Raw genomic sequence first — 72,089 nt, forward strand, 5'->3', positions numbered from 1 at the left:
TTTTACTACTTGAATTATACATTAATATGCTATATAACTGTAGTTACTAAGCTCATCAGCAGTATTGTATACGGAATTCTTTATAAATGATTTCTTAATTTACCATACACATTTATACCTTCTCGAAGAGCTTGCATCCATTTCAAGGTTAACTCTTACTTAGTTTGGTTCGAATTTTGCTTTATGCTTAATCCTTCCTAATAACTCCCGAGAATACCGATTAGGTCATTATGTCCCGCACTTTCATGTCTGTAAACCGTGATAAAACTGGACAAAACATGGCTAGACACGTCCCTGTTACAGTCAGTACAAAATCCAGCCTATAGAACAATCGTAGGTCTGGTACATGAAGGACTTAGATCCACAGTATTGTCTTATAAACGATGATCCAAATCCTAGTGGGTAAATAAATAATCCTGCAATCATTTCCAGGACTGAAATAGAAAAAAGCATGTTACACATTAGCATACGAAAATGAAAAGAATGACATTGGGTAAAATAAAATATAAATTTGACCATATGTTCACAGGCATAAGCCTACATTTTGTTTACCAGTGGTCGTGTTTGCTTGAACTTTACTTTTTTTCTAGAATTATTTCTTCCGTTTCTTATTAGGGTGATTTAGTTTTTTTTTTATTGTTGAACATTTATTGTTGTTTACCTGCTTTCGTTTCGTTTCGTTTTGTTTCGTTTCCTTTAGTTTCGTTTCTTCGTTTCGTTTCTTTTCTTTTAAATTGTTAGTATGTTTAGGTTTATATTTGATTTTAATAGGACGTCTCATTTTTCCTGTTGTTTTGTTCAAAATGAATACAGACAAATCCTAAATCAAGAAACGAAAACACAAATGAAAACAGTTTCATCTCGAACGAAATTTGTGTTTTTTGGGTGTAAAAACACCGATATTCTGGAAAGAGCTTTTGAATTAACACGATATCACACAGATATATCTTCTAAACGTATACGTTAAATTTGTATTTGTCGGCATTGATTTTGTGTACGTTGGAAAACTTGTTCACGGTACTTTTCTATAACGCTTTTCACGGTACTTTTCTATCCCATATTCATGCATTTGGTTTTGATATTATATTTGTTTTTCTTATCGGATGTTGTCTAATGCTAAGTCCGTTTCTGTGTGTGTTACATTTTAATGTTGTGTCGTTGTTCTCCTCTTATATTTAATGCGTTTCCCACAGTTTTGGTTTCTAACACCGATTTTGTTTTTTGTTCATCGATATACTACTGTTGCCTTTATTTACAACATTTTGGGAATATGGTTTTCTTGCGAGCAATATGAGTTTACCAAACTTCAGTTATATTCGAATTAAAAGCAGTACGTTTGTTTGCTTTAATTCATTAATAATCTGAGATTCAGTCCAATTTTATAAATGTTTATATTGATTGTTTTGACTTCATTTGAATTTCCTTCAAAATTTTGAAAATGATTGATTTTCACAAGATAGAATTTCCGATTGGAAGCAATGCATCATCTACCGTTTCCGTTTTATTGATTAGAATAATTGAAAGTGCCCGGATGTGTATAATTGTGTTCATTTCTTGTATTGTTATTAAATTATCAAAATTTTCATAGGCAATATATTTCTCACTGAAACTATTTTCACAATCGCAATAACTAATCATAACAGAAATTTTCGGACGAAAAAAAAAGAGAATGACAAAAAATGTTAAATTCCATTTTTGTTTATATATGTCTACCCTTTTATTCACACCAATTAAAAAGACACGTTTCCCTCCCCCATTTCAATTACTTATAAGCTTTTTTACCGGCTCAATGTGTATCAAGTAAATTGATAGAGGCGTGGAAGTTTTTTTTTAACCGTACCCTTAACCATTTTTAGAAGACGAAAAAAAAAGAGCTTGGAAACTTCTTTTGGACTATGTGATTAATTATACACTTATTATAAATTCCTGTTACAAACCACAGGACAAACTCAATTATCCAATCAAATATTCCGTTTCTTTATTTGTGTATAGTCTCAGGCCATTTAATAAAAGCAACAGTAGGATACCACTGTTCAAATGTCAGAAAATCGATTAGGAGTAAACAAAACCAGGCAACAAACTAAAATTGAGGGGCACACATCAACAACATGTATAAGAGGAAAATAACAAAACAAGAGAAAACTGAAGTGCAACAAAGACATACATACATGCCGGAATTGTGGCTACAACAATTGAATCATTTCTTCGACAATTTGTGACACAGATATTTTTCCAAGGAAACAGTGATAGTCCAGAATCTTTGTTTTAAATTGTCCTGTACCAAGTCCGGACTGTGTCATTTTTATTTATAAAGTAGGTCGTTTCTATGTATGTTGACATTGTTGTTGCACTTACAGGTCATATTAATGCTGTTAAATGTTGAATATTTATTTCCTTTGATATTTGTTGTTCATCATGGAGATGACAATAAATCATGAAAAAAGTTCTGATAACGTATAACAATCATTACCATGAACACGCTATCTGTATGATACAAAGACTATAAACTATAAGATATATTTTACTTCAAACTAAACATCTTGTAAATACTGACAATCGTTATAACATTCAAACTTATGTTTGTTTTAAAACGTTATAAATCAGTGATTGAAAGTGTTACTGATGAACACTAACAGTAATTGAGAAATGGAGTTTTGCAGTATGTTTCAAGGTTTCGCTTGTAAAATGGTATTTTGTTTTATTTTGATTTTTAATAAATAATCTGTAGCAGCGCAGACACTATTTAAAATTTACCGTTGTAGCCGTTATGATATTTCTGACAAGCGATAAGGGAGCTACCATTTGTTTTTTTAGGGGGGGTGACTAGGATGAAAATTGAAAAAAGGCAGGACAGGAGTTTTGAGTAATAAAAAAAACGGGATGAGCAACTTGGCAAAAAAAGACAGGATAAGTAACATGGCAAAAAAAAGACAGGATGAGCAACTTGGCAAAAAAAAAAAAAAAAGGCAGGATGGCAATTTAAGTAAAAAAAGTCAGGATAAGCTAAGAAAAATAAAGACAGGAACGAAAAGAGTGTAAATAATAAAAAGGTATGACAGAGGTTACAACTAAAAACAATGCAGGACAAAATTTTTCATCATAAAAGACATTGTAATCTTCCAATATGACAAATATACCTGATTATAGAAATCTATATTACATAATACTGAGAATATTGAACTCATTTTCTCGGTGATGTTTTCCGACTTAAACATAATTTATCATTAATAATGAACTTGAAGGTCTATGTTGTGTCTCGCTCTTGATCTTCGGTTCCTTACTCTATGTTTTTGATTAGAGTTTAAATTGTTTTATATACATAAAATATATAAAATCAAAATAAAGATATATATATATATATACAGATGTCTACAAAGCTCACGGTTGACTTGCTGAAAGTTAGCTGGATTTATATATACGCAGCCATGTCTTGTCGGAATAGGGACTTAAACTCTATGCCGTTTGGTATGAGCTCAACAATATTTAAGCGGTATGAGACAACATAGTTCAATTGAAGTGAATATAAGCAGTTATGGGTCACTGTACGGCCTTCAACAATGATAAAAATGCAGACCGTATAGTTGGCTATGAAAGGTTTCAATATCAGAATTGTGAACGTTTCAAACGAGAAAGTGAATGGCCTAATTCATAACAATATCATCAAAGTAATAAATTATAACTAGCTTGTAGATGTTAAACGGAAACTGAATAGAAATCACTAAATGTATCATAGATATAGGAAGATGTGATGTGAGTGCCAATGAGACAACTCTCCATCCAAATAACAATTTAAAAAAGTAAACCATTATAGGTCAATGTACGGCATTCAACACGGAGCCTTGGCACACACCAAACAACAAGCTATAAAGGGCCCCAAAATTACTAGTGTAAACCATTCAAATGGGAAAACCAACGGTCTAATCTATATAAAAAAACAAGAAACGAGAAACACGTATAAATTACATAAACAAACGACAACTACTGTACATCAGATACCTGACTTAGGACAGGTGCAAACATTTGCAGCGGGATGAAACGTTTTAATGGTACCAAACCTTCTCCCTTTTTCTGAAACAATAGCATAAAACATCACAACATAGGAAAACACACGATAAAATACCAATTGGCAGGCTTAACTCAATAAAAAAATTAATACACTATGAACGAATAAATTTGATCTGCGAGATCTGAATGCAAATGTACAGTTATTAACATATTAGGGACAACATTCATGTATGTTTTAAAATTGTTACAGTTCATTATTTTATAAGGCCGGTTGATTTATTCAGTTAGAGATAATTTAAACTTTTATCCTTTTGTCGACTATGTAATGACTTTATGAACTGTTTAATAACATTATTTTATATATTTACGTGCTTGAAGCTCAATTGCTAATCACTATTGATAGAGCTCTTTATATTTCAAAGAACTCTTTTATATTTCAAAGGACTTCAATTATTCAAGTTGCTTTATGAGATAGTACAGGCCATTGTAAATCAAATAAATAGATCATTGTAAAAACGCTGCAATGACATTGATTAACTTATAGAGTAGGTTGTAATAAAGGAAAAGTGAGTATATGATATTAAATATGCATAAGTAAAACAAAACAATGCAACTTTCACGTATACTATAGGCGGTATAAAACCTAATTCGCGATTAAAGTATTAAACCGTTCCATTAACACTCGGTCAACTGATGCAGATATGTATATCCTTGAGATTAAAATGGAAAAAGAAAGAGACCCCCAAAAGATTTAACCCCTCCACAAGTGCATGTCCCAAAGTCAGGAATATCGTGTTTTCGTATTCAAGAATATAGTTAAAATATTGTTAACCTGAAAGATTTGTGATTGTTTCTGGAAAGGAGTAGGTTCAGTAAGACCCCTTTTTGGCCCCACAATTAAGCACTTTTGCAAAATTGTGAAAATGTAATCTTTTAGCTATTTTTTGGAAAGTAGAATGCTTCTGCTACACAAATATGTGCTGTTTTTGACAATACAATGCACATATATCGTGTACTAGCATCATAAAGTCATGCTAAATTACTGAAATCTTCACAATTATAGCATTTTAGTTAAATTTTAGACGGTTTCCGTCTTAAATGAAAGTGGCCGCATTCGTGTTCATTCATAATATTGAAATGTAAGTTGTATTTGATGATAATACATAACATATATAAAGGTTGAGGATGAACACGGATGCGGCCACTTTCATTTTTGACGAAAACCATCTGAAAAGTGACGTTTTTTGGCATAGTTGATAGATTTGTCCTATTTAAGCTTCAATCGGAGCGTTTTTAATGACTGAATCAGTTAAAAATCTTTAGCATAAACTAATCGAATCAATTAAAATAGACACTTAAGTTTTTAAAAAGTGTCCTAAATATCTCGTTACATGAAACTGAATTTTGGGGCCAAAATCGGCAAAAATCGGCCCTTACTCCTTTCATTAGACTCTGTGATTTAAAGCTTGGCTTATAATACAGACACCTGTCGTTGTTGAGGACTGTATGTTGCAATATATACACAGGTAAAATAGCTACGGACGTTTCACGGCCGTGGTAATAAACGTCCGTAAAACATCCGTAATACGGATGTATTACGGATGAAACGGTTACGTCCGTAAAACGTCTGTAAAAATACATCCGTAAAACGTACGTGTAAAAACTGACGTAAAACGGATTGTCCGTTTCACGGGCGTATCGTAAACATACGTATTACGGACGTTTATACAACATCCGTATTACGGCTGTATCATATTCAAAGATGTAAAAGTACCATGCATGATATACGCACAACTGCTTATACATGTATAAAGTAAAATTCTTAACTTGCTTTCAACATTCTGCATGCCAGACATACATATGTATAGTGAATCTCTGCTTCAAGGCTATAACTTTAAATATTTGCATAATATGAGTACATACATGACATACATGTACTAATATAATTTTTTATTATTAAAATAATTAACTTTTGTTCATTATGAACATCCATTCGCAACTACCCTATATTTTAAGCCTAGAAATAGCGTACCAATTATCAATAAGCACTGTTAATGTCAGAATTTCTCTCCCATCAGCCCAAAGAGTCAATGAAAAATATGTAAAATGTAAAATAAAAAAAAATCCCTACCTATCCTATTTTTTCAAAGATGTAATAGCTGAATAGCATGAACACAGATATTATTTTATTTGACCTAATTACAAAAAAAAGAAATTGAAAAAAATCTTTCTATATTTTTTTCTAAAGGTTGTAATTACAATTAAGTTGAATTATAAATACAAAGAGTGCTTGGCAGTGGCAGATCCAAGGGGTCCGGGGGTTGAAACCCCCTCTTTTTTTTGGCCGATCAATGCATTTGAATTGGGACATATAGTTGGACCCCCCCCCCCCCCCCCCCTGTTTTTAAAATGGCTGGATCTGCCCCTGCTGGGTGTCTTTCAAACAACCAACTAATCATGCTAATGATGGATGGTTAAATAATTGCCATAAAAGCAGTTAAAACAATATAAAACATCTAACATTTAACCTTATTTGCAATGCTTGAGCTGTAGTCTATGTATATATTGTACAAGGCTGAATTAAAATTACCTCATACCAGGTTTCACCAATGGCAATAGACCTGACTGTTGTCTAATATACTTGATTGTTGATCATTCTGATTATCTGTCCAAGTACAAAACTATGCTAACAAGAAATTGCACATGAGCATATAGAAAGTACCTGAAAAGTTTCAGATTGTTTAATGTCTGAAGTAGTTTCTACTGTTCAATGAGGATCATAAGATGCAGGGGGAAGGAAACACTCTTATCATGTTTTAATCACAACAACCAATGCAATAGTCACATGGTGTTCCTTCGTCCCTTATACATTTTGTACCCGCCCTTTAATATATTAAAGCCCTTAGAATGTATATGTTAAAGTAGTCTCAGAATCAATGTATGTAGAATAATGCCGGTAACATTAAAATGTTATCATACATTTATCCTCCTTTGGTGTGGAATAAGAGCAAATTACCTGCTAAGCTTCTATTTTATGAGGGTGGTAAAGGGGGGGTGCTTGCACGAAAAAAACGTGAAATAAGACATAATTTCACGTTGAACGTGAAATAATTTCTGTAATGAACGTTGCACGAAAAATAAATACTTTTATTTGAACCTTTTGTGACTGAGTCACTGTCTTCTTGTATATATTAACTCTTTGTTTTACTTGATATTCCCGATTTAGTATACACATTTATGATATAATTGGTTTACGGCTTTTAAAAAAGTATTTCTTGACGATCCCTACCAAGTGTTTGAATTTTATTTGAAAAATACCGAGCACGCAAAATAAGACTTTGAAAATCACGATGCACGTAAAATTAAATAAGCAGAACACGTTGAACGAGGCACCCGTCTTGCCGCGTGACGACTGAACGTCAAATAAAAAAGTAAAAACACGTTGAACGTGAAATAAAAAACGGCGATCACGTTGCACGAAAAAAAACCTTTACCACCCTCTTTTATTGTGGGACTATGGGAAGAAAGGGGTACTATTTAAAGTATTTTTGGGCAAGACAGAAAATTAAAGTACAGGGCCTTTTGCTGTAGGTCTATTGTTAACGATGAAATTGGAAAGAGGATACCAATTACATTAATTTGTAACAAAAAATACAATCAAACGAGATAAGACAGAGAATAAAAGATAAAAATATCAATATTTAAAGTCCCTTTAAACTTACCATTAAACATAAACTGACTGATCCAGAAATTTGTATAAAGTTAGGGGGGGGGGGCACTGACTGTTAAAAAAACAGGCCCCACTAGTCATGCCATGTACTAGCGAACAGTTCGGAACTTCCCGTGGCTTCTCAAAATTTGGCAACCTACATCTCAATTGCAAATTTAGTAAGTACAATTTTGACTTGATTCGACATATTGACAAACATGATAACATAAGTGACACACTGACGACATTAAAAGATCAATGTAGGATAAAAAAAATTAAATCAAATAGTTTAGGGGTGTGGTGGATGGGTAAACATTGCTGCAAGTTTTGCTTATCTCACATCAATTTTACATGTATATTCAATCATTTTTTTCCAAAATTAAGTAAAGAAGGTGGGGGGGGGGGGGCAGTGAAAAAACTATGTTAATTAAGTTTTGTTTATTCCACATTGAACTTTTGATGTCGTCCACAAGATCTTGTGAGCTTAACGTTGAATATAGGAGGAAAATTATAAAACAAAATATATTGTCAAGTCCAAAATTTAGCCATTTCAAGGATCTATCAGGCTGATAATGTAGCACTGGCTATTATTAGAATCTTAATTGTATCGAGTAAATCAAGGAGACCGTAGGAAAACTTATAAGATGTCAGTGGCGGATGCAGGAATTTTCGAAAGGGGGGTGCTAGCCCAGGGCAAAGGGGGGGTACAGGGGGGGTGCAAACATATGTCCCGATTCAAATGCATTGATTGGCCAAAATAAAGGGGGGGTGCGGACCCCCGGAACCCCCCCTCTGGATCCGCCACTGGATGTTTCCTAATAATCATGATTACAAAAGAGCTTGACACGAATTTTTAACTGAAGGTCTGTCCGATTGGTAAAATTTTGATTGCACTTAAATGAATACATAAGTGACCTTCCTCCCCCGCCCATAATAAGTGTCCAAGGCTTTAATTCTTCTCTGATTTAAGCTAGGATGTGTATAGTAAGTAAGTCAGTAATTTTTATTGGTTTGAAATCCAAAATCATAGGATTGATACCAAGACAATACACATTGGTTATACACAAACATCATGACAAACATACAGACATATATATCATACCAAATTCATAAAGATTGTACTATATATATATACACAGCCATGTATCACCAGCATTGCTGGTGATCCGATGGATAAATCTGTTGTAGAGTTGTCACTGACTTAGACGTTCTTATACATATAATAATTTCTGTGACTGTATCTTGCATTAATTTGTACTGAACAATAACATCTCCATGGCTTATATATCATGTAATGTAGTACGACGCTAGATTAAAACTGACGAGGAAAGGTAATACACGGCCACCGAAAACTTTATTCATTGTGAGGCCCAGGTGGTCGTGTGGTCTAGCCGGCGGGACGGCTACAAAAGGGGGGGGGGTAAGGGGGGTTCTAACTATGTCCCCCTGCAAATACATTGATCGTCCCTAAAAGGGGGGTCCAACCCCCCTGGATCCGTCACTGATGTATGATAATGTCATGTAGGTCTATGTCTCCGATTCATTTCTTCATAGTTTTATATAAAGCGGCCGTGACTGATTTGTAGACAAATCCTTGTTTATAACAGAGGCCTATTTTAAAATACTCAGTGTACCACTTCTGAACTTTTTTGTATTTATTTTCAATACTTAAATCCCCATTCTTGATTCCAGACCGGGTTCCGGACTAACTCTCAATCATATACGTAAATGATCGTAAAGTGTATTCTCGAAAGCTTGACAAATGGAATACGAAAACCCGGAAAAATCACCGTTGCCGTTTTTTACACTATGACGCAACTCATCCATGGACGCTCGTCGGCTGCTGAATTCATGTTTTACAGTTAAAAAGAATGGAAAGATCATGATGTATACTAGTCTGATAGATAATACGAGGACCTCTGGTTTTTCAAAACTGTTGGATCAACAAGTTATTATAAACAGATAAATTGAAATGGTTTGCTTGTCGATTAACTTGAAGAAACCGGGTTTTAAACAAGAAAGTTGTGTGTCTTTTTGATGGATTATTTACATACCCGCTATTTTGTACTTGGAAAGTGCACCGAAAGGTAAATATTATCATGCAAATATTTAAGAAGATGCTAGTGGTATACTTTTCACGAAAAAACATTTGAATTTATAAATTTCATCGCATGCAAACCCGAAAATCAGTCTGACAAAGATCAGAAGATTGGCAAGAACGGACGCAAGTCAACTCGACCCACTGCCAAAACGGCCTACTTTTTTTAACAACACGTCTCCCTTTCTAAAAATGTCCCACTCTTGTTAAGGGAGCTACCATGTGAGTTTTATTGGAGGTGGGGGGGGGGGGGTCACCATGTCACAGGCACTTGTCTCAGAAAAAAAATTCCCTATATACCTTAATATAATACATATTTAATACATATATATAGGGTTTTTTTTTTTCTGAGACAAGTGCCTGTGTGGGGGGTGCTTGGATGTTATTTGAAAAATATGCGGAACTGGAGTTCTGTCAACTTTTAAAAAAAAATGCAGGATAACATTTTTATCGTAGCCCCATAAAAGTCAAGTGGTGGCTTCCTTACCAACTCGTCCTGCTTTAAAAAAAAATTGCCCTACTTTATATAAAAATGGTTAAAATCTGTAAAATATACTCCTGCAAAGAATGGCCTTGCCCAACTTGCATGACTTGGGTAAAATCCAAATTGAATATAATTAATATTTAATTTATATAAAAAATAAAAGTCTGCAAATTTGCCCTTATTTACATAAATTTGTACTTATCTAAACTACCTAGTTCAAATAATTATGACTTCTTGAAAGGCTATTACATTTTTTTTATTTGACGCCTTACTGTACATTAGAGTAAAGCGTCCAAAAAATAATTATATAATAGCCTTTCAAGACGTCATAATAATTTGGACTACTAGACTACCCAGAAATTAGAAAACACTGATATAAAAATTTAATATACATAAAATTGATAATGGAAATGGGGAATGTGTCAAAGAGACAACAACCCGACCATAAAGCAGACAACAGCAGAAGGTCATGTCTTCAATGCAGCAAGAAATTCCGGAGGCGTCCATCAGCTGGCCCCTAAACAAATATATATACTAGTTCAGTGATAATGAACGCCATACTAAACATGCTAAACTCCAAATTGTACACAAGAAACTAAAATTAAAAATAGTACAAGACTAACAAAGGCCAGAGGCTCCTGACTTGGGACAGGTGCAAAATTCAAGTGGGGTTAAACATGTTTATGAGATCTTAACCCTCCCCCTATACATGTACCTCTAGCCAATGCAGATGTATGATATCTATTGATTTAAATTGATGTGTCATTTCTGAAACCATGATTGTGGATTCATATTTATTATTAAATTATTATGTACATGTAATTTATGTATTTATTTAGTGTATCATAATCTATTTGAACTTTTTTTTAGCTTACTCAAAATCAAGCTGTTTGGGCCTCCTCTTGTACATGGGAAGTGGACTCCTTGAGAAGGTGAAAGGTCTGCTTTACATGTACGTAATGTTAATATAAAAATACAAAAAATGTGGTGATCATGGTGATAGTGAATGAGAAAATAGAGGAATTTTTAAAAGTGTAAATTCACTTTTTTCCACTTATAAATCTGTCATATTGTAATTATGATAATAATGTTTAAATTACATAATTAGGGAGCTACCATTTGATTTTTAGGGGGGGGGGGGGGGGGCTAGGATGAAAAATTTTGTCCTGCATTTTTTTTCAGTTGTAATTTCTGTCCTGCATTTTTATTTTTCACTCTATTCGGTCCTGCCTTTTTTTATTAGTTTATTCCGACTTTTATTTACCTAAATTGTCATCCTGCATTTTTTTTGCAAAGTGTCTCATCCTGCCTTTTTTTTACACTCAAAACTCCTGTCCTGCCTATTTTTTTCAAATTTCATCCTAGCCCCCCCATAAAAATCAAATGGTAGCTCCCTTATTTTCAAAATAAAATATTGTTTAGGTTGCTATAAACAGTTTCGTATAAAAACTAGGGGTTATTCCCCAACTAAAAATAGACATGGAGGGAAGTCCCTTTTTATCAACATAATTGGTGAAAAAGTATCATGTTTTTTGTATTTGGTTGTAAAGATATATTAATTAACTTCAATTAAAGCAGGTTGAATGATTAAAATAATTAAAAAAATTAGATTAAATATACATGTTTTGAGGGGAGACAACACTGTAAACAGTCTGTTTTTTTTGGCAGTGAAAATTGAAAACTTATTTGCAGACACTGTAGCTCTTTATGGAGCAGGCGAACGTACCCTGAAGCATGAATTTTTTGAAAGACCAGGTAAAAATCTATGAAATTCATACAACTTTGATTATGAAAAATGTGCAGGTATCATGTCTTCAGGGGTGTGCACATGACCTGATTTCAGGTTTTTGTCGAGCCTGCAACTTTTGTTGCAGAAAGCTCGACATAGGGATAGTGATCCGGCGGCGGCGGTGTTAGCTCACTTCTTAAAAGCTTTATATTTTAGAAGGTGGAAGACCTGGATGCTTCATACTTTGTATATAGATGCCTCATGTTACGAAGTTTCCGTCAGTCACATGTCCAATGTCCTTGACCTCATTTTCATGGTTCAGTGACCACTTGAAAAAAAAGTTCAGATTTTTCGTAATGTTGAATTCTCTCTTATTATAAGTAAACGGATAACTATATTTGATATGTGTGTACCTTGAAAGGTCCTCATGTCTGTCAGACAGTTTTCACTTGACCTCGACCTCATTTCATGGATCAGTGAACAAGGTTAAGTTTGGTGGTCAAGTCCATATCTCAGATACTACAAGCAATAGGGCTAGTATATTCGGTGTATGGAAGGACTGTAAGGTGTACATGTCCAACTGGCAGGTGTCATCTGACCTTGACCTCATTTTCATGGTTCAGTGGTTATAGTTAAATTTTTGTGTTTTGGTCTGTTTTTCTCATACTATATGCAATAGGTCTACTTTATTTGTTGTATGGAATGATTGTAAGGTGTACCTATCTAGCAGGCAGATGTCATGTGACCTTGACCTCATTTTCATGGTTCAGTGGTCAAAGTTAAGTTTTTGAGTTTTGGTCTTTTTATCTAATACTATATGCCATAGGTCATCTATATTTGGTGTATGGAAATATTTTATGATCTTTATGTCAGTCGCGCAGGTTTTATTTGACCGTGACCTCATTTTCACAGTTCATTGCACAGTGTTAAGTTTTTGTGTTTTGGTCTATTTTTCTAAAACTATAAGTAATAGGTCAACTATATATGTTGTATAGAAGCATTGTTAGCTGTACATGTCTGCCTGGCATGGTTCATCTGACCTTGACCTCATTTTTAAGGTTCATTGGTCTTTGTTTAGTTATGTTGGTTAATGTTAAGTTTATGTGACAGTTGTATTAAAGCTTAGCTTTATACTTAGGACTATCAACATAATATCAATGATTAGTATAGAAGGCGAGACATTTCAGCGTGTGCACTCTTGTTTAAGCTTAAATTAGGCAATGTTTTTCCCAGTTTCTCTGGATAAAACTTTTTTATACTATTAAAAGTACACTTTTTTTTATTCCATTATAAACTAGAGAACATTCTGATTCCAGTGATATCTAGTTTTATACAAGTATCTTTATTAATCAGTCCACCACTAAGGGTCACTTATACATGGTCCCTCAAAATATGACGTCATAGAAAAAAACTGTTGATTGCACCCTTAACAAGAAAAGAAAACTCTCCACCAGAAATCAAGTGACATCGAAGTTAACTGTTAACATGTACAACAATAGGTCACTTTACATCCTTCAACAATGACTATGAGCAAAGCCAATACTGCATATTCAGTTTTTAAGGACCCTATATGAGAATCACAAATTTGTAAATCAATTCAAACAAGAAAACTAAGAGACTGATTTATACAATGTAAAATATAAAAAACAGAACAAAAAAAAATATGATAAACAGCAAGATAAGACAAATTGAACCACTAAATTACACTTATTTAGTTAGAAATATGTGTCAGATGAACCCTCTTGCTAACTAACATGCCAACATGACTAAAATAGAACATAGGGGTAAAATGCAGTTTTTGGCTTATACATGTATCTCTGAAAGCAGAAACTAAAGCATTCAGAGCAAATTTGACCTGGAGTTAAAATGTTTACCAGGTTAAGAAGAGCTATCCTTTTTTTTCAGGGAAAGTTTGTTGGTCTAGTTTAAAAGATCAAAACTAAGCCAATGTTGCAAGATCAAATATTAATTGCAATTTTGGCAGATATTATAACTTCATTTCATTAAACATTATTTCTTTTAGCATTTTCAAAGAATGTACAAGTACAAGTACTTTGAGAAGTAGGAGAAGATAAGCAACAGAACAGAATTCATTTGGGTCATTGCTGTCTAGATTATATAGTGGATTCATAGATTGTCATTATATTGATTTATGTGCATATGAACACAGAGGAGCAGTAGTCAATGAATAATTTTGTGATGAGAGGTATGTTTATATTAAAATGATGCCTAGTTTATTTGATAATTTTGCTCTCTTGTCAAACTCGGTAAATCATGGACATGTAGTTTCCAAGATTTATTTTAAAATTTGAGGTCATAGAGTTCCAAGTTTTGATTCTTGTTGTGGGCAAGTTTGAAAATTATCCATGTTAACAGTTAGAAGGGACAAATTATTTTTTTTACAAAACCATAAACAATTTAACTAAGATTTAACCCTTTCCTCCATGGAATTTTTTTTTTACAAACTTGATTCGCATAGGATTTTTTCAATAAAAAAAAATCATCAGGTTTAAAGTATTAATGCATTGTAAAAACGAACATTTCATCAATGAAATTCAAGTCAGATATTCTCCTGAATATCCTTTTCATATTGGATACAATTTTTTTAAAGTCTTTTTTAATATGCAGACATTTTGTAGTCAATGCGTTTCAACTGAGGTACTACACAGGCGTCAAAAGGCGTCATTATGGAGTAAAGGGGTGGGGTCAAAAAGCGTCATTATGGAGGAAACGGTTAACCTCAAACTAATTAAAACAGAAAATGTTTTAGTTCTAATCTATAGCGTTATGCCCTTTATATACACAGAAAAAAGTCCCATAAAATCTAACTTGAGGAAAACTCAAAAGTGGCATTTTATATTTCCTTTGGAAATTAACATTGGAAGGGGAGATAACCCCGCAAAAATGAGTCCTTTTTTGGTCAGTTTTTGGTTGATTTTCTTGAAATTTATGTAAAGGCTTAAGCACGATACTTTTATGGAGTTATAAGTTTGTATTTGACTAAATTATATAATCATGATAATCTCCTGCTCATGAAATGTACAAAACCGAAGTGTTACAGGTATTATTTTTTTTTGGTGCATTTTTCATTAAAGAAATTGCAAATTTGAAGCTTTGAGACCATTTTGAAAAAATAATGTGAATATTTGGTATTGTTTATATCTGTATATTATATTCTTTCAGCATCTTACTTGTTTGTCTAAAGAAACTTTAAACCACAAAATGAAGAATACGTGCTTAATTATTTTGATCAAATTTGAGATTCTTAATTACCTTGACACCAAGCAATAGGTATGGGCTTTGCTCATTGTTGAAGGCCATACAGTGACCTATAGTTGTTAATGTCTGTGTCATTTTGGTCTTTAGTGGATAGTTGTCTCATTGGCAATCATACCACATCTTCTTTTTTATAATAACTTATGGTAAAGTGATTAATATTGTGCAATTGTAGTTATAATATAGGGATATTGCATGAATATTGTCATGAGTAAAATTTATATTGCACGAGCTTCGAGTGCAATTTTTGTTCTACAAGGGACAATATTTCCCAATATTCATGCAATAATTTTGAAGATGTATTGCACTGGTGCAATATTATAGGGCATGAATATTGGGGAATATTGTCACGAGTTGAATTTTATATTGCATAAGCTTGCGAGTGCAATATATGTTCTACGAGGGACAATATACCCCAATATTCATGCAATAACCCTTTTATTGTATAGCAATATAATATTTGAAAGTAAAAATTGGTTTAAACTAAGAGTTTGTCATTGATAACGTCATGATTTTTTTAAGATTTTTGCACTAGTGCAATATTATCAGATTATTACATGGCATTTTTCATATCGCATGTATTATCAGCCCTAGGTTCAATATCAGCCCAAGAGCCGCATGGCTCGAGGGCTGATATTGACCGAGGGCTGATAATACATGCGATATGAAAAATGACATGTTATGATCTTTTTATCATATGCTTCAACAGTAGAGAAAAATAACAGATTCATATATTGATCCTTCTACGTGGTTCCCGAATAGATCTTGAAAGAGTAAAAAGTTCACGGACGTCGGACCCAAAATTTGATACATTCAATAAGAAATCTTTCTATCATATGCCTCAACAGAGAGAAAAAAAAAACCAACATTTTAATATGGAGGAATCGACAAAAAAATAATTCAACAATATACATGATGAAAATTGTTTGGAAAAGTCAACTTTTTTTAAAGTAACTTTCTAAATTATGTTTCAGAAAAACTTAAAAAATACATTTATTTAATATTTTTTTTTAATTTAATTTAATTATTTTACACAATATACTTTCCAGTATTCATATAATTGTTTTGTACACTACTTTGTAATGTTTTTCACTGAAAACGTAGCATTAAGGTGTATTTTCCGGAATTTGCCGAGTATCACCGGAATGCCATGTGATAACGTTACGGAAAGGCATGTGATAACAATCGAAGCATGTGATAAACTTTTCATATCAGCCCGCTAAGCACCAATTCGAAAAATATAGAAAATACTTTAATTTAATGCTATTATCATACGGTAAAAATCATATGTTATTAAGTCTAAGTATATGATAATAGAATTTATTGCACGCTAACTTTTAGTTATTTTCTGTGGGAAATATTATATTGCTATGCAATAATAGAATTTATTGCACACTAACTTTTGGTTACTTTCTGTAGGAAATATTATATTGCTACATGTATGCAAAAATTCTTATAATTAGTGCTTCACTTAAATGTTGACAAGTTTCTTACTCCTTGATACAGGTCCTAATTTGGATTGTAAATAAATATTTGACATATTATATGTTTCTGAATAAATTGGTTACACAGCTACTTTTGCATCTATGTACTATTTCTGAACCAAAAAATATGTAGTACTGTAGCTTCGGAGGCGACGGCATCAACAATGTATTAGTTTGTGATTAGGTCTAGTTTATGGTGAACCACATGTGATAGGATAATCATATTTGGTATGCAGTTGTATAAGCATTGGCACATCTCATTTCCATGGAGATTATTTGGCCCTGCCTTCTCAGTCATGGTCTATTGACTTCGAAACTTTTGCTCATACATGTATTAGTTTGTGATTAGGTCAGTTTATGGGGAACCACAAGTGGTAAGTCAATGATATTTGGTATGCAGTTGTATAAGCATTGGTATATCTCATTTCCATGGAGATAATTTGGCTCCGCCCCCTTAGTCATGGTCTATTGACTTTGAAATTTTTTCTAAGTTATCATGTATTAGTTTGTGATTAGGTCAGTTCAAGGGGAACCATTAGTGGTTGGGCAATGTTAATTGGTATTCAGTTGTATAAGCATTGGCACATCTCATTTCCATGGAGAATATTTGGCCTCGCCCCCTCAGTCACAGTCTAATGACTTTGAAACTTATCTTAGTTTACATGTATTAATTTGTGATTAGATCAGTTTAAGATAAACTGCTTATGTTTAGTCAATAATATTTGGTATGCAAATTTATTGGCATTTGCAAGTATTGTTTCCATGGAGATTATATAGCCCCACCCCCTCATCATGGTTCATTGACTGAAACTTTTACATAGTTAACACATTAATGTTTGTAATTAGGTTTGGGAACGACTTATACATGTACCGTACCTAAATGTTACAATAATTTTTAAGTAAAGAAAGTTATGATACTAAATATCAAAAGTAAATGTCCAGTACTACAGATTTTAAATACAGAAACATTACCTACAAAATGTATGCAAAAGTAGCAGTTTATATGAATTCAAGAATTGAATCTACATGTATATTCAATTAAAGATTTCTTGCTGTTGTGCAATACACTGGGCTGTTGCGCAATAATTGGTTAATCTGTTGTCAGACTGCAAACAAACAATAATTTCTCAATGTCGCATGTATATCAGAAATTTATAAAAAGAAAACTAAAAGGAGGTTTTCTTAATAGCTATAAATCGGTCATCAAAGTTTAACGAAATTTTAAGGATACATGTATTTCCAAAAACTTGAAAGTCACCCCTTTTCTTATGACATGTATGAAGAAAATCTTATAACTCAGAAACTGACAAACTTAAATTTATAAAAATCAAATGGGAGCTTACAACAAAAAATATGAACAATTTAACTAAGTTTCATGATATTCAGCATTTTTATGTCCCACTCAACGAAGTTTTGGGGGTATAATGTTTTTGACCTGTCTGTCTGACGTCAAGTCCTGTTTCTTGTCATCACAACTGTTCTCAAACCACACAACAGAATTTCATGAAATCTTTTTAGATAATAAGGACATACAATGTAGATGTACATATGGACAGGAAATTAAGATTCAATTTCTTTTTTTTAGGAGTTAAGCCCCTTTGAACTTATTTGCTTTAATGTACTACTTCAACAGTTTGTTATTGCAACTCTCCTGAATCCACACAACAGAATTTCATGAAACTTTGTAGATAATAAGGACATACTATGTAGATGTGCCTATCAACAGGAAATTACAATTCATTTTTTTTTCTAGGAGTTATGCCCCTTTGAACTTATTTGCTTTATTACTACTTCAACAGTTTGTCATTGCAACTCCTCTGAATCCACACAACAGAATTTCATGAAACTTAGTAGATAATAAGGACATACTATGTAGATGTGCATATTGACAGGAAATTATGATTCAATTGAAGTTTATCAATTACCAAGGTACATTGAAAGGTTGTTCTTTTATTAAAATCTGCACATACATGTATATAGGATTTTTTTATAAGCTTAAACTTGATCTTCTTTCTGTTGTTAGCTTACATTTTGTTTCAATTTACTTAAAAGTAAAAGTATATAGGAAAGGTATAAATTAGTGAGCATCGGTTCATACTACATATAGTTTTTGTCTGGACTTCTTGATTAATTTATATATATATATACAATTTTAGCTTGTTACCAAATGAAAGGAAAGGACATTATTGGCAAGGATTGATATTATTGGTGAACATGTATGTCATGTAGGTGTGAATGCCCTGCAAAACAGACCTGATATCAAAGTAAGTTCATCTGTAGAATTGCAGTTAATTTAAATAATTTTATGTTATCTACCTAAAACTGTTTCAAGTTTAATTGTACATGTACAGTGTTGCTTATTTTTCTCACTTTCTGATTCAATGCATGCATTAAGCCTTACTCTGCTCGCCTCCTTCTGCTCCATACACACACACTTGAGATGTCAGAAATTCAGACTATCATAGCATTTACATTACAAACTTACCTAGTCAGACTGGCCAATATTATGTTTTGATAAGTTAACGTTGTTATTTAGAAAACATAAAATATTTGCCACTGGACATTCAAATAAGCAAAAAAAAAAAACGACCAGTTAATGATTTTGCATTAACAGAATGAATTTGCAAACATATAACAATTAGCTTATGTAATTCATGGAAGTTAGATTTATATTCTTTATGAATATTTTATTTCAGTTACCATCACAGTGAACATGGTGAAGAATAACCAATACCATGAATACAGGACACAGAAGACTACCTCACAAACTTGGGAATTTTACAAAAAATAGAACGTTTAAATTTACAAAGAAGACATTTATTTTGACATTCATAGACTTGGAAAGTAGAGAAATTATAATGTGAATATAAATCCTTGGAAATAAAATTTTGAACTTTGAAGAAGATTGAAGATTATGTTTGTTCTAAGAAAGTTTGAAGAAAAAGGATACATTCAAAACTGTAAAAAGGAAACATTACAGTATTCTCAATTTATACTCTTGAGATCAATTACTCTTGATATATAATTAAAAGGACTTATAAAAGTAAGGACATTTGGTTGAATTGCCAATGAGAAAAATATCCACCAGAGTCCACATGATGTGATAGTGAGCTATTATAGGTCACCATATGTCCTCCAACAATGAAAAAAATGAACTATATAGTGTGTTGTGAAAGGGTTTGGACATGACAAATAGAGAAAACTAAGAGCCTTATTTTATCAAGTTAATACATGAAAGCAAAATATGAACCAAAGACCACCACTGAAATACTTCTGATTATTGTTGATTTACTCTTGAAATATCATGTAAAATGTTTAAAAAGATATCAATATTCAACTTGTTAAACAACAAGTCACTGTATGACAGAAAGTTCTTTGACAAAATCCTTGTATGTGTATTGCATCAGAATTTTTTTTTTAGATAGAACACTAGGAGACTATATACATGATATAAGGAAATGCAAATAAAAAGTATCATCACCTTAAAAAAAGTATAGCATTTTATCATTGACAGTTCCATCAAAAGTTTCAGCAATACAATGCAACTGTTACATAAAAATCAAACTATACTATACACTATAATAAGTGTGTTATATATACTACAATAAGTGTGTTATATACTATAATATATATATATTATAATGCATAATTATAATAGACGTTATACGTCCGTGGTACAAAACATCCGTATTACGTCCGTGGTACTAAACGTCCGTAATACGGACGTGGTACTAAATATCCGTATTACGGACGTTTTACGGACGTTTTACGGATGGGAAGCAACGGACGTTTTACGTCCGTGGTACTATTCGTCCGTAGACGTGCCGTATAATACGGACGTTTTACGGATTTTTTACGGACGTAAAACATCCGTAGCAATTTTACCTGTGTATACCTCTTGTCTTTTGGTTAATGTCACAATGATACAAACGTATTCGCGATCAAAATATTTGATTTTTCTTTTTTGTATACCCTTTGACCGTATTGCGCTTCAAGTGTGTCTTGAATATCCCCTTTCGTTGTGCTTCTTACTGGTTTTGTTTTGTTTTTTTTGTTGACCTAAATATCAATCTCTTTTCTTATTTTCTTTGCATTACATGTTTAACTTTTCGCTAGATTAATATAACTGCATAGTTGTGTTGTCGGGTTGGATTTAGACACCTCTTCTATTTCTACCTCCAAACTATAATCGAGGTAAAATCTATTGGAAAAACTTATTTCTTTTATAATTAGCTTAAGACTAAAAATTAAAAATAAATTAAATGAAAATGTTATGGTTGCACACCAACTAACCTCACATACTCAATCAATGCCGTCTTTTCAAAACACATACTATTTAGTGTAAAACAAACAGATGATTTTTCATTTAAATTCAGGTCAATTTTCTCGTGAATCTTTTTTAAAGATAGTTCATCTTTGTTGTTTTTCTTCAGGATTTACGTTGAGAAAATTCTTGCAATAATATTTTTCTTAGGTTTGAAAAATCGCCAGTTCATTGCTAATTTATTTATTATATATCTTCCTTACGTGTAAATTGTGTCAGTAAGAGTCTACCTCGCATATCAGATATCAATTTGGTTAGTAACTTTATACTGTACATATAAATTGTGTAAGTTAGTATCTACCTCGCGCGTAAATTGTGTCAGTAAGAGTTTACCTCGCATATACATTATAACTTTTGTGAGTAACCATATACCGTACATGTAAATTGTGTCAGTTAGTATCTCCCTCACGAGTAACTTGTGTCAAGAAGAATCTACCTCGCATATAGATTATAAGTTATTTGTATCAGTAAGTATATGTCGCACTGGTAAATTGTGTCAGAAGATTTTTACCACAAATGTATTTGTGTCAGTTAGTATCTATTTCACGTGTAAAATGTGTCAGTAGGTTTCTACTACACGTGATAATTAGTTAAATAAGTATCTACTTCACGATTAAATTGTGTCAGGGAGTATCTTCCTCACGTGTAAATTGTATCAGTAACTACCTACAGCACGTGTTAACTATGTCAGTAAGTAATTACCGCACTTGTAAATTGTGTCAGTGAGTATATCTTCCTCCCTCACGTGTAAAGGTTGTTGATTAGTATCTCCCTAACGTGCAAATTGTGTCAGTGAGTATCGTCCTCAATTGTGTCAGTAAGTATGTCTTAACGTAGAAGGTGTGAACATTGAATTCCTATCTTTTAATTGTTTTTAGTTTTTATTTCAAAACCATTAAGTTTATATTTTATTTATAACTCGTAATTCTACAATATTCCAATATTAAAAAAAGATACCGATATGTATGTATGTTTTTGCATTTCCAATTAATCAAATGGTACAATTTTACAACACTTTGCCACAAAAACCTTCCCTTGGCACTGATTAAACAGACATAACATAATGTTTATGTTAACAGATAGGTAAGTTATTGGTGTAACAATTAAGTTAAAACTACAAAAAACGTAGGGAATTTGCTGTAGCAAATTGTTGTGTAAACAATATTGCGCAAAAAGAAGAAGTATATTACATTAATGAAATTGTTATCTCATGATTTGGGTTACACATCTTCTAGAAATTATTAGTTTTTCTTGCAATCCGATTATATAGATAATTTTTGACATGAATATAAAATTGTAAATAGCAGTTATTTGACCTTATTGAGGTTGGCCGATGTTTTCTATGAATTTCTTTTCAAACTACTTCTAAAGCAGAATAAAAAAATTCGGACTGGTTGGTACCGATGTATTACATGTACAGCCGAAGGAAAGTTTCAGTTTTATCCGCTTTATTATGCCACTGAATGCTAAGTAGCCATGTATCAATCAATCCGCGCTTTATCATACAAATATACTGAACTCAACAAATTAGAGATATGATTTTAAACAAACGATTTTAGTGTGTACATTGTAAAAATATTGAGGTTTTTTCTACTATGACATAGTTTACTACTATGAAATACCCTTCCGGAGCACCTGATATCACCCCTAGTTTTTGGTGGGGTTCGTGTTGTTTATTTTTTAGTTTTCTATGTTGTGTTATTGTTTTTCTGTTTGTCTTTTTCATTTGTAGCCATGGTGTTGTCAGTTTGTTTTAGATTTTTGAGTTTGACTGTCCCTTTGGTATCTTTCGTCCCTCTTTTAAATGTAATTCTTATCGTCACAAATGTATGTTAACTTATAGAATATCTTTTAAAGAATTGTAATGAATGTGAAACGTATAGAAATGCATAGCTTTTATAGCTGACTATGTGGTATTGTTTTTGCTCATTGTTAAAGGTCGTACAGTGACCTATATTTGTTAATTTCTGTGTTATTTGGTCTCAAATAAAGAGTTGTCTCAAAGAAACAGTTGTCTCATTGGTAATCACACCATGTCTTCTTTTTATATGTACTTGATTTGGCTTGCAATAACCACTTCCTATATTTTGTCTTGTTGATATATTGATTTTATATAATATCTACCTGTTATTTTTTTAATAAGCTATTTATTTAAATACATGTAATTTACGTATTTTGATTGAGTTAAGCCTTCTCATTAATATTTTATCGTGTGTTTTTCTATGTTGTGATGTTATACTATTGTTTCAGAAAAAGGGAGAAGATTTGGTACCATTAAAACGTTTAATCCCACTGCAAATGTTTGCCCCTGTCCTAAGTCAGGAATCTGATGTACTGTAGTTGTCGTTTGTTTATTTAGTTTAAGTGTTTCTTGTTTTTCGTTTTTTTTTTATATAGATTAGACCGTTGGTTTCCCCGTTTAAATGGTTTACACTAGTAATTTTGGGGCCCTTTATAGCTTATTGTTTGGTGTAAGCCAAGTATCCGTGGTGAAGGCAGTACATTGACCTTTAATGGTTTACTATTAATTGTTATTTAGATGGAGAGTTGTCTCATTTGCACACACCACATCTTCTTATATCTAAGATATGTCTTTGTAATAAAGAATATCTGATTTCAGTTTTCAGGTTACTTCCACTGTCTCGTAATATAAACTGACAACACAACAGCTACAAACTAGTCACATCCTGCAATTAACTGTGTATGTTCTGAAGACCTACCTGTTACCGTTCTGGTTATAAAAAAGGCAACGGATGACAAACGGACATTCACTCATAAGTCGAAAATAAACTGAAAACGCCATGTATAAAAACCAAAAAGACAAATAAAAAAACAAAAAGTACTTAAAACACATTGAGTACTAAAGACTGAGCAACACGAACCCTACCAAAAACTGGGGGTGATCTGAGGTACACCGGAAGGGTAAGCAGACCCTGCTTCACATGTGACAACCTTCTAGTCATGAATATAAACTTATCGGACAATTTACCTGCTACAAACTGTACATATCCCGCCATAATTGTTACAGTCATAACAACATCACATGGTATACACGATGTACACACAGCTAAGAATGCTCCGCAGGAAAGTAGGACACATCCTGCTTCATATAAAACACGGCAAGTTTCCCAAATTGAAATATCCACAATAAAACTCACATTCCTGTTTTATGTTTCCTCCTGGAAATACTGTTCTCGATAAACACAAACTTATCATTCCAAACGTATCCAACAGATTGGAACCAGCAAGCCACACAGGCTGAACGAATGCATACGTAGTTAAATCGGAAATCAGAACTGACAGGAATGCCCAGATTATTAGAACGGGTGATATCATGTCCTTAGTAAGATCATCGTTGGCTTGTTACATCAACTTACAATTATTGCATAGTCTAGAAAGTAAATTGACCAATTATTATACACTTATAAAGTATAATGAGACTAAATGAGAAATTATAAAATAGCATATAAAGTCTATTTAAAATGCAGTTTTCTTAATACACTTATCAAATGTATGTACAATCTTATAATGTTAAAATGCCATATTTGTACAATAAAAACGCACTTGTCCAATTACTTTACATTATAACAGTTATTTTCAAATATTTCATACTTTTTAACAGAAAGTAATTGTAGTTTTACTTCTCGTGAATTCTAAAGTTTAGAGTTGTTTTTATTGGCGTGTGTCTTTGCTGAATTAATCAAACAAAGTATAAAAACAAAGGGAAGTGTCGATTCCCTAATCCTCCAACGTGGTGATTCCACAATCATCATACAGATCGATATAATTGTTGCATTGCTCTCAGTAGTCCCGAGCCTAGCTGTTGCTTCACATTATATGTAGTCTGTGTTCGATTATCAACGAGGAATAGATGATAGCATTAATGGAATCTAAAGTGAAGATCGCTATTTCAGGCTCATGTTTTTTACTTTAAATACAGAGACATCGTATAAAGTACGGATAATTAAAGAATGATAAATGTTTCTCTTTTACATAAGAATGTAATTATCTTGTTTGGAAATTCAGCAATCTGATTGACAGATTGAGTTTTAATGGAGATAGACGGTCTGATATGCTTCAAAACACGATTATTCTGGTAAAAAAGAAGTCTGTGTAATCAGGAAATCTTAAATTAAAAGTTCGATAAAGTCTCCCAGCGATTGTATAGACGGCATGATTCTGTAAATAGAGATCGGGAGCAAGCGACTAATGTCAAGCAACAAAACTTTTGATACGACATTTATCTAGTATTTGTCTGTAATTTTATTGTAACTTAAATCGAACTCCTTGTCAACCCCAGTTTTTCACCCTATTTATTGTGTATTGCAATATTTATATTCTGGTATTCTTTGGGTAGATCTTATATAAATAGTAGTCTAACTTGCAATACCACCATGTTTTTGTATAGTTTATCAATAAATACATTTGTACTTCCCTTATTTCATCGAAGAAATATTATGAATGATCAACACAAAACAATTTACATAAATTACAACTCATTTTTTAAAGGAAAGGGCGTTTCCGTATAGTGTTTATAGGTATGTGGGCTTGTTAAAATCTGTTTAATATCCTATAATGAATGCGAATTTGAATTTCACTGCACATTGCACTGCGAATATAGTAGTCATCAAAGGTACCAGTCTTATCATTGGATACGCCAGACGCGCGATTCGTCTACATCAGACGCTTCAGTGACGAATCTGTAAAAAACCAAACCAAGCAGAAGGTTGAAGAGCATTGGAGACCACAAATTCCAAAACGACTTGAAAATATAAAAATTTAAGGAATTTTACAAAGAATCATTATATTAGAATTGAGTTGCTGCCCTGTGCTGCTTAGTGAATTTCAGTAAATGATAAAAAAAACAAACTGATAGTAATTAAATGCATTTATAATTAACCCTACCACTTTCCAAAACTTATTCTTACATTAATTTCATATATGAATGTATTTCATTTTTGATTCTAGTATTCTTTGAATTAAATCAGTTGCAATCTTCATCTTTTGTGAAAATACTTCTGGTAAGTTCTGTATCAAGTGGAAACACACTGCCTAGCCTCTAGTGGACTCTCATTTAATACATTTTACTCAGTTATAGAATAACGTAATTTGTGCTCGAATGTTTAATGAATACAAGACCTTGGTGATCTTGTTGAAGTTTGATCTCATCGAGTATGCTATTGTTTCAAACTAAGGCCGGGTCAATCCACAAACTTTAAAACTGGTATTGGCTGGTTCTCCACCAAGTATTCGGCATCAAGAAATAAGTGTTTAGACTAGTTGGCTCAGAGTCAGAATTGTGTTTCCTGGTAGGGTGGAATGTCTACCTGCAAACTGTTACATTGTGAGCTAAAGCAAGCTACAAAGTCAACTTGAAGGCCGTACAGTGACCTATAGTTGTTAATGTCTGTGTCATTTTGGTCTTTTGTGGATAGTTGTCTCATTGGCAATCATACCACATCTTCTTTTTTTTATGTTAGAGTGTCGGTCTATTAATGAGCAAAACAGCTTTAGTTAGATATAAGAAGATATGGAATGAGTGGCTTAAAGACAATTTCCCATCTAAGTCACAATTTGTAAAAGTAATGTTTATAATGCATTAACACGTTTCTCGTCTTGAATATGCATTTCATTTGCTGCTGGACACATACTTTACAGCAATCCATCATTATCATTTAGTGCGCGCCTTTAATTTGCAATAACAAACTAATTGTCGTTGGCGTTTTCTACAATTTCATTTGATATTATGGGCTTTTTTACTACAATTTGATTTGACTCTAGGACTTTTTACATTAAAGCCTTTTCTTTATGTGTAATTTGATTTAAATTTCTAGTCTTTCACATACGGTATAGCAAATTAGAGTTGGTTTGCACATAACAGTGCTAAGTAAATTGACTTTGATAATTTCCAGCTATATTAGGCAGGATAATTATACGTCCCTCGGAGGATACAATAACTACATATAGACAGTAATTGCATTGACATGAATAAAGTAAAATAGTCAACAAGTTTCCCAGAGGTCGTCTATCTACAAAGATTCTTTATCAGTATTGATTGGCGCATTGATAAACTTTCTTGTTGGCATCCTTAGAGGTAATTTGATTTGTCTAGATATCTGTAAATCTTCAATCATAGTAAGTCAACTATATACATATAAACTCGTCCGTAAGAAACGTAGTTATTATTCTGTGTTTTCATTAAATTTCTTATCCATATAAAATTCCTAATTATTTGGTCTATTCATTGGACTTTTTATCCGTGGAAACTTCATAGTTATTTGGCTTTTATACTCTACCTTCCACTTATGTTGATGATTATGATTAATAAACTAACAAAGTTACTAAATGTAGCATCTAATAAATTGTTTAAAGTGAAAGGAAATACAACTATTTTGAACAATGCATATCTATATCTTAGTAGAAGTATAAAGGCAACAGTAGTATACCGCTGTTCAAACTCATAAATCCATGGACAAAAAACAAAATCGGGGTAACAAACTAAAACTGTGGGAAACGCATTAAATATAAGAGGAGAACAACGACACAACACTACAATGTAACACACACAGAAACGGACCAAGCATCAGACAAAATCCCACGAGAAAAACAAATATAACATCAAAACCAAATACATGAATTTGGGATAGACAAGTACCGTGACACGTCTTATCGCAATGTGAATTTACACTCAAAATTAAGAGAATACATACGACGCAACGTTAAAATGTAACACACACAGAAACGAACTATAATATAACAATGGCCATGTTCCTGACTTGGTACAGGACATTTTTAAAGAAAAAAATGGCGGGTTGAACCTGGTTTTGTGGCATGCCAAACCTCTCCCCTTTCATAGCCATGTGAAATATAACATTAAAATGACAACTCAACACCACAGGACTACAATATAAATAAATTGGAGAATACTATTGACAAAGAAACACACGAACAACAGCCAACAAAAGGCAACAAGTTGAAAATTTTAATACGTCAGAAGTGCATTTTATCCACACAAGATCCACCAGTGACGCCCAGATACAAAAGTTTGAAAGCCGAAACAAGCACAAAGTCGAACAGCATCGAGGACCAAAAGATCAAAAAAGTTGTGCCAAAAACGGCCAGTGTTTTCTGTTAGTTACCAGAACATCCTTATTATTTAGAATAATTTATACTTTTGCAAACAGTAAATTTATAAAATTATTAAACAGAAGCTGTACATGATAGAACTGAAAAATTAACTATTTACAGGAAACAACTGAAATAACTTACATAACCAGACATTTGCAACACAAAATGTAGACACATCCGAACAAGCCCAACCCCCAACGCCAAGTGACGTCATATTTGAAATTGTAAAAAATGACAAAAAAATGATGACGTCATTTGAATTTGTAAAACAGATCATCAAAAAATGAAAAATGACGTCATTTGAATGAATAAGATAGAATTAGGATCGATTTAAGATAATATTTGAACTAAATACTGATATTGCATTTAATAACAATGCACATTTTAATATTTATTATTAGCAAACTAAGGTAGCAATTAACTATATTATAAAGCTATGTCCGGTTTGTTTTGAATCTGACTTCAAACGTAAAATATCGTACTGATTACGTTGAACAAAAAGAAATCTAATAAATGAATGCGGTGATTAATATTATTTACCATAACACATAAATATAATAGAAAAGACATCAACACATTTGACAAAATCCGATGAGAATTACAAATATAACATTAAACATTTAAACTAAATACATGAATATGGGATAGACAAGTACCGTAACACGTCTTATAGTAATGCGAATTCACACTCAGCAAAACAGTCACAATCGGGAATAAGTCACGTTTAGTAATTAAAAGATTAGACGACATAATGACAAACAACAATCTACCATGTGGTAAATATGTCCTTAGCTAGTTTGGTCAAAGATACATCGTATGGATCCACCAATTCGTGATGGTGTCCATAAAATAGATTGGTTTCTCTGTATAAGACGTTTTAGTGTAGACAATATATTAGATACAGATGTAAACTTTCAGTTCAATAGGTGCCATTCTCTAGTCGCTAATTCGTCGTTGTTTGAACGATTCATTATTTTTTATTAAAAAAAATAATATTCAAATTGTGTATTAAAACAAAATCACATTTCTTCTCAGTAAAGTGTAACAAAATAGTTATCAAAGGTAGCAGGATTATAATTTAATACGCCAGACGCGTGTTTCGTTTAGATAAGATTCATCAGTGACGGTTTGATCAAAATAGTTATAAAAACAAAACAAGTACAAAGTTTACGAGCATCGAGGACCCAAATTTCCAAAAAGTTGTGCCAAATACGACTAAGGTAATCTATTCCATGGATAAGATAATCCTTAGTATTTCGAAAAATTAAAAGTTTTGTAACAGAAAATTTATACAAATGTCAATATTATTGATATTCGTGTCAACACCAAAAGAGTTTTGACTTTCTACTTTAGTTATATTTCATTTTTATGCTGTTAAGCACTGGTAAGAAAAATGTTTTATGAATCTTCTTTTTAACTGTTGACCACTTGTGAGTTAACTTTATATGTTTTATGACTCAGCCTTCTAGCTATCGACCACTGGACTGATGTTTTAGATTTGGATTTTGTAATGTTTGTATCTATTAAGAGAAATGTTTTATGATTTGACCGCTGATGACTTACATGTTACTTTTGTTGGCCTTTTTACAGTTGGCCACTGTTTTTGGTATATATTCAGTATATTTAACCTTTGTGTTTACAAATGCATTTTTTCATAGATATTGATAAGGGGTGCCTTAAAAACTTATTTAACAACCCCATATGATACTGTGTCAATAGTCCATGAGTGCTGTCTACGGCAACCTGTATCCTGGTAAGCTCTTTTAAATGAACTAAGGAAACCGAAAATAAAGGTCAATCCTGAAAATGATTTGAATATTAGATAACATATGAGAAAAAGGTTTTGAAAAAATGAAACATGTTTATAACTTTGTTTGGCAGAATCATACCTCTCACTGACTGCAGGTGATTTGCATTGTGGAATTGTAAATCTAAACGACGACGGTCAATGTATTATGTTTCCTGTTAATGTAAGCATTTAATGACAGAAGTGATGATTACAATATTCCTCTATTTAATAAAACGTCAATTATATGACCACAAATTGCATGGGTAAGAAATAAAAATAAACTGACCGGAAATAGGAGCACTTATCGTTATTGTTTTCCGATTATTTTATTGTCCAGAAAAGACCAGTGCTGAATACGTAAACGTTATATTATGCAGTAACCGCTGTATGGTATTAGAATATCTAATATCATTGATACTGTATTTACTACAGTTTAGAGGGTTCACAATAGTCTTTTTTAATTCTAAATTTTATTGTTAATAAAGTAGTTTATACACCATGACTCTTTATCTGAAAAACATATTTTTTATTCTAAGAGGTGATTTTTTTGGGGGAATAAAATTCAACCAAAAAAATCACGGACGAAAATCATGCAGTATATTTCAAACTCTTGCAAAATGAATATTTTTGTGTAAAAATCTAAGAAAGTTTTTTTAACCTGTTTTTTAATTCTTCACACTTTTGATTTTTTCCTTGCGGAATAAGGCGACACAATTGTGCAAACCACTCAACTATAGAACACTATTATTTGCTTTCTTTAATTAGCAGACTCTAACTTTTATGGTATTCGTGTAAATATTTCGAACTTGTTCAAAAACCCTACCTTACTCTCATCACTAAAGAAAAAGAAAAGTCCATTAAAATCGCTTTGAGTGAGAAAGTTTATTGATGGAAAGCCAATAAGTTTATTGATGGAAAGCCAATATATAATATGTTAACACTGACATCTGTATGTGGTATTAAGAGATGACGTAATATAATTAGTATGTGTTCCTATTGACTATATGTATTTATATAACGTTAGTTTTCTGTTTAGAGTCTGGACGTTTTTCAAGAAGATTGGTCCAGGAGTTATCTTCCACTCTGACAGAAAAAAACCTACATCCTTAATATGTGATTCGCTACTTTTATCCTACATGTACCAACTTATCACCGATACCAGGCTAATAATGTACTTTAGAAACGTTTTTACTCCACACAAGAATCATCAGAGGCTCTCGGATCAAAACAAATAAAAGAAAAAATTCGAATACGATAAAGAGCACTGACATTGATGATTAAAGGTTAACTTTAATCAAACGATAGCAAAATATGACAGCTTCGAATAATTTACATTATAGACTTAAAATATTCTAAAAATGATAGTAATAATTATATTCCATGTCATTAAATAAGAGTTACCTATGGAGCTGGGAATACCCTATATGGTTTCCCTTCCTTGCATTGAGAAGAAGTGACGAAATCTTCTTCTTTTTATAAACTATTTCTTTCATGTAAAACACAACCAACAGACACATTTGCTTTTATTTTCTTCTTCTAAAGAAAAAATCCTCACCACAAAAAATAATGGAAAGGAAATGATAAATGTATAACAAAATCGAATCTAATATAGTATTAATTTTATTATTTTTTTAATGATATATGAAACATGATTTACAACAATTATTAATAATTAACTGATTTATTTGAAATAACCATAAGAAGACACACGTGTTTATCAATTATAAATAACTTACCTTGTATAGACGCTATAATTGTATCCATTGATGCTTTGAACAAAACCGCCAATATGTTTTACCAAATATTCATTATATCCTGAGAGCGACAGAAGCGACTTTGAATGTAACTATCATGTTTTTATAGCCTTTTATATCCAGTAATAAGTTTTACATGATAATTTAGTTGAAGCGGAACACGAATATATAAATCCGCGGGAAAACCATTTGCAGTAACATTTGGAAGAAAGGGGTTCAATTATAGCCTTTTAACTGCTAAAAGTGTTTTAATTAAATTTGATAAATTGATAATAGTCGTGTAAAATTTACATTTGATACTTCTCGATAGACTTATTTATTGAGATGCAGGAAATTATTGAATCCAAAGGCGGAGAAATACAACGTTGACATTATAATCAATCAAACAAAATGTAAAAACATTCAAATCGTTCAATAGTTACCCTTTACTTACACGATGTAAAAACAGTTAACATTCAAATCGTTCAATAGTTACCCTTTACTTGCAAGTTATAAAAATAGATAACATTCAAATCGTTCAATAGTTACCCCTTACTTACAAGATGTAAAAACACTTAACATTCAAATCTTTCAATAGTTACCCCCTACTTACAAGATGTGAAAATAGATAACATTCAAAGCATTCATTAGAAATAGTTACCCTTTACTTACAACATGTAAAAATAGAAAACATTCAAATCGTTCAATAGTTACCCTTTACTTACAAGATATGAAAATAGATAACATTCAAAATGCTTAATAGACATAGTTACCCTTTACTTACAACATGTAAAAATAGATAACATTCAAATCGTTCAATAGTTACCCTTTACTTACAACATGTAAAAATAGATAACATTCAAATCGTTCTATAGTTACCCTTTACTTACAAGATGAAAAAACAGTTAACATTATTTGTTGGTTACTTAACGCTTAGATGCAATAACTCGGGACGATAAAACTTAACAATTAACACAATAGGCATGTCCTGTAATAGAGAGATCATCTGGGATGAAGATCTGGTAAATTTGGACTACCACTTGAAAATGAGGGTATTTTGAATAAGGACGGAAATTGTGCATGACTCCAGGCCACCCAAAGAGTTGTTGCAAAGGTTTGTAACGTTCAAAAAGCGTGATACACTCTTTACACGCGGCATCGTTTAAATTAATTGACTTATCAATTCATCTCAGACGCGGCTGAGTACATATACATCCATCGCAACCAAACGGACGCCACACTTTGTTGAGGGATTTTCTACTGGTCGAAAGAAGACCAAAATGACCATTTCTCTCCGATGTATATATGAAGGCGCTACTAGAGAGCAGCTACAGAGAAATTAGAAGTTCGACATGAGGATATTGAAATCATCTATTTTGTGGTAATGTAAAATTCTCAATTGATCCTGATTGTCAATACTTTTGATTTTTATTTAATTCAGGATGTGAATTAAGTGTTTATTAAGTCAGTGAATCCGTAGTATCCTTCATTCCAAGTTTAAAGGTATACCTACTGGAAAATAAAATCCAAAGTACGAATAACAGCTGCAAATGAAGTAGCTTTTTATTTTGTATGCTCGACGCGCGTTTCGTATACATACAAAGCATCAGTGGCGCTTCAAATAAAAGTTAGACGGCTAAAAATAAGTTATAAGTTATCTAAACCTTTCCTTAAAAACTGGCCGATATTGTATTTTTTTACTTAAAGCCTCTCAATTAAAAATTTAAAAGAACGAGTGATTTTGTATTTATTTTCTTAACTTTTGTAAGAGCCTCTGTAAGATAAATAATCATTAACATACATTTGTGTTAGTTAGAACTAAATATTTTATTCCATAAAGGATATTGAGACTTGCCAGTTCTATTAAAAGGCCTCCATTTTTTCAGAATTATAATCAATTTCATCAAAGACTACCTCATCCATAATATAAACTGAACAAAAACTAGTTTTCTGTATTACTTCATTATATAATTGGTAAATAATATCATTGGCTTCTATTAAAATGATAAATCTCTGCTCATCGCCTCTTAACAAGGTTAGATCTCAGTAGAAACACATTAACACTCGATTATTAAACAAAATTTTCATACGATTTTGTATTGACATATATAAAAATGATTAGTAAAACAACCCTTATTGCAAACGAATAAAATTTCAGTGTTTGGAGATATACTAAGAAAATAGTTCATCTACAAAAAGGTTAAATACCATATGAAACAATTTCTAGTGTGTCTCATTGATCCATTTTCTTTAATCAATATTCTACATTACATGCACGATGCAAATATTTCGACATCTTATGTATGTGAATCACTTACAAATACTAGATTGTGCTTTAAATATATCTTAATTGTTGACTGCTGTCCTATTTTTGACATTTTTACCTATTATGTCTGTTTGTTTTGTTCACGCATCGGTGACTATATAATGGAATTTGATGCGACTGTCATACAAGTGAGAGGTTTAGCTAGCTATAAAACCAGGTTCAATCCACCATTTTCTACATTTGAAAATGCCTGTACCAAGTCAGGAATATGACAGTTCTTGTCCATTCGTTTTTGATGCGTTTTGTTATTTGATTTTGCCATGTGATTATGGACTTTCCGAATTGATTTTCCTCTGAGTTCAGTATTTTTGTGATTTTACCTTTTAATTGTATATTTACTTTCCAAGGTTATTTAGCTGACATTTTTCTACAAGAACGTTTCTATGAAGGAAGTGAAAAGAACAAAGGTTTATTAGATGGAAACTTGGTATGATTGACAAATAGATAATTTTCCTAAAACCTGATGACAGTTTTTAAACAACTACATTGTACAGGTCACAGCTAGACAACAATGAACCAAACCAATACCATGATATAATCTATAAAAAGCCCTGGGATACAAATGTGAAACTATTCATAAGAGCATGTAACGACCTGATATAAGGCACACGTGTACTAGTAATAGCAATAAAACGCTAACAACTATAGGAAAGATAATAACCAATAACACCCACTAAATATCACGGACTTTGTTTGGAATAGATAGATACATAAGAATGCAACAGGGTGTAACATGATTATAAAGTTAACGCTCAATCCTTTTGTTATGTGTTGAGATATTTTGGTCGAGCGTTTACTTTACCCAACATTCCACAAGTAAGTCTTTTCGCTGTAAGTTTGTCCGAACATTTTAATATAGATTAGATTATATCCAATGATTGTGCCTGACCAAGGTCAATGCACCAACTAAAACAAATCATTCGTAAAAACGTCCGTGTAGTATTTACGGCATATTACAACCACATTGCTAGTTGCTTTGTCGGCATGTACAAAAACAAACCGATTTGAAAGTTATTGAAGTTTATTTCTTATTCTTGAAATAGGCATTTTGTGTACTTTTTAAATTTATTTCTGAATTATTAAATCTGGTGGTTCTAAATTTTATACTAAACAGTTGTTTTAATACATGGAATATTGACAGCTAATAGTTGGTTGATTGATGAGGAATACAATGAATATCGTCTTTGGATTTGATAAGGAAACTTTAATTGACTGATATCAATACAACTGCTGAAATTCAACCAATTGATTTTACAATTAAAAATAGTTAGACCGGATGTAATTTATTGAATTGAAATCTTACACGCAGTAACGACGGCGTCATGATTCCTTTCATTGTCGGAACAAATCAGATAAAAAACAAAGTAGTTAGGGAATATTGTATGAATTTTAAACTATGATTTTGTTTGGGTTTTTCACATAGTATGCACTTTTTTCAATGGTTCCCTGTTCTAACAGAACAATTACAAATGATGTAGACTAAATAAACTTTATGATAGAAAAGACAGAATTGTATAAATAATCAGGCGATTTGGTGTCACGATATCACAGTAGCATGGGTTCGAATCCCGGCGAGGGAAGAACCAAAAATTTGCGAAAGCAAATTTACAGATCTAACATGTTAACAGTTCCATTCTATCGATTTCATCCTTCCATTGGGACTCTTCAGGATAACTGATCATAAAATAATAAAATAAGTAAAAAGTTAACAGTTCCATTCTATCAATTTCATCCTTCCATTGGGACTCTTCAGGATAACTGATCATAAAATAATAAAATAAGTAAAAAGTTAACAGTTCCATTCTATCGATTTCATCCTTCCATTGGGACTCTTCAGGATAACTATCGATTTCATCCTTCCATTGGGACTCTTCAGGATAACTGATTGATTGATCAGTTATCCTGAAGAGTCCCAATGGAAGGATGAAATCGATAGAATGGAATTTTATTATTTTATTTAATTTTATTAAATTATAATTATAATTCTAAATAATATATATATATAATATAATAATATATATATATATTATACAACTGTTTAGTATAAATATAATATATATAATCTATAATATATATATATATATTATAATTATGATTCTAAAATATATCTGTTGAATATAACAATCTAAATTGCTTAATTTTTTGAGGGATGTATAAGTACCAAGCCACGTCCAACTATTTTACTTCAGTCAAAATTTGTTATTATTTTTAAACGGCCGTTTGTTTTAAACATCGCAGACTCTAATGTAACTACACTACAGTTGTCAAATCTGAAATATTTAGAAATTTAGACCGTTCAGTGCTGTTTATTTAGAAATAAGACCGTTCAATGCTGTTTATTTGGAATTTTTATTGACGCAATCTTTCTTGTAACATCATAATTATCGACACTGTTAAAGCTTTAGAATTGTGCTAGTTCATATCGCACATTATTATTTTTATTTTAAACATTTATTTGAACTCTCTGATGTAATTAGTCATATAACCTATTTCATATTCAACATATTTTTGGAATGGTGCAAGCGTCTTAACTGATGTTCGGTTTGCCTTATTTATTGTATAAATTTCAAGATTTAATAAAAGTTTAATCTAAGAAGACTTAAAGATGATTCATTTAAGATCAGAATCTGACTGACGAAGGATATCTGTTATCCGAAATATTTATAAATAATTACATTTATAGTTCCTTTTTGTGTTATTGGTGTTGTTATGTACACTTTTTAGGCGTTTATATGTATATATATATATATATATATATAACAAGTCAAAAAGGGTACAACATCACCATTAAATAACTATAAAATACACAAATATTAGATATTTCGGATAACAGATATCCTTCTTCGGTAATTGCACAATGACAAATGAATCATGTCAATTCAAATTGAGACTCTATCAAAATCTTGATTTATACAATTTAAGCGAACGCTGGAACAATTTTAAAATTTCCAAACACACCAAAAATAAAAATAGTTATTTACGATGTGAAATGGCACAACTCTAGATTTCCAAAGGTTGTGACAGTTGAGATGTTATAACTGCATTGAGGGCAGTCCTCAAACAAAAAAAAATCAAAAATGTCCTAACCGATCAAGGATGGTATAAATTAGACAACGGTAGGGCAATTACAACAGAAACTACATATTTAAGCCTCCCAAACGAATATCAGTATAATACTGATTGAAAAAATAAGTATTGTATAATGAGGTAAAATAATTGAACGTGGCAACGTACTTATACATCATCCCGAATCAATGAAAACTTGTAATTTAAACTGTTATTTTAAAAATAATTTCGAACTGTAAAGCCAGTACTAAATCCGGCGTTGTTTGAAACAGGTAGTCACAGGAAAATGAGGGACGATTTCTGTTGTAATTGCCCTACCGTTGTCTAATTTATACCATCCTTGATCGGTTAGGACATTTTTGATTTTTTTTTTGTTTGAGGACTGCCCTCAATGCAGTTATAACATCTCAACTGTCACAACCTTTGGAAATCTAGAGTTGTGCCATTTCACATCGTAAATAACTATTTTTATTTTTGGCATATTTCTGTAGTCTTTGCGGTGTGTTTGGAAATTTTAAAATTGTTCCAGCGTTCGCTTAAATTGTATAAATCAAGATTTTGATAGAGTCTCAATTTGAATTGACATGATTCATTTGTCATTGTGCAATTACCGAAGAAGGATATCTGTTATCCGAAATATCTAATATTTGTGTATTTTATAGTTATTTAATGGTGATGTTGTATCCTTTTTGACTTGTTATATATTATATTTTGTAGTGTACAGAATCATATTACATGATCCATCGCCCTGTAAGATTGATCGTTGACTATTTATTCAGTCATTTAATATTTTTACCTTTTTGGTAGTCTGCATCGAGTGTGTTCACCCGATCCGATTTTCTTACTGCATATTCCATCATGCATTTTCAATTTTATTTTAAGAAATTAAGATCTTCTACTCTCAAAATTATCAAAACAGAACATCACATTTCAAATTTAGAAACCTACATTAATCAAGAAATTATTCCGAAAGGACTTATTTTAAAGGCCTCCCCACTTACAACCGGAGAAAAGTCGAACAGATTTTTTCACAGATGGAACAACATTTTATACAACAGTTCTTTTCGTCTGATGGATCTCTTACGCCAAGAAGCAATTTATCAAGTTAATTATTTTTATAAACTACGTGATAATTTGCACTGCCGATCCCGTGAACATTTGTCTGATCCTGAACTTGACGAAATTCAAGTACGTCTTGGTGATATCAACCATATTGAATCACATAAGCTCCACGTCAAACAGATCAACAAATTTAAACGTGATGGTGTGCAAATTAACCACCCTTCAATTAGACCCTCTACAAAATCTAAGAAAAAGCCTCGAAATCGTAGATTTATAAGAAAAATTCGAGTTCCGATGGATCCCAACAACACGGTTGTCAATTTATCCTCAGTCTCTTTATCTGAGGACGAAACTAAAGTCTTGTCCAAGGGTTTGAATTTTTGCCCTACTCCCAATAAAATAGATGATATGAAACTGGGAGATGACCTTGATAACTTTGCTAGAACCCTCAGAATCAAAGAATAATTTGGTAACAAGGATAAAGAGGTGGATAATGAGAAAGACACAGACACGTCCGACTCGGAGGAAGAAATCATAATTCCGCATTTTAAAAAGAAGAGTTCATGGATTCCAAAACCTAGTAAATCTGCTACACTGGAAGATGTTATCGACAAAATCAAATCGGATGTTGTTCATCTAACTAGCAACAAGTACTCGTCATTTTACAACACCTCTCCTGACGAGAAAAAAGCCATACAATCGCTAAGAAACCGAGATGATATTGTGATAAAACCAGCAGACAAGGGCAGTGCCGTTGTGATAATGGACAAAGCTAACTACATCGCGGAAGCAGTGCGTCAGCTCTCTGATGAGAGATTTTATAAAAAGCTAGACTATGACCCTACTTCCGAGTTTAGCTCCAAAATTATCACTGCGGTACAAACCATGTACAATGACGGTCACATAGATGAGGATACAATTGGTTATTTAAAGCCAGAGAATGCCAAGCCTGGTCGATTGTATCTTCTTCCCAAAATACACAAGGTTAACAACCCTGGTAGACCCATTGTATCCGCAAACGGCCATCCGACTGAGAAAATCTCGGAATTCGTCGATTTTCATTTAAGATCTCATGTAGAAAATCTTCCTTCCCACATTCAAGACACTACAGATTATCTTCGTAAAATGGAATCCATGAACCCTCTTCCTCCGGAAACCCTCCTTGTCACTTTAGATGTCACCTCATTGTATACCAACATACCTCATGATGACGGCATACAATCTTGTAGGGAAATATGGGACTCGCGCAACATTTTAGAACCACCTACTGAATGTTTAGTCCAGCTGCTTACTCTGGTCCTGAAATGCAACAATTTCACCTTTAATGGTGAGCATTACCTTCAAATTAACGGGACAGCGATGGGGACGAAAATGGCACCGTCTTACGCCAATATTTTCATGGGCAAATTAGAAAAACAAATTATTGCAACATCTTTATCCAAACCTTTGTCTTGGTTCCGTTTCATTGATGATGTTGACATGAAATGGATTGAATCTCAACAAAAACTGGATGATTTCATCAGACATGCAAACAACGCCCACCATTCAATTAAATTTACGTATGAAATTTCCGACTATAAGATATCTTTCTTAGACACAAACACATCTATAAAGGACGGTGTCATATCAACAGACCTTTACTGTAAACCCACAGATAAACATCAATACCTTTCTCCCCAAAGCTGTCACCCCAAACACTACAGAAAGTATCCCGTACAGTCAAGCTCTCAGAGTCAAGCGGATTTGCTCCTCTGAGGAGGCTGTCACGAAACGGTTACAGGAACTTCGCGGATTTTTGACAAAACGAGGTTATAAGAAATTGGACATAGATAAGGGGTTTGCGCGCGCTAACAATAACAGCCGCAATGACCTCTTACAGTACAAACGGAAGAGGCGCAGCAAAATAGTCCCGTTTGTTCTTACATACAATCCAGCCTTTAATAACCTTTCACGTTTGATCCGTGCCAATTGGCAAACTATTGCCAAACACCCTAAATTATCCAAGGTCTTTCCCAATCCTCCTGTCTTAGCTTTTCGTAGACCAGCAAGTCTGAAAGACTTATTTGTTAGAGCTGACGTCTCCTCAAATAAAAGCTGTTCAATTGCAGGATGGTGCAAGTCATGTGGTAACAGACGTTGCCTGACTTGTCAACAAATACTGAATACTCAAACATTCACTTGCCACTCGACTGGGTCTGTGTACACTATATTAACTTGCAAAACCCAGAATGTTGTATACCTCCTTCAATGTCGATGTGGCATGCAGTATGTTGGCGAGACAGAGCAGCCATTTAACAAACGCATGAATGGTCATCGAAGTGACTACACTTGCAAGCCCGACCAACCCGTAAGTCGTCATTTGAGATCACCTGGACACACACAAGCTGATCTCAAAAACCTTACCATCACGATCATAGACCACAACGAGGGTTGGTCGAAGGTCGACAGAGTCGCTCGGGAAAGATTTTGGATAAGAAAGTTACGGACAGTCTCCCCAGAGGGTATCAATGAAAAAACATAGAACGAGTCCCTCATTTTCCTGTGACTACCTGTTTCAAACAACGCCGGATTTAGTACTGGCTTTACAGTTCGAAATTATTTTTAAAATAACAGTTTAAATTACAAGTTTTCATTGATTCGGGATGATGTATAAGTACGTTGCCACGTTCAATTATTTTACCTCATTATACAATACTTATTTTTTCAATCAGTATTATACTGATATTCGTTTGGGAGGCTTAAATATGTAGTTTCTGTTGTAATTGCCCTACCGTTGTCTAATTTATACCATCCTTGATCGGTTAGGACATTTTTGATTTTTTTTGTTTGAGGACTGCCCTCAATGCAGTTATAACATCTCAACTGTCACAACCTTTGGAAATCTAGAGTTGTGCCATTTCACATCGTAAATACCTATTTTTATTTTTGGCATATTTCTGTAGTCTTTGCGGTGTGTTTGGAAATTTTAAAATTGTTCCAGCGTTCGCTTAAATTGTATAAATCAAGATTTTGATAGAGTCTCAATTTGAATTGACATGATTCATTTGTCATTGTGCAATTACCGAAGAAGGATATCTGTTATCCGAAATATCTAAAATTTGTGTATTTTATAGTTATTTAATGGTGATGTTGTACCCTTTTTGACTTGCTATATATTATATTTTGTAGTGTACAGAATCATATTACATGATCCATCGCCCTGTAAGATTGATCGTTGACTATTTATTCAGTCATTTTATATATATATATATATATATATATATATATATATATATATATATATATATATATATATATATATATATATACAAAGTTGTGAATTAAATGCCATGAATTGTTTGCCGTATTCTGATTAACTGCAAATAAAATTTCTGCGATTACTGATCTTGTTTAGAAAATAAAAAAAAAAGAATTTTTTCTTTTCTTTACTGAACAAAATTACTGTAGTATTGTTTATTATATTCCTGCCTGTAACAGTACAACGGTTACTTTACTTATATAGTACACTCGGTGGAATAGGTGATAATGCAATAAATAAATGTTACAGTAATATACCGTTGTTTAAAAGTATAAATAGATTGAAAGAAAACAAATCATGATTACAAACTAAAACCGACGGAAACACACCAACTTTAAAATGAAAACAACAGGAACAACAAGAACACTGCAGTGCAACAAAAACAATCGCCAACATACATAGAAACGAACTATTTGATGCCATATTCCTGAGTTGGTACAGGGCAATATAGTTGAAAATGTTGAGTTGAACCTGGTTTAATTGCTAGACAAACCTCCCACGTTATGACAATGTAAATAAATATCTAGGATAAATATACAGTGGATAGCGCCATAAACATAGATTCAAACAATTGTAACACCTCATTAGATTGCCCTTTCCATGTAAGGAAACTCATTTGAGTAATTTGTCAATTTAATGATGGATAATTGATCGTCTTTGTTAATTTTGTCCATATCAGACTTTTTTCAATGTAAAATATATGTTACTCTTCATTCTCCCTTCTCATTAGCGTTTAGGTTGTTTCCCATTATAGTTTTGTGTCATGTAATCGTGATATGAAAATTATTTAATTTTTGAATTTGGTGCTAACAAGCATAAGATTGAATGTTTATTGGAGAGTGTAAAGACGAACTAAATATTTATTATTTGATTTAGAACACTGCATATGTTTCTTTTTCATAGTCTATCATAATTTTTATGCAAATAGTTTTACAATTATCGATTGGTGAACATATTCTCTATGTCGTTTTATTCCAAAATCTAGATTGTGTAAATTTAATTATCCACGAACTTTATCAGGAAGGATTAACATCTATTGGAACTTCATATGCATTCTGTCGACAATTAAAGGGAATTCATATAAGAGCCGTTCCTTTCATTTGATTTAATAAGCTAGTACTAGTCTAATCATGTGTAAGAGGAATTTTAGGTCTTTTTAGCTAAAAAGCAATCAGCGATTTGCATTAAGTAATTGTGACACATAAAGTGACTTTAGAATCTTGTAAAAAGTAGCATCACAAAAACACGGAACTCCGGAAAAACGGAAAGTCCGTAATAAAATTACAAAATCGAAAACTCAAACACAACAAACGAATGGACACCAACTGTCATATTCCTGACTTGGTACATTGAAGCATTTTCGTATGTAAAAAATGATGGATTAAACCTGTTTTTATAGATTACTCAATCTTTCTCTGTAAATAAAAATACAAGCAGGTAAGCGCAGATTTAAATAGCAGTTGTAGGTATCATTTGATATAAATAAGTACAGATACCAAAAAGAAATAAATGGAATAACAATTATAATTCCAGGTAGAGGACATAAAGCATGTCAGACTTTAAGGCAAGGTTTAAGTAGGTGTCATTTATCGAAGTTTATCTCTGTATTGGCCATGACACTACACCATACTGTACCACAATTTCTCATACAATGCGGTATAAGCTAATCCTTGAAATTCAGAATAGTAACATGTTTTTTGTGCCAATCGGTATCAGATCATCCTTACGGAGCACGTGCATATGATGTCAAACAGTAAAAGGTTAACTATCAGGAGCACCTATATATGAAGTCAAGCGGCAATGGAGCGTATGTATATGATACAAAGTTGTAGAAGCTTATCTGTCAGAGTTACCTGCCTCTGATGCAAACCGGTAGCAGATTATCCTTCCGGATCAAAGGTATATGATGCCAAGCAATATAAGGTTCTATTCAGAGCACCTATGCATGATGTCAAGCGTATTAGGTGCATCTGCATGTGATACAAAGTGGTAGAAGTTTATCCGTGCGAATAACATGCCTCTGATGCCAATCGGTATCAGATTATCTTCCGGATCACATGTTGATGATGCCAAGCAGTATAAGGTTAGCGTTACGGAGTCCCTATATATAATGCCAAGTGTATCGGCGCATCCGTATATGATTACAGTGATCAAAGCTTATCAGAAACAATAACATGCCTCTGATGCCAATGTATCTGATGTCAAGTGCTACAAGCTTACCCGAAAAAATCGAATCAACTCTTACAACAAACATTAATGTTTAATACTAACAGCCCTGTGAAGAGGTAAAGATCTATACAAAGCCTATTGGTAATTAAAAGCCCTGTGAAGAGTAATTAAGATCTATACAAAGCCTATTGGTAATACTAACAGCCCTGTGAAAAGTAATTAAGATCTACACAAAGCCTATTGGTAATACTAACAGCCATGTGAAGAGTAATTAAGATCTATACAAAACCTATTGGTAATACTAACAGCCATGTGAAGAGTAATTTTAAAAAAGATCTATAAAAAGCCTATCGGTACAAATGTAATACTAACAGCCCTGTGAAGAGTAATATTAAGATTTATACAAAGCCTATTGGTATTAATAACAGCCCTGTGAAGAGTAATTAAAATGTATACAAAGCCTATTGGTATTACTAACAGCCCTGTGAAGAGTAATGAAGATCTATACAAAGTCTATTGGTAATAATAACAGCCCTGTGAAGAGTAATTATGATCTATACAAAGCATATTGGTAATACTAACAGCCATGTGAAGAGTAATTAAGATCTATACAAAGCCTATTGGTAATACTAACAGCCCTGTGAATAGTAATTAAGATATCTATGCAAAGCCTATTGGTATTACTAACAGCCATATTAAGAGTAATATTAAGATTTATACAAAGCCTATTGGTATTAATAACAGCCCTATGAAGGGTAATTAAGATCTATACAAAACCTATTGGTATTACTAACAGCCCTGTGAAGAGTAATTAAGATATATACAAAGTCTATTGGTAATACTGACAGCCCTGTGAAGAGTAATTAAGATCTATACAAAGCCTATTGGTAATACTAACAGCCCTGTGAAGAGTAATTAAGATCTATAAAAAGCCTATTGGTAATACTAACATCCCTGTGAAGAGTAATTAAGATCTTCACAAAGCCTATTGGTAATACTAACAGTCCTGTGAAGAGTAATTAAGATATATACAAAGTTTATTGGTAATACTGACAGCCCTGTGAAGAGTAATTAAGATCTATACAAACCCTATTGGTAATACTAACAGCCCTATGAAGACTAATTAGATCTATACAAAGCCTATAGGTATTTATGTCTTACTGTGTGTCAACGTAAATAGTTATCAAAGGTACCAGGATTATAATTTAGTACGCCAGACGCGCGTTTCGTCTACATCAGACTCATCAGTGACGCTGATATCAAAATATTTATAAAGCCAAACAAGTTCAAAGTTGAAGAGCATTGAGGATATAAAATTCCCAAAAGTTGTGCCAAATACGGCTTTACAGTCATTATAACTTTTCAGATTACGTGCGTGAGTTGTTGCTGTTTCGCAAACAATAAAATTTAATTGTTAAGGTTGATGTTATATGCCTTTACAGTAGCAGAACAACATACATGGAGGCCATACAATGTAAATGTTAAGGGTTGATGTTATTCGTACCAGGACAATACAATGTAAATGTTAAGGGTTGATGTTATTCATACCAGGACAATACAATGTAAATGTTAAGGGTTGATGTTATTCGTACCAGGAGTATATGTTTCTATATCGTGCGATGAGCATGAAATAATCTAATGTAATTGTTTAGAGTTTTCTATGCTGTGTCATCTGTACTATTGTATGTCTGTTTGTCCTTTTCATTTTTAGCCTTGGCGTTATCAATTTATTTTCGATTTATGAGTTTGACAGTCTCTCTGGTATCTTTCGTCCTTCTTTTAAATATTCATATTAAATCAATCCATTGACATACCTTGTTATTGACTCTTCATATAAACATCTGGGTATCGGGAGGAGTCAGAAAGAAACATTTATTTTTATTTCAGATATTTTGTCAGTTGGTCGTTTCCATTATTTAAAGTTAATGTATTTTTAAAGAGGTTAACTACACATAAAATAGATATCATCCTTCTACACAAATAGTCATTAATAGAAAGTTACATAATAAACCATAATTGTGCTTTACTGATGACATTCTCATTGTTAAAGTAAAGTGATGATATGATGCTATATTTAATGTTGTTGAAAGTTATATAATCATTATTGAGTTTTAAACTAAATCACACGACACGAATGAGGCAAATAAAATGTAAAATGAGATAAATGACAATAGTTAATCAGAATATTATAGATTTAGTTTTTACTTGTTGCCATTTTTGCTCTTAAATCATGGTTTTAAAGGAAGTATAATAAAAGAATTTTTGTGCCACCTACTTCACACATCACAATGATAGATAGAGGTATTTGTTTTCGACTTATTATTTTAATTATAAAAGATAATTTGAAATTATGAGAAATTATAACTATCAGAAATCAATGTAAATAAACGAAGGACTTGATAAGAGATATTCTCTTTTCACTGCTGTCCCACAGACTTCCACTTTGTGCAACGCGGTAAAAATGGAAAAATTATGCAATTCTACCTTTTTTACCACTTACATAAATGATTAGAAGTAATCACAGCGTTCAGATTTTCAAAAAGATTTTGTAGGATTCATAATACAAATGAACTTATTTCCGGTTTCAAATAATTTTATCTTACATTTGCTAGTTATAAAAGAGGGACGAAAGATACCAGAGGAACAGTTAAACTCATAAATCGGAAATAAACTGACAACATCATGGCTAAAAAGGAAAAGGTCAAACAGACAAACAATAGTACACGTGACACAACATAGAAAACTAAAGAATAAATAACACGATCCCCACCAAAAACTAGGGGTGATCTCAGGTGCTCCGGAAGGGTAAGCAGATCCTGCTCCACATGTGGCACCCGTCGTGTTGCTTATGAGATAACAAATCCGGTAGGTCACATTTATGAAAGGGAAGGGGATTGTAGTTTCGACGTAAGGAACATATCCGATATCATTTGTGAAACGGTTATTCCATAACGGTTAACCAACTCGTGATGGCGTCCGTAAAATTTACGAAGAGATGTTTGCAACTTCACCATTTGGAACTCTTGATTTAATAGCTTCCTTGTGAGCAGCACCCCTTATCAAGAAAATCAAGATAGGAAATGCAAGCATGGGAATATCGTATCAATTGGGAGATATATACACCGTATACAGGTTCTGCTGGAATGTTGCTATTTAGAAATGGAAAGTTGACAATTGGAAAGCTAAAATCATTATAACTGTTTTTAAATAACAACTTAACCTTTTTCATTTGAGGTTCCTGGTTCGATTCCGGCTCCGGGAAGAACATTTCAGGGAAGTAATTTTCGACTATCTCTTGATTCTATTTGCGAGTATGGACTTGAGAAACGACGATAGTCCGTCGAAAAAGGACGAGAAATGGCTGACACTTGTTAAGAGAGAGCCATATATCTTGCACGTAACAGACACCTTTGTAGATATGAAAAAAGCAGGCTCATGCAGCTACAAGGCAGCACTCGCACCTGCAAAGATGGAAGCGATTTATATAAAATGTAATAACTTTTTTTCAAATCCACTATCAATAAATATATGTAAACTCATAGGATAATAATAATCTAATAATAGTAATAAGACAGACAATAATTACGATAGCGTAAGATTTTACAGAATTAATCTCATAAAAAGAACGATGTAAAGAATATGCAGTTTACAATATCAACAGTATTCACTAATTGAGATTTGAGTGTTAGTTTGATGTATTTCTTTATTTGACACATCGCTGTTTTTGTTTTTGCGTCACATTCCGATATCAAGTGCTATTATTTTGTCATCAAATCTTACGAGAATGAACCATGATGTCTTGAGTGAGCATTTGATGTAATGCAATTAAAAACAATCGAAACATCTCCAATGAACAATGAATGAGTTGTTAATATTGTTTTTAAATTCTAAGGTTGTGCAGTTCTTATGTAATTTTCAGTCCTTATAAATTCTACAATTTTGATTCCGTTAAATAAGTATCTGTTAAGTAAATAATAATACAATCTTTAATACAAACGTTTTCTTCATGGTAAACATAGTAAAAGAGGGACGAAAGATACCGAAAGGACAGTCAAACTCATAAATCTAAAACACACTGTCAACGCCATGGCTAAAAATGAAAAAGACAAACAGCAAAACAATAGTACACATGACACAACATAGAAAACCAAAGAATAAACAACACGAACCCCACCAAAAACTAGGGTTGATCTCAGGTGCTAGTTAATTTATTTGAAGCTTTTCAATCAGTGTACAGTATATTAAGTCAAAGAGAAAACCAAGTAATTCGAATCCCACAAATTCATGATCATAAAACTACTACTAAAACAACAATTACTCAGTTCAATACTTTAGTTGTAAAATAATATGAACACTGTCAGCTTTAACGCAATTAGAAGCGTATCGCTTTTTGGATGAACATTTGGAAATTATTTTTATCAAATTAACACAGTCATTTTTGTTTTCACCTTTACTTCAAAAGAGAGACGAAAGATACTGAGGGACAGTCAAACTCATTAATTGAAAATAAACTGACAACGACATGGCTAAAAAGAAAAAGAAAACAGACAAATAAAAGTACATAAGACACAACATAGAAAGCTAGAGACTAAGCAACACGAACCCCACCAAAAACTTGGGGCGATCTCAGGTGCTCCAGACGGGTTAGCAGATCCTGCTCCACATGTGGCAACCATCTTGTTACTATGTTATTACAAATCCGTAAATAGTATAATTCGGTAGGTCAAATTCGTGAAAAGGGCAGGGTATTGTAGTTACGACATAATGAAGATATCCGATACCATTTGTGAACAATTATTCCAAGTCGACCAACTCGAGATGGCGTCCGTAAAATTTACAAAGGGATGATTTCAACTTCACCATTTGGAATTCTAGGTTTAATAGCTTCCTTGAGAGCAGCAAATGGTACAACATTTAATAGTGTGAAATATTCATTCAAGAAACTAAAACAAATTCCTTCAAATGTCATTTTAGAATCAAAATTAATCGAGCTCATCAGATATAATGACAAACCAATATTTAAAAAAAAGAAAACAGATCTTTACAACTTCATTGTTTTATGTTTTATGCACAAGCACAACCTAGACCGTTATTCAGATTAATTGAGTTCAATCAGGTCCATTATTATCGCGATAGGGATAGCTTCAATTATAAACCATAAAAAAATATATTTGTACCGGAGATGGTGAAAGTCTTCCTATCAAATGAACGTCAACATTGATTACACGTTTATAAATGGAGTTTGAAACCAGTTTGACTTGAAAACAAATGGTGCACTCTTATTTTTTATTCCATTCTTATTGAATGGGATAACACTAAAGAAATTTAGAATGTGTTGTGTAAAACGTCGTTATAATGGGTGTACCTCCGAGCAAAATGACATCAAATTATAACAATGAGACCGTAGTTTGGTCGAGTGTCCTAATTCCGTATTGGAGTATGCACTAGGCAAATGAAGGTATTTTACCATTAGAGGGTCCAATATAGACTCCACTTAAAACAGAGAAGAGGTACTAAATTGCATGAAAATAGATCGTATGGAATATGGACTGATTCCGAGGCATGACGTTAATGTTATTATATAATGGATATAACTATAATTGATAAATTCATATACTCTGTTATATGCACCTCTTGTCTTCGTTATTTAATCCATAATATAGACTGCAGACGCAACATTTCTTGATTTTCCACTGACTGTCTCATTTGAAGTCACTATTTTCTATCCGATTAATTCGGGCCGATGGAGATATTGGAAATTATAGTTGATTGACGGAAAATTGTGACTTTCCTCGACCAGGTAGTGGCAGTTAATATTTATAATACAATTTAGATTTTAAAACACGTATAATCACTAGAAAGCAATCAACTAACATGCGTCGAAAAAAGGAAGAATATAGAAGGATATATAAACGAAACGTAAAAAAACAAAACAAAATAAACTAGGCTGTTCATCACAGGGGGGAGTAAAATCAAATACAGGTAGCTAGATACCGCTTTGTATCTGATGCGGATACTCTTGAAGGGTTATTTGATGCAGCTTTGCATTAGTTACTTATGCTTCAGAAAGAAAGGCTGATTCAACTTTGCATCAACTACAGATGTAAGCGTATACCGCTTTGCAACAGCTAATGATAGTCCTATAGGTTAAGGTTATGTCTCTAACCATCAGACACAGGTACCTCGAACAGATCAGCTTATACTACTTGTATCAGTTGCAAGTTTGTACTATTGGATACACTATTCGAGAGTAAACAACTTCTGTCACAGTTAATGATAGCAAAACGCTGATGACTTTTTCTCTAAAGACACTTCACATTCCCATAAAATATGATTATACTAGAACTAGTTTATTTAACAGGGAAATTTACGGACAGACAAAGCTTAAGCAGTAAACATACCTCTACTTGCAGATAGAATGTAATAAAAGGATAAGATAGAAAAAAATAACGAAAACTTAAGATTTTACCAAATGAAACCTATTTAGAGGAAAATTCAAAACCGAAAGTTCCTCATCAAATGACAATATCAAAAGCGCAAACACATCAAATGAATGGACAACTGTCCAATTCGATACTTGGTACAAGCAGAATGAATCCTATTATAAAGTAAAATCCCAAAAATACTGAACTTAATAGAGAAAAATCTAATCGGAAAGTCCATAATCACATGGCAAAATGAAAAAAACAAAACGAATGGACAAGAACTGTCATATACCTGATGTAGAAAATGGTGGAATAAACCTGGTTTTATAGAGCTAACCCTCTTTTTTGATGACAGTCTTATTAAATTCCGTTATATTTACAATGATGCGTAAACTAAACATACAAATAAAATAGTCAAAATATGGGTACAGCAGTCATCATCGTGTAACAATTTTAAAAGGAACAATTTAACAGAACACAAAAACATCTATCTACAAACACATTCATTGATTTGCGTGTCTGATAAAAGATAGATGAACTCATGTGAGAAAAAGAAAAGGCATTATCAACAGTTTGATGTAATGAAATTAAAAAGAATCAAATTGAAATTATCTCCAATAAACCCTGCTGTCAATAATGTGTTCTGGTTCTGTAGTTCTAGTTGTTACTTTGTGTGTAATTTTGAATTATTATAAATTGAACATTTTAGATTCTGTTAAAAAAGCGTCTGGTATTTCCATTATAATATAATTTCGAGAATAAACCTTTTCCTCGTTGTAAACAAAGTAAATTAATTTTCAATTGAATATAGATTGATTTTTCAAAAGATGAACTGTTATAATTCCATGAGAAAGCCAAATCCTACAAATCTCGATCTTTTTTACTTCAACATAAAACAACAATAACACTTTTGAAACGCGCGTCTGGCGTATAAAATTATAATCCTGGTACTTTTGATAACTATTTACACCACTGGGTCGATGCCACTGCTGGTGGACGTTTCGTCCCCGAGGGTATCACCAGCCCAGTAGTCAGCACTTCGGTGTTGACATGAATATCAATTATATGGTCATTTTATAAATTTTCTGTTTACAAAACTTTGAATTTTTCGAAAAACTAAGGATTTTCTTACCCCAGGAGTAGATTACCTTAGCCATATTTGGCACAACTTTTAGGAATTTTTGATCCTCAATGCTCTTCAACTTTGTATTTATTTGGCTTTTTAACTATTTTGATCTGAGCGTCACTGATGAGTCTTATGTAGACGAAACGCGCGTCTGGCGTATAAAATTATAATCCTGGTACTTTTGATAACTATTTACACCACTGGGTCGATGCCACTGCTGGTGGACGTTTCGTCCCCGAGGGTATCACCAGCCCAGTAGTCAGCACTTCGGTGTTGACATGAATATCAATTATATGGTCATTTTATAAATTTTCTGTTTACAAAACTTTGAATTTTTCGAAAAACTAAGGATTTTCTTACCCCAGGAGTAGATTACCTTAGCCATATTTGGCACAACTTTTAGGAATTTTTGATCCTCAATGCTCTTCAACTTTGTATTTATTTGGCTTTTTAACTATTTTGATCTGAGCGTCACTGATGAGTCTTATGTAGACGAAACGCGCGTCTGGCGTATAAAATTATAATCCTGGTACTTTTGATAACTATTGAATACTTTTATTTTTTTAGTGTCGCAAAAATGTCGCAGGAAAAATGGGACAGCAATTCTATCGCTGGGTCGCTAATACTTTGGGCGTTTTATAAATAGTGGGCCATATTATGCATTAATGAGTCGTCCAGTTTAAATACTTTATTATATTTGCAAATATACAAATTGTAAACCAAGTTAACAATTGTGTTCCAATAAATATGAACAATATATATGCCTGAAATATTCACATGCAACGGAGCTTAATTCTGACATTTACTAATATACCAAAATGCGGCTTTTAAGCTAAACTGAATTCTTTATATTTGAAATGCTAAAATAACTTTACTTTAATCGAAATATTTTAAACATGGCTATAAGAATTAATTACGTATTTTTATAGGCTTTCACCTTTACCGTTTATACCCGAAATTAAATCATATCTTATATCATGTAATAATGCGAAATTTCATGAATATCAAATATTATCCAAGACCAAGATTTTGTTCAACCTATCTAATATAATGGCGTACCAATATTTAAAAATAAAATAGCAGCTCACTTTTACTGTGGGACTTCCTTGTTTCAATTGATATGCACAAACACAACTCAGACAGTTACTACAATTAACCGGGTTCAATTATGTCCAGTATCATCGCTTCAGGGATTGCTTCAATTATAAACCATAAAAAAAACCATATTTGTTTCTCAGATAGTGTTAGTCTTCCTATCAAATAAAAGGTGAACAATTTATGACACGTTAATCAACAGTTTGTCTGGAAAATAAATGATGTATTCATACGAACTTGTTTTTTTCTTGATTAGGGTAAACATAAAAAATAAACCAAACATCATATTCAAAATTATATATATATAAATGAAAAAAAAAAGATTCTTAGGACACGAATGCCCAAGGTCAAGCTTCTCAATTTGCAAAAATAGAAAGGGGCATAACTCTAGATCTAAAATGGTAAATATCACTCTCTGCCCAAATTCGAATTCGTTTGTATGTTTAGTCTTTATCATTGAGACGAACGAAAGTTAATGTGAAGAAAGAAATAGAGGAAGATCAGACAGAAAGACAGGGATCGTCTCGTCATTACCCTTATTTTGATGTCGTTCCAGGTTTCATAATCTTGAAATCCGTTATTCGTTAATTGACATAAATATAATTGATACAATCGTAAAATATGTTATAAGCTTCTCTCGTCCTCGTTTTTTGTAAATCGATGTTAAGACTGCAGACACCATAACTCTCCACTGACTGTCCCATTTCAAGTCACTACTTTCTATCTGGTTAGATCAGGTTGATTGATGGAGGTTTTGAAAAATAAACGTGTTGTTATAAATTATATCCAAAATATCATCATATTCTCATATACGTGTCCCGTCCTTTTCCGATGACTTGTGTTAAAGCAATTAATAGAAAGTCTGCAAAAAATGCATGAATAGTTTTGTATGTTCTGAAGAAAAGCAAAGACAATATCCATTAGTACATTTTTGATTTTTTAAAATTTCCAAGGGCAATCGAAAACCAGACGCCAAGAAAAAAGAAAACTAAAGAAGGACAAAAAATGACATTACATATCCCCCCAAAAGGACAAAACAATGTCGACTGTTTAAAATAACAGGAAGTGATTTCAGATACCAGTTCTCCGGAAGATTTAGCTGACACCGCTTGTAATCAAATACAGATGCTCCGGAAAGTAGCATAATTTAGCTTGCAATCAGATACTGGTGCTCTGCAGGAAAAGCTGATACAGCTTTTGCACCAGATACTAGGGCTTTAGAAGGGTGAGCTGATGCCGATTGTCATCATATACTGGGGATCTAGAAGGGTGAGCTGATGCCGATTGTCATCAGATACTTGGGCTCTAGAAGGTAGGGCTGATGCCGATTGTGATCAAAACCGGTGCTCTGCAGGGGTAAGCTTATACAACTTTGCTTTGCCTGAGATACTGGTGCTCCGGACGTATAAACTGATACCGCTCGTCATCAGAAACAGGTGTTTCAGACGTGTAGGCTTATATCGCCTAGCGGCAGATGTTGGTGCTTCAGATGGGTAAGCTGAAACTTTTGCATCAGATTCAGGTGCGTCTGATTAGTAAGCCGACAAACTTCAGATTCTTTTCATCAAGAAGGATGAGCTTGTAACACTTTACATCAGATACATTGTCATCAGAGGCATGTTATTTGGACTGATAAGCTTCTACCACTTTAATCATATACTTATGCTCCGATAGAACCTGGCATTATATTTGGGCTCCGGATTGCTAAACTTATACTGCTTTCAATCACTAACGTGTGATCCGGCAGGATAATCTGATACTTGTTTGCGTCAGAGTCAGGTTATTCGCACGGATAAACTTTAACCGAATTAGACTATTTACCTGATTTGTTATCACATGAGCAACACGACGGGTGCCACATGTGGAGCAGGATCTGCTTACCCTTCCGGAGCACCTGAGATCACCCCTAGTTTTTGGTTGGGTTCGTGTTGTTTATTCTTTAGTTTTCTATGTTATGTCATGTGTACTATTGTTTGTCTGTTTGTCTTTTTCATTTTTTACCATAGCGTTGTCAGTTTATTTTCGATTTATGAGTTTGACTGTCCCTTTGGTATCTTTCGTCCCTCTTTTCTACCACTTTGTATAATTTACAGATATATCCGATACCGCGTGGCATTATATATTGGTGCTCCGGGTAGTTAACCTGATACAGCTTAGGGAGCTACCATTTGATTTTTATGGGAGGGGTGGGGGGGGGGGGGGGGGGCTAGGATGAAAAATGTTGTCCTGCTTTTTTTTTTAGTTGTAATCTCTGTCCTGCCTTTTTATTTTTTACTCTATTCGGTCCTGCCTTTTTTTTACTAGTTTATCCTGACTTTTTTTACACAAATTGTCAATCTGCCTTTTTTTTCCCCAAGTTGCTCATCCTGCCTTTTTTTCTCTCAAAACTCCTGTCCTGCCTATTTTTTTCAAATTTCATCCTAGCCCCATAACACCTATGTTAACGTGTATTAAAAGTCTGCGGCGCAATATATATGTCCTTTGTCTTTTTTTTTATTCCATTTTGTTGTTTTGTTTAGACTGTACTCCTACTATGTATTTGCTACCTTAACTACACAAAATCCATTTAAATATCGTTTCATCTCGGCCTCTAGGAAGTGTTCTACAACTAATCTGTCAGTGCTCTTAACTAGTTCATTAACTACTATTAAAGAGCTTATCATAAACTGTTGTAATAAAATGTATGAACATAGTGGTATAAATCATTTTTCGAGGGTAAAAAATTCTTTGGATGTTTTAGATAAATTACGTGCTTTTGATGGTCCTTTTGATTCTGTTAATAGTTTTGATTTTTCTACTCTTTACACTACACTTCCACACTATCTGATTAAACAAAAGTTTTCCTATTTAATTAAATGGTCGTTTGGTAAAGCTGAATGTAGATTTATTTGCTGCAACTCATTTAAAGCCTTCTTCTCAAATGAGAAAGGTAAATATGCTAGATATACTTACTGGAGGTGTGATGAGATGATTGAAGCTATTAATTTTCTCCTTGATAATATTTATGTACGTTTCGGCAACAAAGTTTATCGACAGGTTGTATGTATCCCCATGGGCACTAATTGTACCCCTTTAATAGCAGACTTGTTTTTGTACTGTTGCGAATCACAGTTTATGACTAAACTCAGTAAAGACCCGTCAAAATTGCATTTAATTGATAAATTCAACAACACTTACCGTTATCTTGATGATATTTTTTCGTTAAATAATCAAGAATGTTCTCAATATACTGCTGAAATTCATCCCAAGGAACTTACTTTAAATAAATCAAATTTATTCGGTAATAACTGTCCTCTCCTGGATTTAGATATTTCGGTTTTAAACAGGAAACTCCACACTAAGATTTACGACAAAAGAGACGATTTTTCGTTCACTATTGTTAATTTTCCGTTTTTAGATGGTGATGTTCCTTTGGCACCATCTTACGGTGATTATATTTCACAAGTTGTTCGCTATGCCTGTGTCTGTTTTGACGTTTTTGATTTTAACGAACGCAACCTATGTATTACTGGTAAATTATTAAAACAGGGATATCGTTACCATAAATTACTTAAAACCTTTACTACATTTTTTCATAGATATAAAGATTTGGTTTTGAAGTTTGGTTGTACCTGTAGAAAACTTATTTCAAACGGGATAGCACATCCTCATTTTTACGGAAATGTTGCTAACCGTGCACGGAAATTTAGAAATGATCCATGTAAACTTTTCGCTCCTTTAAATTAACTTATTCTAAAAGGTTACCTATTCAACACTGTTATAAGATCAATGAATATTGTTTTAATTGGTATAAATATTGATTTTATCATCAGTAAATTAAAAGCTAACTAAATATTACTAATATGTTATATACATATACATATTCATGGATCTACAATATGTCGATACCTGTAACTTGGCATTGCACAAAGTCATGTTTTTCTCTGGCTATTTATGACGTCTTTACACTAAATCCATTGGATGTTGGATGTGTACGGATTGATAGTTTAGTCTTAGATGCATGATTTTTTTATTAGTTGTTAGTGGCTTTGAACTAGCTGTCAGATAACTGTGAGTACTCTCAGATCTGTTCAATGTGTCTTTTTGTGTCGGGATGTATAAGTACCCGGCCACGACTACTTGTATTTTTGTCCATCTGATGACTAAAACCTTTTTCAACTGATTTTTATAGTTCGTTCTTATGTTGTACTGTTATACCACTGTCCCAGGTTAGGGGGAGAGTTGGGATCCCGCTAACATGTTTAACCCCGCCACATTATTTATGTATGTGCCTGTCCCAAGTCAGGAGCCTGTAATTCAGTGGTTGTCGCTTGTTTATGTGTTACATATTTGTTTTTCGTTCATTTTTTTTACATATATAAGGCCGTTAGTTTTCTTGTTTGAATTGTTTTACATTGTCTTATCGGGGCATATTATAGCTGACTATGCGGTATGGGCTTTGCTCATTGTTGAAGGCTGTACGGTGACCTATAGTTGTTAATGTCTGTGTCATTTTGGTCTTTTGTGGATATTTGTCTCTTTGGCAATCATACCACATCTTCTTTTTTATAGTATTCATATCACATAATACCTACAACTGCTATTTAAATCTGAGATGACCTGTTTTTTTTAATTTACAGAGAAAGAGGTTTAGCTAGTTTAAAGCCAGGTTTAATTCATCATTTTGTTTTTAAGAAAATGCCTTTACCAATTCAGGAATATGACAGTTGTTGTCCATTCGTTTGGTGTGTTTGAGAGTATGATTTTGCCATATGTATTTGATAAGGGACTTTCCGCTTTGAATTTTCATTTAAGAGTAGACTAGTCTAACATATAACCAGTCTATCTGTCTGTGGGACTAGGGTAGTATACCTTACCTAACAATCACTTCACGGTTCAGCTAGGAAGCAAGCTAACCAAAGATATAACCTTTGCCTACACACTGATTGAAATCGGCTGTAATGTATTACAATACTAAGTCATACGAACATGTTTGTTTATTATTCGAGCGTTAATGAGTTCTACTGAGCACTAACCTTGTTTAGACATGTTGTGTAGAGATGTATCATTCTAATAGAAGCCACATTTTTACTATTTCACCAATTATAGAATGTTTAATGTTCTTCAACTTTGTACTTGTTTGTCTTTATAAGTTTTTTTTATCTAGGGGTCACTGATAAGTCTTATGTAGACGAAACGCGTATTAAATTATAATCCTGGTACCTTTGACAACTACTTACACCACTGGGTCAATGCCACTGCTGGTGGACGTTTCGTCCCCCCGGGTATCACAAGCCCAGTAGTCAACTATCCGGTGTTAAGAATATGAATTATATGGTCATTGTATAAGTTTCCTGTTTCAAAACTTTTAAATTTTCGAAAAAAATAAGGATTTTCTAATACCAAGAATAGTTTACCGTTGCCGTATTTGGCACAACTTTATGGAATTTTGGGTCATTAATGCTCTTCAACTTTGTACTTGTTTGGCTTTATAGCTTTTTGATCAGAGCGTCACTGATGAGTCTTATGTAGCCGACACGCGCGTCTGGCGTATTAAATTGTAATCCTGATACCTTTGATAACTATTCGAATAAGTACGCAGCCACGTCTGGGAGAATAGATACATTCATTAAGTTTAACAATGCCTCTTGAAAAAGAAGTATAACGCTTTCTGCACGTTACGAGCCCTTGAAATAACTCTATTAGGAGTCTGTACTTTGCTTGTTGAAATCAAAATTTTCATCGCTATCCAATAAACACTCAGTAGCAGTCCAAATAAACCCAGACATCTTTCGATCAATTTATTTTTCTTCATGTCGAAACATAAAAACAGCCGTAAATTTAAAAAACATAATCAGAATTAGTTGTGCATGTCTATTTCATAATGTTGTATCTTTATCATTTATATGGCGTTCAATTATTGAACATTTATTTATCTGTGATAACAACATTTATCCATGTTTTTAATGCAACTAAAAAGAAATAATGTTTTGTACAGTTTCACTTGATAAGTGCTTACTTGTCAAATGAAGTGGAAATCCTTTCGCAGCTGACTTTGATTGAATCTTTTCTCGTCCAGATATTTTAACAAATGGTTTTCCCCCGGATTTATTGATCCTCCTTCCGATACAACTTAATTCTCATGTTCAACTTGTTACTCAGAATAAAAGGCGGGAGAAACATGTTTATTGCATTCGGAACCGTTCCCGTTGATTCCGAATGTAATCAGTTCTGGAATTTGATACTTGGTAACAGTATAAAATGCTTATCACAAATATCAATGTCACGAGACATATGTTCAACCAATTTATTGGATAACCACAGGGAATTTATCATATCGACATTTATCTGATTCTATAAATATATCACGAAATATTAGACGAGTCAAATACAGAGCGGTGTAATGAATAAAAATATGGGTAAAACAGAAATGGAATATTGTTGGTCAATATATAGAATAGAAAGGGAGACATTTGGTTTGATGTAAATGTAAAGTCCGATTTCATCTGGTGTTACATAGTGTACATGATAGCAACTGTATATCATTACATTCAAATAAACCAATCATCATAACGAAAAGTCCTTATGTGATCACAGTAATTTTGTATATAGATATAAGAGGATGTGGTATGAGTGCCAATGAGACATCTCTCTATCCAAATTCTAAAAGAAAAACCACTATAAGTCAAAGTACGGTCTTTAATTCGGAGCCTAGGCTCACACTGAACAGCAGCCTATAATAAAGAGCCCCATAAATGACTTTTGTAAAACCATTCAAACGGGAAATCCAAATATATAATCTATATGAAAACGAGAAACAAGCAACTCTTATGAACCACATGTATCTCTATAAGGGATCTCTATAATGCTAAAAAAGTGAATAGAAGTTTTAGAGAGAAAATAGAATGTCAAAGAAAAAACCGACAACACCGTGATGACAAAGAACGAAAAACAACGAAATGACAAAGAACTACCTGCAATACTCTATATAGAAACTAATTACTGAGCGACATGAAATCACAACAATGTGTATTCGGGTTAGGCTTTTACATTGGAAAAATCTGTTCTCTTTATTGGTGTTGTTACAAATATAATAGATAAACAAAGGATATGGGGTACCCATGATCCATGACATAAAATCAGTCCATATACATTCATTTCAAGGTAACAATGAGGAAATCAACACGGAGCAATAAACTATTAATCACTAAGTTAGGGACGACCCTACCTGCTTGACGGAGTTCTTTGCAAAAGCATCTTCTTGTTGTTATTAATAATCATCTCATTCACTTCTAAACAATTTATGTATCACCACACTTACATATAATACAATTGAGAATGGAAATGGGGAATGTGTCAAAGAGACAACAATCCGACCATAGAAAAAAAACAACAGAAGAAATTCACATGTTGTAGCGAGGATTATGGTTTCTTCAGCATTGTAAGAATTTCACTTAATACCGATTGATAAAAAAGTTATCAAATAACCAAACACGACCCAAAGTATTTTTATGAGAGTCCTTTCTTATTTCCAATTTCCTAATAGAGACATTAAAGTTATTGGCAACTATTTTAATTTATTCGTATATATTATTTATTGATTTATTCGTATATATTATTTATTGGACATATTACATAATTACCATCAGCAATTAAACTTTTATCTAATACAGACATTTTTGTCTTTTATTCCATACAAACCATAAACCAAACGTAAAAACAATTATCATTTCTAAGCTATATAGGCAATCGTTTATAGTTACTTCAAAGATAATTTACCTCGCATCAATACATAACACGATTTCCCAATTTAACATGAACAAGCTTGGCAATTAACTGACCATGCTAAATAATTTAATGGCCTACAAAAATGTAAGAAAAGATGTCTCTTCAGTTAATGTTTGTAGACATGCAAATTATCTGGGTGATAATCTATTTGTCGGTGCTATGTACTTTAACATTAATATAATTGATATAGATTCAGTACCTACATTCTCCCGTTGGAGAGACGCAGTTGAACAGAACAGCCATGGAGGGACGAAGTTTAAAAGAACGTCCATTGAGAAAGGTAGTTAACAGAATAGCCTGGGAGGGATAAGGTTAGAAAGAATAGTCAGAGAGTCTCAAATTTAAAGTCATTCCAAAAGCCTTGTTATTTAAAATTCTTTTAGTTTTTAGACTTTTTTAATTTCTTTTTGAGGTCTGGTATCTTAGTCTAATTTTATTTTAGGTATTTGTTAAATTGGGTTGTTTTGTTATTTGATTTTCTACTTTTAGTCAATATGTGATTTTCTTGTTCTAATTTCATCATTTATCCAAACTTGAGGGAAAACTTATAGTGGCCGGATGCGACCATTTCGCCTTTTCGCGTTTTCTCCTTTGACTTTCACGCGAAATTCAAAAATTAGGAAATCGAGAAAGCAAAAACGTCAAAACGCGAAAACGGGAAATATATTTTTTGATTTCAAGATTTCTCAATTTGTCGATTTCGCTTTCTAGATTTCTGATTTTTCCGATTTCCCGATTCCTCGATTTCTTGTTTGTAAAATGAAAGAAGAAATCGCAAAATGCTAAAATATAAATAAAATGGCCGCATCCGGCCACCATAAAAACTCAAAACAAAAATTCCGAATGGCAAAATATTAATTAAAAATTAAAAATTAAAAAGCTGAACACACGAAACGAAAATAAACATAGACAAAAGAGAGGAAAACTCTTGAAAAGAGTAACGTCAGACACAGCGTAAACATGATGAATATTTATTTTTTGCCTATTTAAGTTTCCCCATTGCTATTCTACATTGTTTGTAGTTTTCAAGACAAAAATGCAATAATAAAAAATTTAAGGGGAAACATGTATTAATCAACACTGTCAGATTTTACAAATAATAGACAACACTTTATTTTACCCCTATGTTCTATTTTTAGCTGTTTCGGCCATCTTTGTTGGTAGGCAAGATCTTCGGACACAGGCAAATAATCTAAAAACCAAGCTTTTAAAGGATTGAAGCTGTGTTAAAATTGCCTATGAATAAAACAAATTCAAGGAAAAATTGACATTTTTGTTTTCAAACCAGCGTTTAACAAATACGATGAATTACACCATTACTGTAGTATATGCAACAGGTAAGTTAATGCAATGTTAAGGCAATGTTGTATGGTACGTTATCACGAATAGCGAAATTAGATTTTTTTATGATAAAGTAAGTAAAGGGTAACTATGTCTATTGGACTATTTGAATGTTTTAACATCTTGTATGATTGATTATATGTCAATGAACGTTGTATTTCTTCGCCTTTTGATTAAATTATTTCCTGCATTTCAATAAATAAGTCGATCGAGAACTTTCAAATGCAAATTTTACACGACTATTATCAATTTATCAAATTTAATTGAAAATCTGTTAGCATTTAAAAGGCCATGATTGAACCCTATTCTTCTAAATGTTGCTACAAATGGTTTTCCCGCGGATTTATTGATTTGTCTTCCGCTACAACACGTAAAACTTATTATTGGATATAAAAGGCTCTAAAACATGTTAGTTACAATCAAAGTCGTTTCTGTCGCTTTCAGGATCTAGTTACTATTTGGTAAAACATATTGAAGGTTTTGTTTAAAGCATCAATGGATACGTTATATCTGACTATACAAGGTAGGTTATTTATAACAGATAAAACATGAATGTCTGCTTTAAGGCTTGGGTACAACGTCTGCTGTTTACAAATATAAAAATAACCAGCGTTAGTTCAAGTACATGAGGTTGTTTTTCTATGTAAGTTGTTTGGCTGCATTCAGGTCTACGTTTCAAGTACAAATAATCTTTGATTTATGTTAATTTCAAGTATATCTGTTATTTCGCAATCATTGCTAGGAAATAAATGTTTTGTAAATCAATAAATAAAAAAGATATATCCTGAACCGATTTTGAGGTAGTTGGATAACGTTATTTAAATTCTTCAGATAACTTCAGGTTTTATAAAAAGGTTTTAACGAATTCGCGAGAAATACTCGATGAAAAGTATTGTTACCATCTTTAAATTGCTTATTTAGTATGTTTTGTTTCACTTGATTCATTGCAATAAAATAAGAAGAAAAGCTATAACAACATTGTAATTTTGCTTTTGGGTTTGTCAAGCTCATGTAGTGTTTGCTCATGAATCAATTGATATATCAGATCTTTTCTTTACCTTTATGCTTTTAGGTTGTTAATTAATTCTTTAAAAAAATATAAAAGGAAGCACATGTTATCAGAATGTCTGCTGATATTGTTTTATATAAAAGAAATTATTCATAAAAAAGTAAATTTTGTCGCTTTTTCTAACTACATGGAAGGATAGTTATATAGGGTATCCCAGCCCAGTAATTAAATCTCATTTGGTGACATAATATATCATCAACACGCTTATTTTATGTAAATTTACAGTATATTATGTTGCATTCTTCAAGCTCTCGGGTTTTTTCTACCCTTTATCTGTCATAAACTTTACGTTACAGTTTCTAATGCTCCAGAAGTTCGTTTTTGAATTAGCCTTTTAACTGTTTTGATCCGATAGCAACAAAAGAGTTGAGAAGACTAAACGAGCTTCTGGGGTATATTTTAAGTCTGATATCATAATGAGATAGTACATATGAGAAACATAGAAATAGCGAATCACATTTGGATGTATTTTTGTTTGTCATCTAGGTAACTCAAAGCTCTAAACATAGGAAACTAACAATATATTACTAAATATTGTAAACAGCAAAAGTAACATTTATACTAAGTATGTTACTTCCTATCTTTATACCACATATAGATGTCAATGTTAACATATTATATATTGGCTTTCCATCAACATACTTACTTACTTACTCAAAACGAGTCTAACTGATTTTTCTTTTACTTTAATCATTTACAGTAAGGTAGGCTTTTTAACTATGTTCAAAATATTTACATGAATACTATAAAAGAGAAATTTTTTCTTATTACTTACAGCAAATATAGTATTCTATAGTTGAGTGGTAAAGACAATTTTGTGACTGTAGCCTTATTCCAAAGGTAAAATTAAAATTCTAAAGTGTGAAATATAAGTGTGAACACAGGCTGCAAAGTCTTCCTAGTTCTTTACATTCAATTAAACTACCACACACATATATCTAGATCTTCACATTCAATTAAAATACCACACAGATATTTCTAGATCTTAACATTCAATTAAAATACCACACAAATATTTCTAGATCTTTACATTCAATTAAAATACCACACAAATATTTCTAAATCTTTACATTCAATTTAAATACCACACAAATATTTCTAGATCTTTACATTCAATTAAAATACCACACAACTATTCCTAGATCTTAACATTCAATTAAAATACCACACAAATATTCCTAGAACTTTACATTCAATTAAAATACCACAAAAATATTCTTAGATCTTTTCATTCATTTAAAATACCAAAAGAATACTTTTAGATCTTTACATTTATCTAAAATACCACACAAATATTTCTAGATCTTTACATTCATCTAAAAAACCACACAAATATTTCTAGATCTTTACATTCAATTAAAATACCACACAAATATTTCTAGATCTTAACATTCAATTAAAATACCACAAAAATATTCCTAGATCTTTACATTCATTTAAAATACCAAAAGAATACTTTTAGATCTTTACATTTATCTAAATACCACACAAATATTTCTAGATCTGAACATTCAATTAAAATACCACACAAATATTTCTAGTTCTTTACATTCAACTAAAATACCACACAAATATATTTGGATCTTTACATTCATTTAAAATAACATGCAAATATTTCTAGATCTTTACATTCAACTAAAATACCACACAAAGATTTCTAGATCTTTACATTCAACTAAAATACCACACAACTATTTCTAGATCTTTACATTCAATTAAAATATTAAGTATTATATTATAATTATTAAGGCAACCCCTTTCAATCTCTATGAATAGATAACTTGGGAAACAGAAAGGTTTAATTAACTGAACAAATAACCAAATTATGAACAACTGTTAAAGGCCAATAAATTTCACATGTAAGTAACCAGCGGCCAAAAGAATGTCAAAAAATAAAACACTTCTCTTAATCGATTCCAACATTTAAAAAAAAAATTGAAAAAATATTCGACTCAGTCCAGTGATCGATTGATAGAAAGCCGAATCATTAAACAAATAAATTAACTGAAAAGTTATCGACAGTCAAAAAGCTGATACTTCCCCCCCCCTTTTACCAGTGTTTTTTGTGTTTCCTTTTTTCTTATAACATGGCTCTGTACCTTAAAAGATCCCGTCAGTATGTTATTGTTCTATCATATGTCATTATGCTATATTTCTATTATAAATGAGAAAATATGTTAAACCCCAAACGTCAACATTATTTAATTACGTAGTGGAATGAACTATTTGTTGACTCTTTATCAATTCTATAAAACTTTTGGACTATTTTAAATCTCGGTCTATTTCTGCAATTAACTCTTACAGACTTTTGATTTTTAGCCCTGTATGCTAACATTTCCCATGTGAAAATTTATATTTGTTTGTATAAACATTAAACGACAAAAATAAGTGACGTCAGACACGCGATGCAATGCATGTGTTTGTGTTCTGTTAAATTGTTCCATTAAAATTGTTACACGATGATGACTGCTGAACCCATATTTTGACTATTTTATTTTATTGATAGCTCTTCATCTTTTATATAAGCTTTGGATTTCAAATATTTTGGCCACGAGCATCACTGAAAAGACATGTATTGTCGAAATGCGCATCTGGTGCAAGAAAATTGGTACCGTTAATTTTATTACTACCACTGGGTCGATGCCTCTGCTGGTCGACTATTAGTCCCCGAGGGTATCACCACCACAGTAGCCAGTACTTCGGTACTGGCATGAAAATACGGATTTTTTGTGTTATTAAAATTTACTGTTACAAAATGATAAAAATTATTATAAATTAAGGAATGTATCTCCCTCATGCAAAGCTCTGATTCCTTTCACGGATTTGGCTATACTTTTTGGATCTTTTGGATTATAGCTCTTCATCTTTTATATAAGCTTTGGATTTCAAATATTTTGGCCACGAGCATCACTGAAGAGACATGTATTGTCGAAATGCGCACATGGTGCAAGACAATTGGTACCGTTAATTTTATTACTACCACTGGGCCGATGCCTCTGCTGGTGGACTATTAGTCCCCGAGGGTATCACCACCCCAGTAGCCAGTACGGTCATTTTTATAAATTTCCTGTTTACAAAACTTTGAATTTTTCAAAAAACTAAGGATGTTCTTATCCCAGGCATAGATTACTTTAGCCGTATTTGGCACAACTTTCTGGAATTTCGGATCCTCAATGCTCTTCAACTTTGTACTTGTTTGACTTTATAAAAAATTTGATAAGAGCGTCACTGGTGAGTCTTATGTAGACGAAACGCGCGTATGGCGTACTAAATTATAATCCTGGTACCTTTGATAACTAATCAAACGACAATGAATTAACGGCTAAAGAATGACACCCATATGAGACTTAAGGTTTACCATATGTAGATAGTATATATAGCTGTACACATTAATGCGTCTTCTTCTTCTAAGATAAACAGTGCTAAAAAACATGTATTTCCTTTTCACTTAATACAATCAATGAGATGGTACACTTAGTCACATATTTAGTTCATTAATCATAACCATTAACATAAGTGGAAAATAGAGTATAAATCTCAAATAACTCTGAAGTTTCTATGGTCAATAAAGTCATATGAAAATACCGAATAATTACGAAGTTTCTTATGTAAATAGTTCTTACGGACAAGTTTATATATATAGTTGTCTTAATATTATTGTAGATTTACAGATCTCTAGACAAATCAAATTTCCTCTAAAGATGCCAACAAGAAACTTTATCAATGCGGCAATCAATACTGATAAAGAATTACTTGTAGATAATTGAACTCGGGGGAACTTGTTGACTGACTCTTTACTGTTATTCATGTAAATGCAACCAATATTTATAGGTAGTTATTATATCCTCCGAGGGACGTATAATTATCCTGCTTACTATAACTGGAAATTATCAAAGTCAATGTATTTAGCACTGTTATGTGCAAAACAACTATACCGTCCGTATCTAAACAATACCGTCCGTAGCAGTTTAAATCAAATTATACATATTGAAAAGGCTTTAATGTAAAAAATCCTAGAGCCCAGTCAAATTGTAGTAAAACAGCCCATAATATCAAGTGAAATCTTAGAATTGTATCAAACGAAAACGATAACTAGTAAGTTATTGCCAATTAAAGGCACTCGCTAAATGATAATGATGGAAGGATGTGATGTTTGTGTCCGGCGGCAAATGAAATGCATACTCTGGACGAGAAAATATTGATGCATTATAAAGGTAAAGTTGTTTTGCTCTGTGATGGTCCGGCAGGCTGAGTTGACTTTTAATCGTGCTTTAGCTAACAGGGTTGCAGTTCACATGTAGACATATCAAAGTTTTGACTCCGCGCAGAACAGTCTTAAAACTTATTTCGTGATGCCGAGATACAGGACTCACTATGTAGAAGTATTTAACATACTAGCAAATATTGCATCTTATTTTTAAAATGTTATTACTGTTCAGATAAATAAATGTTTATAATAAAGATACTAGAAACAAAAATAAGATACATATTGAAGGTAGATCATAGCGATATGTTTCTTTAGATACAATTTTCTTATACTTATTGATTTAACTATGCTCTTTTCAAAATTATATTAAAAAGATGAGTCTTTTATGCTAGTTTTGAAGCTATCAATCGTTGAGAATTGCCAAAAGATTCTTAGATTAATCATGCAAAAACACATTTTTGTTCATAACAAAAAATCTATGAGATAGAATTTGGAAATAAATTGTGAGAAATTGGGTTTTATAATATGTTTTTGAGGAGAATAGAAAGATTGCAATACATCGTAGAAAGGGGTAAATACCGGGATTGACCTAGTGTTTGATATATAGTCACATTACAGACAAGCATTTGATAAACTTCGCGTCAAACTTTTTGTTGCGAGACACAAGTCACTGGAAAGGTCACTATCTCTATTTACAGAACCATGCCGTCTAAACAATCGCTGGGAGACTTTATCGAAGTTTTAATTTGAGAATGCCTGATTACACTGACTACGTTTTTTACCAGAATAATCATCTTTTAAAGCATATCAAGCCATCTATCACCATCATAACTCAATCTGTCAATCAGATTGGTGAATTACCAAACAAGATAATTACATTCTCATGCAAAAGTAAAACATATATCATTCTTTAATAATCCATACTCTATACGATGTCTCTGTATTTAAAGTAGAAAACATGAGACTGAAATAGCGATCTTCACTTTAGATTCCATTAATGCTATCATCTATTCCTCGTTGATAATCGAACACAGACTACATATAATGTGAATCAACAGCTAGACTCGGGATTACTGAGAAAAATGCAAAAATTATATTGATCTGTATAATGATTGGGGAATAAGCACGTGGAATGATTGGGGAATAACCACTTGGGATGATTGCGGAATCGACACGTGGGATGATTGGGGAATCGTCACGTGGGATGATTGGGGAATCGACACTTTGTTTTGTTTTTATACTTTGTTTGATCAATTCAACAATGTCGTATTACAATAAAACAACTCTAAACTTTGGAATTCACGAGAAGTTAAACTGCTATTACTTCCTGTTAAAAAGTATGATCAATTTGAAAATTACTGTTATAATGTAAAGTAATTGGACAAGTGCGTTTTTATTTTACAAATATGGTAAATTAACATTATAAGATTGTACACAACATTTGATACTTGTATTCAGATAACTGCATTTTTAATACAATTTATTCGCTATATACTAATTGCTAATTATACTTTATACGTGTAATAATATTGCACACTTTACTTTACAGACTATGGAATAATTGTTCGATGAAATAACAAGCCCACGATGATCTTACTAAGGACATGATATCACCCGTTCTTATAATCTGGGCTTTCCTGTCAGTTCTGGTTTCTGGTTTAACTACGTATGCATTCGTTCAGCCTGTGTGGCTTGTTGGTTCCAATCTATTGGATACGTTTGGAATGATAAGTTTGTGTTTATCAAGAACAGTATTTCCGGGAGGAAGCTTAAAACAGGAATGTGAGTTCTATGGTGGATATTTCAATTTGGGAAACTTGCCGTCTGGAGCATGGCAGGCGGCGTGTGTTTTATATGGCGCAGGATGTGTCCTACTTTCATGCGGAGCATTCTTAGCTGTGTGCACATCGTGTATACCATGTGATGTTGTTAGGACTGTTACAGTAATGGCGGGTTATGTACAGTTTGTAGCAGGTAAGTTGTTAGGACTATTACAGTTATGGCAGGATATGTACAGTTTGTAGCGGGTAAGTTTATCGGATTGTTACAGCTATGGCAGAATATGTACAGTTTGTAGCAGGTAAGTTGTTAGGACTTTTACAGTAATGGCAGGATATGTACCGTTTGAAGCGAGTAATTTTATCGGATTGTTACAGCTATGACAGGATATGTACAGTTTGTAGCAGGTAAGTTGTTAGGACGTTTACAGTAATGGCAGGATATGTACCGTTTGTAGCAGGTAAGTTGTCAGTAAAATGTAAAGTCATATGTCCGAAAGGTTGTCAGAACTGTAACAGATATATGGCAGGCTATATATAAAAATAATATATAGATATAGGAAGATGTGGTGTGAGTGCCAATGGTCTTATTGCTAACGAAAAAACCGAAATGCCACAGAAGTTAACAAACATATGTCAATGTATGGCTTTCAATATGGCAAATCCATACCACACAATCAGCTATAAAATGCCCCAAAATGACAAATAAACAACAATTTAAATCAGACAACTAGCGGCCTCATGTATATATGTACACAATAATGAACAAAAAACAAATATGTAAAACATAAACAAACCACAACCACTGAATTACAGGCTCCTGATTTGGGACAGACACATACAAACATAATGTGGAGTGGTTAAACATTGTAATGGGGTCACAACCTTCCCTTTACCTGGGACAGTGGTATAACAATGTCCAGTTTGTAGCAGTATGGTTACTAGAACGGTACCTGGTAGGTTGCTACAAGAGAAACAGCTGATTGCATGATGTGTCCAATTTGTAGCTGGTTTGTCAGGTTGCCATACAACATAAATAAACAAATAAATTGTCTTTGAATTTAAAAGCTTTTTATAAAGCAATCTATTTCTGTAAAACAGGGAGAAGTTCTATAAAATCAATATACTAAATAAAGGAAGTGATTTTGCCCAATTCTTAAAAAATACATACAAAAGCTCCTAAATACATGACGTTATTTGTGAGGATAAAAATCACATACGACACATTGAAACTATGTCATAGTAATAAAATAATTAGTTTGTTTTACCGTATACAAATTTTAAACGTTAAAAAAATAACTTATCTCTAAAATGTTGATGAATCGGGTTGATTGGATTTTGGTTGCTTTTTTTTCTTTAGCCCAATTTGCTACCTAGTCAACACCCCTCCAATATTTATAAATTGAAGTCAAACAGGTCGGTTTGACTATTCACGTGTTACAAAAATGTATCAGGTACAAATTAGCATGACAAAAACTAAACATAACCCAAACTAATTACTTATCATATTAATTCTACTTTAGAGGAAGATTGAAGAGAAAGTCGCAGGAACATCTGTCAACCGTAATAAGGTCAAATAACTGCAATTAAAATTTTATATACATGTCAATATTGATCTAGTTTATTGCATTGCAATAATGATAATTTCTAATAGATGTATTACAACCAAATGAGATAACAATTTTATTAATGTAAAAGCAAATTTATAACGTGTTTTATAGTTGTAACTTAATTGTAACACCAATAACTTAGATATCTGTTAACATAAACATTATGTTATGTTTGTGTAATAAGTGCCAAGGGAAGGTTTAAATGGCAAAGTGGTAAACTTGTACCATTTGATAAATTGAAAATGCTAAAACATACAAACATACCGTCATCTAATTAAGATTGGACAATATGTTTGGAGAACGAGCTACATACAAAATAATCAAACTTAATGGCTTTGAAATAAACACAACTTATAGAGAGGAACTTAGTTTTCACACATCCTTCGTTTATAAGATACTTACTGACTCAATCGCTCACGAGGTAGATGATTAATGATACAATAATATGTGAGGTAGATTTTTTTATTAAATAGATTAACAATGTGTTGCAATTTTTTGAAACTTAAAACAAAAATATGATGAGCACTTTCTCAACATGATTCGAAGATAAGAAACAAAGATAAAGTATCATTATATCTATTTCACGAGAAAATAGCACTTAATTTTAATGAAAAATGGTTGTTTTATAATCATCTGTTTGTTTTACTCTGAATAATGTTGTGTTTGAAAATAAGGCGCTGATCGAGGATTTGAGGTGATTGGGTGTGCAATCTGAACAACTTCGGCTAGCAGAACGAAGCAATTTTTGTTTGGATTTTATATTTTATAATTTTATGCTTAGAAATGATATTTTCCTGAAATTTGACTTCAGAGGAGGACATTTGGAGGGGTTTAACTGTTTGGAGTCTCTCTATCTACTCCGTTTTAAAAGGCAACGTTTGTGTGTATCAGTTCGGTGAGTATCAATGGAATGGTAAAATGCTTTGATCACGAATGTTGCATCAAGTTTTGTTTTAAGTGTGAATATTTTTTTTCATATTCCCCTTTCCCTTTATTACGACCTAAATCTTTATGTTGATAAATGTCATTACAGGTTTTTACAAGGATCTATTTATTTATTTTATAATGGCTTGAACAATTTGATAATGAATAATTGGAGTTCTTTGAAATATAAAAGAACTCTATCAATAGTAATTTGCAATTGAATTCAAGCCCGTTAAGATATAAAATAACGTTATTACACAGTTCATAAAGTCAGGTTGTAGTCGGCAAAAGGATAAACATTTTAATTATCACCAATTAAATAAATCAACCGGGCTTATAAAATAATGAACTGTAATAATTTTAAAACATACATGATCAATTTATCGATTTCTGATCAGTTTTCGTTTAACATCTACAGGCTAGTTATAATTTATTACTTTTATTAGATTGTTAGGAATTAGGTCATTACTTTTTTCGTTTGAAATGTTTTATGTTTTTTACGTCGGGACCTTTTATAGCCAACTATACGGTCTGCGTGTTTATCATTGTTTAATACCGTACAGTGACCCACAATTGCTTTTATTCACTTCAATGAAACTCTGTTGTCTCATACCGCCTCTCCTTTTTTTAAAGATTGTTGAACCTATCTCAAACTGCATCTATATTAAGTCTTTATTTAGACAAGACGTGGCTTTGTTTTTATTTATCCGACACATGTCAAGCATGTCAACCGTTGAGTTTTCAGCAGTCTGTATATAACTTTTCTTTATTTTGAACTTAATAATGATTGATGACCAATACATGATAAACACTCTCAAATCTCTAATACAGAAAGAAAATACATTCAACATTTATTCCACAATATTTGATTGTTTTTTTCTCACCCCAGAAAAGTTTAAAACATAGAGTAAGGAGCCGAAGAACAAGTTAATTAAGTCTTAGATAAATAATTTTAGTCGATAAACAACACTTAGAATTTTCGTGTAATACTCTCAGTAATCAGGTATATTTTTCAAATATTGGAAGATTACATGTCTTCTACGATTGATGTTTACTTGTCTTTTCGG

The 72,089-nt window shown here is 32.5% G+C and overlaps 1 protein-coding gene, 1 long non-coding RNA gene and 1 pseudogene across 5 annotated transcripts in view; 2 read left to right on the plus strand and 1 right to left on the minus strand.

The window, feature by feature from the left end:
* Positions 1–220: 220 nt before the first annotated feature.
* LOC143076949 (LHFPL tetraspan subfamily member 7 protein-like) lies at positions 221–24,449 on the minus strand (annotated as a pseudogene).
* Positions 9,234–19,688, plus strand: LOC143074959 (uncharacterized). 3 transcript variants are annotated; one of them, XR_012978195.1, is made up of 5 exons: positions 9,234–9,801; positions 11,167–11,248; positions 14,049–14,231; positions 18,942–19,049; positions 19,482–19,688. It is a non-coding gene; the product is annotated as an uncharacterized LOC143074959 (long non-coding RNA). The 3 variants fall into 3 exon arrangements; XR_012978194.1 differs by lacking the exon at positions 9,234–9,801 and having other exon boundaries at positions 10,976–11,248; XR_012978196.1 differs by lacking the exons at positions 9,234–9,801; positions 14,049–14,231 and having other exon boundaries at positions 10,991–11,248.
* Positions 24,450–61,845: 37,396 nt separating the features above from the next.
* LOC143074255 (LHFPL tetraspan subfamily member 2a protein-like) overlaps positions 61,846–72,089 on the plus strand; it is a 12,140-nt gene continuing 1,896 nt past the window's right edge. The window contains exons 1-2 of one of the 2 annotated variants that reach the window (XM_076249800.1): positions 61,846–61,957; positions 68,260–68,684. In XM_076249800.1, the coding sequence (XP_076105915.1) occupies positions 68,315–68,684 (370 nt within the window). In that variant the 5' untranslated portion in view covers positions 61,846–61,957; positions 68,260–68,314. Of the gene's footprint in view, positions 61,958–67,952; positions 68,048–68,259; positions 68,685–72,089 lie in introns of those variants that run through there. The other variant, XM_076249801.1, reaches the window with a different exon arrangement.

This window comes from Mytilus galloprovincialis, chromosome 5, assembly GCF_965363235.1.
Source record: "Mytilus galloprovincialis chromosome 5, xbMytGall1.hap1.1, whole genome shotgun sequence".
Classification (NCBI taxonomy): domain Eukaryota; kingdom Metazoa; phylum Mollusca; class Bivalvia; order Mytilida; family Mytilidae; genus Mytilus; species Mytilus galloprovincialis.